This window comes from Eleginops maclovinus, chromosome 1 (assembly GCF_036324505.1).
Source record: "Eleginops maclovinus isolate JMC-PN-2008 ecotype Puerto Natales chromosome 1, JC_Emac_rtc_rv5, whole genome shotgun sequence".
Classification (NCBI taxonomy): domain Eukaryota; kingdom Metazoa; phylum Chordata; class Actinopteri; order Perciformes; family Eleginopidae; genus Eleginops; species Eleginops maclovinus.
Genome location: NC_086349.1, coordinates 2,580,854 through 2,652,942, shown reverse-complemented (window position 1 = coordinate 2,652,942; position 72,089 = coordinate 2,580,854). Strand labels below are relative to the sequence as shown.

General features: G+C 41.2%; 2 protein-coding genes across 2 annotated transcripts in view; one reads left to right on the top strand and one right to left on the bottom strand.

The window, feature by feature from the left end:
* Nucleotides 1-1,915, top strand: part of crebzf (CREB/ATF bZIP transcription factor) — a 2,944-nt gene extending 1,029 nt beyond the window's left edge. The window contains exons 2-3 of the mRNA XM_063877780.1: nt 104-1,202; nt 1,537-1,915. Coding sequence (XP_063733850.1) covers nt 160-945 — 786 coding nt within the window. The 5' untranslated portion in view covers nt 104-159 and the 3' untranslated portion in view covers nt 946-1,202; nt 1,537-1,915. The remainder of the gene's footprint in view (nt 1-103; nt 1,203-1,536) is intronic.
* A 10,496-nt stretch (nt 1,916-12,411) lies between these two features.
* On the bottom strand, nt 12,412-61,736 carry atp2b3b (ATPase plasma membrane Ca2+ transporting 3b). Its single transcript, XM_063891978.1, is given in 27 exon segments — nt 12,412-12,623; nt 19,721-19,880; nt 22,797-22,886; nt 22,888-22,980; nt 23,654-23,761; nt 26,669-26,880; nt 27,599-27,812; nt 29,333-29,524; nt 30,392-30,498; nt 30,590-30,677; nt 31,823-32,002; nt 32,151-32,309; nt 33,629-33,704; nt 33,877-33,983; nt 35,705-35,839; nt 36,027-36,136; nt 38,649-38,781; nt 40,343-40,485; nt 40,593-40,664; nt 41,445-41,609; nt 41,718-41,759; nt 44,443-44,568; nt 46,858-46,983; nt 48,306-48,563; nt 50,310-50,507; nt 56,509-57,335; nt 61,522-61,736. Coding segments are annotated over 26 exon segments (3,567 nt in total). The 5' UTR covers nt 56,756-57,335; nt 61,522-61,736; the 3' UTR covers nt 12,412-12,597.
* Between the last annotated feature and the right edge of the window lie 10,353 nt (nt 61,737-72,089).

Below are 72,089 nucleotides of genomic sequence, written 5' to 3'. Positions count from 1 at the left end.
AGTTAATACATTGATATCAACATGATACATTGCCTTGATAAACTAATAGTTTAATTGCTGAAAGATTACACACTAACAGCACATTTAATTTATCCCCCCCCAGGTGAGGAACCGCTAGACCTCTTGACGGCTTCCTTGCTGTCTCACTGACAAGCTACAATGATCACCAGAAGAAGAGGACGCACCATGAACAGCAAGGAGGGCCAGCCTCTGAAGGTCCAAGTGGGAGATGTGATGGAAACTGTCAAGGATCTCCCAATTCCATCTGAAGGGTTCCCAGCTGAAGATATAGATGCCACAGGAATAGAGCTTGACGACCTATTTGGAATTGGAGACTTAAAATGGACACTTGAAAGAGACCACGTCTCCTCTCTCTTTGATATTGAGTTGGCAGATCTTGATATGTGCAGTGCCAAAGACCAGGATTCTGAAGTTGAAGTCTCAACGTCTTCGTCTCCAGAGAGATCTTCATCTGACTTGAAGACTAAGAACAGGCAAAACCAGTCGAGTCGCATGATCAACAAAAACGCCATCGCTGCCAGATTGAATCGTCTCAGGAAGAAAGAGTATGTCAACAGCCTGGAGAAGAAAGTTGGCGTCCTGTCAACGGAAAACAACGTACTCAAACAGGAGAATTCTCAGCTGACCAAGCGGGTGGAAGAGTTGGAAGACGAGACCAGGTACCTAAGAGCTGTGCTGGCCAATGAGAGCATGTTAGCCCAGCTCTTGTCCAGACTGAGCGGTGTGAATGGGATGAAATTATCTTCCTCGCTTTTCCAGGGGCCTGATTCGAACGACCACGACTACGCTTTACCGAGGAAGCGCGTGAAAGTGGAGGAGAAAGAGACATCTGGTGGCGTGTGTCTGCACGTGGACAAGAACCACGTCTCTGTGGAGTTCTGCACCAAGTGTGCCGAGAGTGCAAGCACAACACTCAAAATGTAGGGTCAAGTACTTACCTCTGTTTTCAGATTTTGAGACTGAACTTGATATGGCTCTGTACTGAACCCCTTGAGGGTGGAGGAACACTGTTGAATAATTTAAGATTACCTAAGAACTGCTGAATGTGCATGTGTTGTTGTGTAATGATGGATTGAAACCACGTTACTGCTAAACCTTGTTGACAGTTTCTTCTAGGTATTGGTTGATCCTCCATGCGGGATGAGTGGCTTTCTGAACACCTTTACCTGCTTGGCTCCATGGTAAGGATCAGACAAGAAACGTTTTTTCACAGGCTCGAGGCAGCGACCTCACTACTTCTGTTTGTACTTCTTGTTCCTAGTTAGCAGATTTGGAGTACTTTTTAAACTCTTTGTTATAGTTTGATATTGAAAATGATTTCAGTTCATATTTAATTAAGAGTTGAATTAAAGAATCCTGTAAATGTTAAGATAAAGGTGAAGCTCCACAAAGAGTGATCATGCTGAAACAGATAAGACTTATCCTTGTTGATAAGAATTGATCTCTTTGTGAACCAGCACCATTGTTCAAAAGAATGCTTTCATTTAGCGCCACCTATTTTTCTTTATGCTAAAGTGGATTCTGCTGGTGGAAGGTGACGAGACTGGAAACGCTGCTGCCAACGTGGCCTGGTATTTTTTTTTTTAAGGTAGTATCGGTAACAAATGGTATACGTGATCAATCCTTCACATCTGTTGCTCATGCAGCATTTTTGTGTATTGTTCTACAACTGCTTCATTACTTAGAGTTGCTAGTAGGGGCTTAATAGTCTCATCACCATGTCCTGTTTTATTGACTTACTGGAATGTATTGTTTAAATACTTCCTAAGTTATCTGATTTAAGTGGTGAAATCGCAGTTTTTGTGTAACAAATGTAAATGTGTATATAACTTTGAAGACTTTTTGTTTGAGGCAAATGGCCTTTATGTTGGACAAATAAATCATATTTTCATTATGTTTATGAGTTACAAATATTTACTGTGTCTTGTTCTGAACTGTTGATATTAATGCATCTCTTTTTCTCTTTCTGAACAGCAAGCTCTCTCCTGATAATGGTCTAACTTTTCCTGAACATTTGGGTCAAGTCTGGTAAAGGTTGTCAAAACAAATGACAGGCATCATTTGCTGGAAATGCAAAGCCTGCACTATGGGGGGGGGTTAAATCATTCTGACATGTTAAAGACCACATAACACAACCGGTCATAAAAAGAAAAATCCCAGTTATTCTTTTAAAACAGACATTTCTACATGTCATAGTTGGAAAAGCATATGGATAGTGCTGTTCCCCGAATGAGGATATATATTTTTTCAATTTGATTTAGCATTTGAATACAAAGATCATATTTTCCTTTAATATCTGGCCATCAGAAAAACCATTGGCCTGAGTCACAGTGAAGATTCTGACTCATTTACATAGTCGCAGTTTCATAAGTAACCACTCAGCTTTAAAAGGGTTGAAGGAGGGCCGTGATGTGAGCTGAACAGCAGCCCTCTCTGCTTAACAGGGGCCGATGATCTAGTGCTCCCCGGGCCCTTTCTGCCTGCCCAGGCCACAAGGCATCCTACACAACTGTCAGCTGGGGGAATACTTGGTGCCTCAGGGCTCTGCTGCCCACTCATCCTGAAACACATCCTGTCCTATCAAACGTGGAAAACACTGTTCACATGGTTTATTTTAGGCAAGCCCTCACGCTGCTAATATATAAAATGTAATGTTGCCTAATGCCCATTCTCCAACATTGATATGCCAACTGAGGGGTAACAGCATAAACTTGATTCTAACAGACAGCCTTAGGAATTGTTAACATTAATGATCACATGGCTAAGCTGCAGTGAACCAGCATAGAGCTTCTCTTGGTGGAGTGCAACCATTGACATTGAATGCACCTTTTGCTTTTCCTACTATGACAAATCCAAATTGTGCTGTGGAGAAGATCTGTTGCAATGAAAGAGTTTTTTTCATGGTTAGTCTGCTTAGACTTTACCAACACAGCTTCGACACGAAAGCCTGGTAAACATTGACTGTTCACTGAGAAATATTGAACTTCCTTAGTGCATATTGTTGTCTTTTTAGAGTGGGTCTATGGTTCTTAGGTCATAGTTGAGAGGACGTACTGTGCTGAAGCCTTCCAAAATGGTTCCTTCCAGAAGTTATGTAAGGTCAGGATTAAAGGAAAGGAGATGTTCTGCATTTTAGAAATAAAGTTTTTCGCTTTATTTATTTATTTACTAATTAGCTGAGTAAAGCTACAGCCGGTCAGCTGACTGAAGCTACAGCCGGTCAGCTGACTGAAGCTACAGCCGGACAGCTGGGTTAGCATTAAAACTAAATGAAATTGACCAACCATTGCCCTGTGTAAGGCTCACTAACACACTTTTCTTGTTTGCTAAATCTATACAGACTGAGGTGTAAAACCAACAATGTAGGGGGTGCAGAGACATACTGGGGCATGTCACCACGATATTGTTAAGGAGAGAGACAGAATTAACTTCCACACACAACCCTTCATAACATGACACTTCTGTACGGATTAAAAGAATAAACATGTTAATTGCGAAAAGCCAGTTGGTGATTTGTGATGCTAATTGGCAGATTGTTAGTTAAGCACTACAGGCCGGGCTAGCTGTTCCATATTTAATTATAAACTTAAGGCAGCTGCATATTTAATAAAGACAGAAAAGTAATGTTCATAAGAAAGAACAACGCTAAACAGTAATCTTAAATTGGCTCTTGTGTCCAATGGAAATGATCATTCGAATGGCGTGTTGGTGTTGTAGAATTCAAGAGTTAGCATGTTTTGGAAAGGATTTGTGTGAGGCATTTATTTAAGGTCAGTGTATACTGAGAGAAGATGGTCCGCACACCCCCACTCTGTAGAAGCAGACAGGAGTAGCAGCAGGAAGCAATGTACTGCTGTGGATGGGGGCAGAAGTTCAATCTGTTGTCATCCTAAAAAAATCTACATCAGTCTCAGTTATATTTATACATTTTTACTCCACTTGAATTTGCTGTCAGACAGTTCTTATGAACAGACACTAACCTTTTATCTATGCTCTTTTCAAAGCCCTCAAACCTTTTTGTTAATAAAATACCTTGCAGAACACAGGAGGTCTCTTACTGCCTCAATCATTACGGTTGTGTCTTTGCAAGTTCCGTTAAAGGTAAGACACATTTTAACAACGGAGTTCAGTAACTTTGAAGAGAGCTTAAATTACTTAAGGACCAGCTGACGAAGGTTACGCTGTAAAATATTATATTTAGAAAAACAATTTCAGTTCATGAGTAGGCACTTTGCTAAGTATATATAAACTTTCAATTTAGTTTTCTTATAGGTGTCTAAAATCTGCCTCCCCTGTCCACAGCAGAACATAGTTTAGCTTCCTGTCTAAACTGAGAGTGCTGACTGTGTTATGACTAAATACAGAACAACCTCACAAAACATAACTATCACTTTAAGATCTAAGTGTAACGAAAGAGGGATAGAGGGGTAAACAGTTGTAGCTTTAGGTAAATGATTGAGTTTTACAGTGATTTTATTTTTAAAACAGACTTAAATTCACAAAGAACATGTTGCTAGGCAAAATATTAAAACTGCTTAATTTCCCAATCATGACAAGATATTGGACTTGAAGTAGCAACATGGGCTTAAAACCTGCTGAAAAAGAGTGATCTGTAAAAGAAGAGTTTCAGAAGTCATGTTTTTCCATTGTTTCACACCACCTGAGAACTGTAAACATGATAGGGAAAGTGTATCACTATTCTCAGTGACAAGATATTTTGACAGCAGCAGACAGAAACCGTCTCAGACTGGTTTCACAATCACAGGTGGATCTAATACTGTGGTGGAACAGGTAAGACCATGGTGGTTTCTGCCTAAGTGAAAGTAAAGTATTATTCACAAATCAAACTTAAAGTTGCTCTGCGCTAGCCCGGCAAACCAGACTAGGTCTGGGCACACACAATTGGCAGGGCTCAATCCGAGGGGCGGGATAACGGTTGACTATCTGATAGACTCATAGACTGTATACAGTGGTATGCAAAAGTTTGGGCACCCCTTAGGAAAACCACTGCATCAGTTTGTCACTTGCTGAGCTTTTGAAGCAGCAACTTCATTTTAACATATGTTATACCTTATGGTAACAGAAACATCTCAGTAGTGAAATAACTTTTATTGGTCAAACAGAAACATGTTTATGTGCATTCAAACAAAAATAGGCATGTGCATAAATTTGGGCACCCCTAAGAAATAATTCCATTAATATTTAGTATTGCCTCCTTTTGCTGCAATAACGGCCTGTAGACGCCTCCTGTAGCCACAGACAAGTCCCTTAAGCCTGGCAGGTGGTATTTTGGCCCATTCTTCCACACAAAACGTCTCCAGTTCAGTCAGGTTTCTTGGCCTCCGTGCATGGACAGCCTTCTTCAAATAAATCCATACATTTTCAATGATGTTAAGGTCTGGGGACTGGGATGGCCATTCCAGAACATTGTACCTGTGCTTCTGCATGAATTCCTTGGTGGATTTTGATCGGTGCTTAGGATCATTGTCCTGCTGAAAAATCCAACCCCGGCGTAGCTTCAACTTTGTGACTGACTCTAGAACATTCTTGTCAAGAATCTCCTGGTACTGTAAGGAATTCATGTGGCCCTCAACTTTAACAAGTTTTCCAGTACCTGTGCTAGCCACACAGCCCCATAACATGATAGATCCTCCACCAAATTTTACAGTGGGCAACAAGTTCTTTTCATTGAATGCAGTGTGTTTTTTTCGCCATGCATACCTGTTCATGTTATGACCAAATAACTCAATCTTGGTCTCATCTGACCACAGTATTTTGTTCCAAAATGCTTCTGGCTTGTCCAGATGTGCTTTTGCATACCTCATGCGACTCTTCTTGTGATTAACACTCAGGAAAGGCTTTTTGCACATCACCCTTCCAATGAGCTCTTCCTGGTGCAAAGTACGCTGGATTGTGGAAAGGTGAACAACTACACCATCAGCAGCCAGATGTTGTTGTAGTTCTCTGGAGGTGGTCTGTGGCTTCTCTGTGACCATTTTCACCATCCTTCGCCTGTGCCTTTCCCCTATTTTTGTCGGCCTACCACATCTTTCCTTCACACGGACTGTTCCTGTGGCCTTCCATTTCACAACTACGTTTCTGACTGTGGAGACAGACAGTTTAAACCTGTCAGATAATTTTTTGTACCCTTCTCCTAATTTATAATGTTGGATTATCTTAGCTTTCAGGTCAGTGGAGAGTTGTTTTGAGGTCCCCATCTTGCCACTCCCTAAGAAAGAACCTAGGCCAGGCACAGCCAGCTATTACCTATGTTAAATAGCCTTTTTCATGATTGGTTCCACCTGTCTTTGTAATTGAAGGTCTAATGAGCTAATCAAAGCAATTTTGTGCAGCAACCTGTCAGCTATAAATCCGTACAGGTGTTGAAATGAATGCTATTTATAAGGGTGCCCAAACTTTTGCACATCCCATTTTTTGCATTTTATTTTATTATAATAAAACTATGTAATGCTACCCTAAGAATTTTGGTCTGGAAAACACTAAAACGTCTACATCTTTGTAGGAAAACAAATGTTGTTGCTGTGATCTTCTATTATGAAGGAAAAGCAAATTGTCATGAAATCTCAGAGGGGTGCCCAAACTTTTGCATACCACTGTATATGATAGACTCTATCAGATTCCCTCTGCACGCAATAGGATAGCGCGGTGAGCCTAACTTTCTAGGCTAACACTGTGTAGGATTTGGCGCCATCTAATGCTCAGCCCTGCCTTCTGCAAGACAAGATGTGGACTCTTTCAGAAGCCAGCCTCACTATAAAGCTACTTTAGAAGGGATTTCAGAATAATATAAATTGTAATATTGGATTATTATTGATTGAATTTAATGTTGCAGCTTGTGAGAAGGTATTTACTTCTAGTGAGCTTTTGAATTTTACCATGGGATTCTTTGAATGCACATTAAAGAGTGTAAATGAAAATCAGAGCCATGTGCCAATCTTTGATCAACCCTAAAATGTGTAATTATGATATTTGGGATATTTTGATGATTCCTTTATAGAGGTGGTGGTTCTCTGATTAAACCTCGGATAGCTTCACACATATGGCCCATGGAGTCCTCCTTCTGTTCTTCATAAACCATATTGATGAAGACATGCTTTTGCTGCCTGCAGAGGTGAGGTCTGGAACATCCCTGCAGAGGTTCCGCGGCTCATCTCAGGATTCAGGAAAATCATTTCATCATGTTTATCCAGCTGCAACACTTGTCCATTGAACAAAGTAAATGAATGACAGTACACCTTTCAAACGTGATCTGACCTAAGACGAGTCCATATAAGCTCTAACAGGTAGATATGAGCAGCTTTCCTCAGTATCCCCAGGAGGAGATCTACAGACTCAGCCTGCAGGTCTCAGCTTTTGTTTATATAGGAGGAACTTATAATACTAATGATAGTTAAGGTGTTCAAATAAGAACAATGTCCCACATATAAGTAACAACACTTCTCCATTACTACACTATAAAGAACATATTTACATTGTATCCTGAAAGCTGACTGTAGCTGTAAGACTTGTTGCAAGCAAATGGATAATCTGTTAATGTCACTTCTTATGTACACATAATTACATCCCAATATCTACAGGGAGAAGAAAAGTTGTGGGGACAACTTAAAAAACCCACAAGAAAAAATAACATTAACATCTATTGACAAACTCATGCAGTTAATCCAAGTCTCATCCATCCGGTTATATTCTAACTTCTACAAAAATATGTATTTTCACCAATGATTTAAGCATAAACACCCTCACACTTTACACCATGCAAGTCTGGAGTGTTTTTAAGTAGTGGGATAGTAAATATCTTACCCCTATCTTTACAATTCAGCTAGGAAGATGCACAGCTAAATGGAATGCAGTCTTTGCTAACTCCCCCCGTTTCTTCATGTATGCTTCAAAAAAATATCTAATGGAGAAAGTCCTTACTGGTGTAAATAAGGGACCGTGTTTTTTCACTATAAAATAAATGATCAAACTCCCGTTTTCTGTGATATTCAAAAAGACTTTAAGTCTCTTTTATATTTCAGTAACCTGTGAGAATAAGCGCTGCATCTCTTCCGAAACAAAAGGCCCCATTTCACTGTTCCAGAGGTGGGGAATGGAAGTAGGGGTTTGCATCATTGTGAACAAACAACACAGGACCACACAGACTTTGTCAAAGTTATTATTGTAGAATACTTTGATGTATTTTTTCTTTCATACAGACAAAAGGTGTTGGACTTAATTCCCATTAAATTCTCTTAGATTTCCATACAGATTTAGTCTACAGTATACAGGTGTGTTCTTTCTCATATATAGATATTTATTCGCTTAAATAACAGGCAGGTAACTCTTTAATATATTCAATAGTCTTTATGGTTGTTTTACTTTTTTTGGTCTTTTTTCGTTTCAGCACATGTAAGGCTGCATTTTCTGTCTGTAGAACAGCACTGCGTTGTGCAAGAAGGGGGACCATTCCACACACAATATTTACAACAGTATGTATAATGAATAATGTAAAACGTTAAGTTCTTCCCATCTTAACATGGCAGTAAATACTTGTCACAGATCTAAGAGAGCAGCCTAAACAACGCACTGGCGCATTGCACTCCTGCAGTCTCTAGCTCTGCATCGCCCTCCAGTTCTCCATCCTCCCTGGGTCTCCACTTTGTTCAGTCGTTTAGATCAGAATGAATACATCTGTATCTCCGGTTCTCTATTTACAGAATGGTGTCTCTGGTCTTAAGAGACTAGAAGCTTCTCCACACCTCTGCACACTTCAGGGGCTGTTCAGTGGACAGAAAACACAGCCCTCAGAATATGCTCAGGAGAATGTGCAACCGTCTTTTTCCATCAGTGGGAGCACCGATGGAGAAAATCTAAAATAATAATAATAACAATAATAATAATAACAATAATAATAATATACAAGCACTTTCATTGTGTTGTTCCTCTCTTTACAGAAAGCAATAGGTTTAAAGGAAAAAAAAAACAAAACAAAAAAAAAGTGTAACAGGAACATAGTACCTGTAAATCAAAGATGCACATGTGCACATTTGGGCGATCTGTACAGTAGTGGTGCAGTTGTACAATTTATAATTTCGATAAATATAATATATTCTTTTTCACATCGTGTTTTGCCTCCTGTGACACTGTCTCACAACATCATGATGTAACGTGGCTGGACGGATGGACAGAGATGGCTGGGACTGGACAGTCAAATTTACACCAGTGTGGATTATCCGCCTGTTGTTCGCTTGTGTGTGTGTGTGTGTTTGTGTGTGTGTACCGCAGAAATGCATTGACAGAGCTGTACTAAGAGGTGCTGGAATAGAATAGGTTGGACATGAACAGGATGTGTGTGTGTGTGTGTGTGTGTGTGTGTGTGTGTGTGTGTGTGTGTGTGTGTGTGTGTGTGTGTGTGTGTGTGACAGAGAGAGACAGAAAGAGAGCAGTTGTGGAGAGATCATAGCACACAGTAGTGACAGTAGCCTAAATGATTTACCAACACATAAAGAGTGACATTAATGATACCAAATGCATGCTTCAAAACAGACAGACCAATACAATGTCACCCACCCGGCCCCTCCGTCAGGTCAGGGTGGTGGCGATGATGATGAGCATTCAAGAAGACAAGGTTCTGTACAGGTAAGGGTCTTCCCACAGAGCCTCCTCACACAGAACGAGCAGGACACACGTGTTCTCTGTGTGCATGTATGACGCTGTGTTTCTGATCCCACAGCTGGGCATGAGGGTCCATACGGCCGGGCTGTTGCATAATGTCTGCCAGCGCCTTTCTGGGGGGGGGGGGTTGAGAACTCAGGGGAGTCAACAGTGGGAGGAAGGGTCCAGATCTGCGGTCCCGCTCCGAGGCAACATGGAGTCAGCGGTTCACCCACACCTAGTGCAACATGGGAAACAGGAGGGCGCTCTCACCCACGCTGGAATGTGATGTTTGGAATGTATGCTCCATGGAATGTCGGCGAGGTGACGGTGGAGTGGGATGTCACAAGCGCCATGCTCGCTGTCACTAGGGCGAGCTGTCCAAATGTTTTCTGGGATTTCATTTTTTTTGGGGTGTGCTCATGCAGCATGGTTTGCTGTTTTACATCTCAAAGCTTTAGCATAATAACTTTTAGGATTCATGTCATTGTAACGGCAGAGAAAGGCTCAAATAACAAATGGGAATTTCATCCGATATGACAGGCTAATCTGTTTCATAAAGAAATACATGGCATGTTTGTTTTGTCCTTTCGCCAGTACATGGGTGTTTTTCATGATAACAGATCAATACTTTTATTTAACGGTTACTTTCTGCAGTAAGGGGGATTTTTCTGTGTATTTATTAGTTTTAGCATATTGGGATGAACACAATCTTGAACCCTAGGCTTAAAGCAATACTCCAACATTTTGTGGAAATGTATCCCAATCAACCAATTGAATATCATGATTAAGCGGAAAGCACATTATTTGACACATGGACAAGACACATGAGCACTCATTGGTCACACCTGATTGATTGGGCTTTAGGCCTACAGCTAAAACTGACATAAGACATGGGTTCCTATTCAACGTCAAACAGTGATTATTTTCCTTCTTGGTAAAAATGACGGATCACAACATCCAACTGATCAAATGAAACAATCTCCTTGTCCTCCAGACTCATGGACACACGATGGAGACGACCCGATGGCACGTGAGCAGCTTTGAAGTGAGTGCATGTTAGTCTTAAAGGGCCATCGCCTGTGCATTGTGTTTGATGGCATTTAAAGGGTTAATGCTTCCAAAAAAAAACGAAAAACTGACACACAAACCCACCAACGAAGGACCAGAAGATTGGATGGAAAGGAGCGAAGGAAACTACATAATGGCTTGAGGAACAGCATGATGGGACAGAAATGAAGAGGAAGAGGACCTCATCAATATCACTCATCAGTTCACAACATGGCAGGAGACTGTAAATGAAGTTAGTGTGTCCATGACTACACTGAGATCCTACACGCTGTATCCTCTCAAGGCAGTGGACAGTGACAGAGAACAGATCATGTGGCCGCATGGAAGGCCTCCAAAGAACGGGAGGGTGTGAACATGACGAGATCTGTGCTGTCGCTTCCCACACATTCAAATGATTACACATATACTGTATATATGAGTACCCCCCCGCTTCTTAAGTTGTTTTCTGCAGCCATACTATTTACTATTAGGTTTAAATGAAAAGCATCTTTGTTTGCAATTCCTATTTTTGTTGTGGTTTTTTGGGGTTTTTTTTCAGAAGAGACAAGACAATACACATACACACACTGAGAGAGAGAAAGATGAAAGAAAGAAAATACTTGGACTGAAGAACACTCAAAAACTGAACCGTTGACTTTAATGAAATGTATTAAGTCAATAGATTTCACATAGGTGTATTAGGTTAGTTGAAAGCAGTAGTATTAAGTTGCACCTAATATTGTTTTTGTATTTGAACTTAATATTATTGCTTCCAACTCACCTAATACACCTATGTGAAATCTATTGACTCAATACATATCATTAAAGTCAACGGTTCAGTTTTCTCTGTGTGTGTCTGTAGCCAGAGAAATGACAGGGGTGGGGGGGACTTTGGTGCCATGGCAGGCAGGTAGGTGGGTAGAGATAAACACTAAGAAACAGAGTGGGTCAGCCTCTGGCCCTGACATGGCCCCCGTTCTGCTGAAGCCTTGTAAAATGTGTGGGGTTTATTTTTTGTGGGAGGGTTTCTGTCCCCCTCCCTCCCCGGACCCACCGTCACTCAGGACTCTGTGTCTGAAGTTAGGCAGGATGGGGCAGTTTCTTCAGAGAGGGGGACAGATAGGCCGGTGGGTTGGAGGGTGGAGGGGGTGGTGTTGTAGGCCAGTCAGACTGAGAAGGCTGGAGCGAGGGCAAAGAGAGGGAAAGTCGCAATGTTCTCGGGGAGCTGTGAGAAGTCTCCAACCATTGTCCACTCCCTCCCTCCGGTCCTCCCTCGTCCTACTTCCTGTGAGGGAGATTGGATGAAAATGTCATGTGTGAGTCCTCACCCATCTCTTCCTCCTCCCAAAAACTCCCTTCCCTCTCTCTCCTCCCCCGACCCACGCTCAGCTCAGTTATAAGGAGGTCTCCACACAGTAGAGATGGGCCAGGTGAGGGGCAGAGGGTTTCCCCGGCCTGTCCCTACCATGATGGATATGGTGGTGTTGGTGGTGATGATGGGGGTTCCGGTTGCCAGGGGTAGCTGCAGTGGGGCTTTTTTGGTTGCTGTAGGTGACTGTTGAACTGCTGCTGCTGCTGCTGCTGCTGCTGTTGTTGTTGTTGTTTCTGTTGCACGGAGTCACTGGGAGGCTGTACTGGCGGTAGGGTCGGGTGGGGTGGACGCGGGCAGGGGGCTGGGCAGGAGGGGGCGGTGGCTTGCGGAGGGCCGGGTGCAGGTGCTGGTATCTGCTGAGCTCTGATTCGTCGTCCACGTCGGTGTCGTCGATCAGTGGGATGTTGTGGATGAGGTCGTTGATGAGGAACTCTGGGTGGGCCATGAAGTTGTGGATGGAGTTGCGGGATTCCGGTTTTTCCCGGCCCTCGTACAGCGAACTACGGAATGCTTTCACCACTCGCATCTGCCCAGAGAAAGTGAGAAGAGGGGGAGACAACAAAAAAGAAAGAAGTAAAAGTCAGATATCAAAAAGAAAGAAAGAGACAAGGGAAACCCAGACAGAGACAGAACAGTGTCCTCCAGCACACAGTGACAGACTGTCAGTCATTCAGACAGACAGACAGACAGACAGACAGACAGACAGACAGACAGACAGACAGACAGACAGACAGACAGACAGACAGACAGACAGACAGACAGACAGACAGACAGACAGACAGACAGACAGACAGACAGACAGACAGACAGACAGACAGACAGACAGACAGACAGACAGACAGACAGACAGACAGACAGACAGACAGACAGACAGACAGACAGACAGACAGACAGACAGACAGACAGACAGACAGACAGACAGACAGACAGACAGACCCAGGTGGCAACATAATTGTTTTGGCTTGACCGAACCAAAGGAGTTCATCTTTTACAGACTATTGTGATATTTTAGAAAGAGTTAGATTAAAATATTGTTACCACTCTTAATATGAAACTACCACCGTTAGCCAGTTGGTTTAGCTTATCATAAAGTTTGGAAAACAAGTGAAATAGCTTGGCTGTGTAGAACAATATGCACACGTCAAAAGCAAACTAATAAACCAGTCACATCTACTAGCTGCACCTTTACCAGCTCTGAGAACACTTTAATGATCAATCATTATAAAACATATCAGAGATATTATTCTGAAATGGACCAATCAAACAATGACTACTTTTACTGTCGCTACTTTAAGTACATTTAGATGAGAGTACTTTCTACTTTCACTGGAGGAACATTTAGAATACTTTCACTGTGACAGAGTATTCCTACACTCTGGTACTTCTACTTTACTCAAGTACAAGATCTGAGTACTTCTACTTTTACTCAAGTCTGATTCGTCGTCCACGTCGTGTCGTCGATCATGGATGTTGTGGATGAGTCGTTGATGAGAACTCGGTGGCAGAAGTCTGGATGGACGTTGCGGGATCCTTTTTCCGTCCTCGTACAGCGAATACGGAATGCTTTCACACTGCATCTGCCAGAAAGTGAAAGATGGGAGACTACTTAAAAGGTAAAGTCTAGTACTCAAAGAAAGAAAGACAAGTTGAACTCAGACAGAGACGATATTTCTCCACATCAAGTGACAGACTGAGTCAGACGCCAGCCTCGACAGACAACAGACCTAGACAGAAGACAGACAGTTGCTTTCAGATGAAGAAGACAGACTGACAGACAGACGCATGACAGACAGACAGTACTGCAGACAGACAGATCAGACAGACCCAGTGCAACATATTGTTTTCGGTCTTACCGATACCAAAGGATGTTTATACCTTTTACAGACTATGTGAATGTTAGATAAGGTAGATGTTAAAAATGTTACCATTTAGTATAAGATCTGAGTACTTCTACTTTTACTCAAGTACAAAATCTGAGTATTTCTACTTTACTCAAGTACAAGATCTGAGTACTTCTACTTTTTCCTACTTCTACTATCCCTAAATGTAAAGACAATTGTACACGCAGCCTCACGAACCACTGGACTATTCGACATTTAATAACTATTCAACAAGATGCTTGTCTCTTCTTTAGTCATGTCTCCTACTTGTTGTTCTTTACGAAGGATATTGTGTTAGTGCATGACAATGGAGGATATCACGGTCAATTCTTAATTTTTGTAACTCTATAACTGTAATTTTGGGAACTCAAATACCTTGACTAACTGAGATTTTCCACCTGATCCTGTCTGTCTCTAACAGACAAAAAAATCAAAATGAGTTGGCTAATGAAGTATTTTGTCAGTTCTCACACACACACAGTCAAACTTCACAAGACTATAACATTCAGGAGCCACCATCACAGAGACCAAGAAGCTTACATCATACACACATGGTGTGTGTGTGTGTGTGTGTGTGTGTGTGTGTGTGTGTGTGTGTGTGTGTGTGTGTGTGTGTGTGTGTGTGTGTGTGTGTGTGTGTGTGTGTGTGTGTGTGTGTGTGTGTGTGATACAGCATATGTGAAGAAAACACTATCTAAGCACACAGGATAACATGCATGTGCACATACAAGGACAGTGTTGCTAGGCACAGATGGAGAAGAAGCGACACTGGTGAGTGTGTTAGTTAATGTAAAATAAAATAAAAATGTCAAGAAACTGGAGCAGTGGCACACACACACACACACACACACACACACACACACACACACACACACACACACACACACACACACACACACACACACACACACACACACACACACACACACACACACACACACACAAATGTGCATGCAGCTGTGCAAGTTATGTCATGCAGCTTGGAGGTTGACGTCTGCATGCATCAAACAGTTGTCAATCATGGGTGCTGAAGAGAGCTGGCAGATGCACACATATACACACACACACATACACCCCCCCACCCCCTCCCCCCCACACACACACATGGAAACTCTATTGAAGGCATGCAGCAGTGTTGGACAGAGGACAGCAGAGTGATTGAAATGATGCTGATGCTGATGATGGAGTCGCTGCAGGATATAGGAAAAAAGTGTTGCAAAACAGAAAAGTGACATCAGAGAATCAGCAGCTGAGAACAGTGTGTGATTGGTTAGATTGGAAGGGGGAAATGATTTGTTCAAAGGCCAGTGCGAAACTAGGGTGTCAGCTCTGTCGCAAACACAGGCGCAGCCGGGTCATGCTGAATCAGACCTTTGTCACTTATGGTCACTTTCTGTCTCTTACACACACACACACACACACACACACACACACACACACACACACACACACACACACACACACACACACACACACACACACACACACACACACACACACACACACACACACACACACACACACACACACACACACACACACACACACACACAGAAGACTGAGGCCTGTGAGTATACTTGAACGGCATTATGTATGCGTGCATAAAGACATTCCTTTGCCATGGCAGTTGGTCCATGCACCCTTGCAACAAGCCCAAACAGAGGAAAAGAAGCAGCATGAGCTCTAAACAAACCGAGACAGTTTAATGCAAATACAGTGACAGGCCCAGGCAGGCAGAGCCATACATAGAGACAGTTTGGCCAACAGAGAAGAAGCTTTATGTCGACTGGAGTCCAAACCGTGATGAAAGGTGGATGGGGATCAGAGCTGCAGTTGGTTGAACTATGAGGAGTCTCTATATATGACTCTGCCATATATGACAGACAGACAGACAGACAGACAGACAGACAGACAGACAGACAGACAGACAGACAGACAGACAGACAGACAGACAGACAGACAGACGGTCAAGCAGTTGGTTCAGTGCTTATCTGTTTTTCCAAAGAGCCTGTCAGACAGTAGAAAAACACCTCATGCAGCCTGAGAAGGTTTCCGAATGTTACTTTCTCACTTCGTCAGCGCTTGGTTTGTTTTCATTTTGTCTCCGTGGACAGAGTAAACTTTCGAGTATATAACGTCTCCAGTGTGGCTGGGAGGTCAGGGCACTGCTTTTTTTTTTACTAATGTCTCTTTCTCTCTCCCTCTCTCCCATTTGGCTCTTTCAGCAGTGCTTGATGGAAAAACAATGATGGTTATAGAAGGGAATGGCGATAGAGAGGCTGCTGTGTGCGGAACAACTGCTGATGAGAGGAAACTGCAACATATACACAGGGAGAAGCTGTGAGGTAGATGGCTGGTTAATGGCTCCCATTTCCCACCCGATTCTGATCAGCACTCACCCTTTGATATGTGATGACTGAGCTTAAATCCAAAGCAAAACCTTCCAGAATTCAATGCATGTTCTGAGCCAAAACTGAGGGCGAAAGCTGATTTTCTTTTTGAATATTGAAGAACCTAAGCAAAAAATTGAGGAGCTGAGGATGGATTTTGCCTACACATTAATTTCCTCTTTTCCTCACGAAAGCAAACCTTGATATTTACCTATTTTCTCAACCTCAGGCCGGTGAAACTAGGCCAGTGTGAAATGAAAACAAACTGGATCCAAAGATCTCTTCTAAAGCTGCAGATGGATCACTAAGGTCCGGCACAGCTCAGATGGATGGCAGCATGACACAGATCTCCCTGTGAGGATCGGTTTAGCTGTAATAGTCAGGATAGGTGATGGTGTCGACTTCAGTCCTTACGCACATCATACTGCAGCGAGGCACATTGCCAAGTCTGAGGACTTGCTCTGCTTTGCAAAGAACTCTGGGTAATAATGACCCTGAAGCTTGGGGAGAGGTCATGATGACACACAGTCAGTCATTTAGAGTGTGTGTGTTTGTTGATCCCATTTTATCAGACTTCAGGCAATCATAAAATACTTAGATAATAAAGCTGATGATCTGATGGTCTGGTTTTGGGATATTGTAACCAAATAAAAAAAAAACTGTTCAGCCTGTTGCCCCAAGCCCATTTGTTCTTATGAAGATGGAAATCTTCAAATTGGGAGATAACTCAGCGGGGCAATGTAATCTTTAGCAATCATAAAAATGTGCATTCAGGCACTGATTTTGTGCGATAGCAAATATATTATTTTCTTATAAGGAAAGTGTATGTGGGATTATGTCAACATAACTTATATTGTGTTTGCTCGTTGCAGTGTTTTTAGCTAGGGTAGCTCCCTGGCTCAATGGATGTCACTCCACCCAGCTATAATCATTTTCAGGGACTTGTTATTTTGGTTTCTACTATAAACATGATCACATGCTTTAATGATAAAAACATAATTTTTCTTGTACTATCAGTCTGAGTATACCTTGTTACATGTGTCTGAAAGCCCAGTCTGCTCTGTTTGGCTTGAGATAAAACGTATGGTGCACCTTTGCAAAGGTTGTCTGAAGCTTCGGGTGGAGATACTCAGATGCATGTGTCACAGAAAGGAAAGCCCCTCTGAATGTGTTCTTATTTTTGGACCCAAATGTACAGTATAAGCACAAGCGCTGAAAATGTTTTATTCATAATATGCCCCCTTCATTATTTTTAACTTGCAATGACATCCCCATCAGCCTCAGCTGTACTGTGTGCTTAGTGCTTATTACCTAACGCTAGCATGTTTCTTAAAGCACTGCTCTGAGTACAGCTCAACAGCTTTAGACTCTTGGTCTAGTTACTTGTTTGTAGGGTCAATAATGTTTTCCCCTGCAGCTTAAATTGTATTTGACATCATCTGTGTTTAGCTTTTTGACAGTTGATGCTGCCCCTTTCACTTTCCCTCCTTGACAATCCATTTGGTTTCAGGAGCTGAACCACAGGGGGAGGTTTTAAAAATGCAGCCATGTATCATACTACTGCTGGGTAACAGATTTGGGGATTTAACAAGCTCTACAAATAAAGAAAAATAACCAATCTTGGTGGGACCTGAACCCTATCATATTGCAGCAATGCCCAGATCTGAGAACGACATAATGCATTTTAAATCATAATATAATAAAGATGTGTTCAAATAAAACCCAGGAAACTGCTAGTGTGTGTGTGTTTGATAATCAACATCTGGTGTCAGAAGCGCCTCACTGTATCTACACCTACAGGGGATGGAGGGGGGGCAGCGTGGAATGGAAGTAGGGACGAGAAGGAGCAAGGAAGGTAAGGAGAAGCAACTGAGAAGACTGATGGAGACAATCAAATGAAGAGACAGCACAACCACACATGCACACACACACACACACACACACACACACACACACACACACACACACACACACACACACACACACACACACACACACACACACACACACACACACACACACACACACAAACACACACACACACACACACACACACACACACACACACACTAAGGCTCTCAGATATGTCAGCAAGTGCCAACACATAAACATACTTGCAAACAGACACGTGCGGAACTGACATACAAAGAAACCAAGAGAAAACATGAGGGGTGAACGCTACTGTAGTAAGGAGATGGGAGGACGACACAAAGGGATGAGGTACAGGACAAAGTAAGATGTATAAATAAAATAAAAATGAATAGAAACCTACTAAAGGAACCTTATCAGTATGCTACACAAGAGCCCGTATTTAGATCTGGTAAAATCTAAATACTTCTACAAAAGAACAACTATACTTATGAAGAGCAATAAGAATACATTTCACAGAATATTTCTGCAAACACCTGTAATATCTTATAAATACAAGAGAAAAAGGAGAGAACTGTGATCAAGAAAGAGGAAAAAAACAGACTGCAAGAGAGAAAAATCAGGACTTTTTGGAGACATCTGTAGCCAAACGTGGCGAGCTGGAAATACTGTTACAGAAACAACCAGTTGACAACAATCGGACATAAGTGAGAGGAGCAAAAGAAGGAGAAAGAAAGCAATAGTAATAGAGGAAGAGGGAACCTTTTTTTGAACGGCAGCCTTGGAAATAGCAGTGTGTGATGGGGCTTTTATACTCGAAGGTTTACAGTTTAGAGAATTCAGAAGCCATGTGAAAGCCATTTGGTAATGAGTTGAATTCTATGGCAGTGGAATCTCATCATAGCATTTCTACGAATAATTAGGAGTCACAGAATTGCCAGAACTCCTTTAGATTAGTGATGTTTCGACCACAGTAACCACGCTTGACCTCATTCACAGACAGGAAATAACATGCGGAGCAGGAGGAGCCGTTTGCTCTCTGAACTTTAGGCCTTTTCAGTTTATTCATACACTTGTTTTGGTTCTTATAAACATGAGTGTATTTCCTTTAGACACCTTTCCTCAGCCAGAGAACAGTAGGCTGCCTCCTGCACCGAGCAACACTCAACAACAAAACGAACTCTGGGCTGGGACCAGGAATGGATTTTGGACCAGACCAGATCAGACCAGAAGCCGCTCAGAACTGGGTGCTGTTTGAAAGGGAGAATAAGAGAAAGGAAAGAGGAGACATTGCACACACACGAGCAGCGAGCGAGCCGAGGGGAACACAACCATAGAGTCAAAAATACTGCAGTCCACGTGCCGTGCAGCAGTGTGTGTGTTTGTGTCTGCGAACTGAGTGTGAGTGAGAGAGACTGCAGGTATGAGTGCGGGTAAAGATGTGTGGGTGTGTGTGTGTGTGTACATGCGTTCGGCGGACTCACTCCCGGGGGCTGGGCTGGTATTGGCTGTTGCGGTGGAGAGAGCTACGTGAGAGGGGGTAGAGATAGTGTTTACGTCGTGGAGCTGACTGAGCACGGAGGAGCGCCGTCTCACCGCTCCCTGAAACGAACCGCTTCGCTTGAACGTGCTCACTACCTCCATCTGCAGGACAGAGACAAAACAGCAGCACTCAGTGAGGGCCAGTCTGAGTGTGTGTGTGTGTGTGTGTGTGTGTGTGTGTGTGTGTGTGTGTGTGTGTGCGCGTGTGCGTGTGCGTGTGCGTGTGCGTGTGTGTGTGTGTGTGTGTGTGTGGTGTATGTCTTTGTGCGTGTGTCCCGTCTCAAAAGTCCTGAACACGTTTTATGACTGAAAGTTACTAATTCATGCTTAGCATGAAAGGTTTTGCTTGAAATGTAAGCCCTTCTGATTCCCTGGTCTCAATATCCACGTTTTTGGTTAGACGTCTGAAATAATATCTGTTAACACGACAGAAAATATGTCAAAGAACCCCTGATTGTCTGAAGCGTCTTTGAGTCATAAAAACGTTGGTTGTTAAGAAGTGACTAAATAAACTACTAAACGTCACCAGGCCTAACATCAGCCGCCTTTAGCTTAGCGGTGGTGATGCTCAGCCCTGTTAGCATTTGAGCTTTTTACTACTTGCAATTGCATTCACACTTCAAAAATCATGAATGTTGTGTATATATGTGGAGATTATCCTGCAGAACAAAATGTGTAAGTATCATCAACATGAGTGTGCCACAGATCTTAAATCCCAAAATCCAATGAAAACATCCCATGCTTTTGGTCATGGGAGCCCTTGTGACACTAACTTCTGTGTTGGCCAACACAAATACATCATTACTGCACCACAGTATAATGTTTGACGTTTGATATTGCAGACACATTTGACCAATTAAAGCAATAGTTACAAGCTAGGATGCCGCTTTTGAGAAAGTAGGCCTATTAGCATTCTTAGCTGAATAGCATTTCACACAGGCACTTGGTGTGACAGACTGTTCCTAAAAGGACACTCCTAGTTTAGAGAATGGAGCAGTGTTTTAAACTATGTTGAGGAAAGGAAAATAAACAGTTTTAAACTTTGTAAAACACTGTATGATCAATCCTATTGTTGTTGCAAATGATTTATTTGGAATAAGATGATTCATCTCGAGCTCTTCAATTGTCCATTGACCCTATACTATGACATCATTTTTTACTTCCTGTTCAAAATCAATGCTTAATTATAAAAATGTAAACATTCCTGCCAACAGCAATACAACTTTACCACAAACTCACATCTGGCTGGCCAAGAACTCACTGCTCCATAGTTTCTCTTTTGTTAACCGGACTTATAACTTCTCACTGTACATTTTACATCTATATTTAATTTAATATGTCATTGTAAATACAAAATGTTAATAATATCCCACTTTTATAGTTAGCTGTAATTTAGCCCGACAATAGTGTTTTAATTGTGAGATAGTTTACATATTTTTTCTCACGGTAAACTTTTATATTTTCACTCTTAGTTCTGTTTTATTTTCTATTTTGTTATTTTTTTATATTGTATAATTGTTTGCTTTCTACTCTTTTTTAATTCTAGATATGTCCAATACTTGTTTTACATGCTGCTGTTCCAAATGTGGGATCAAGTATATCTTATATTATCTTATCTTATTTTATCTTACTTATTGGGACCTACTAACTGCTATTAGCTCTGGGATATTAAAAATGTATACTAAAATGCTCTGGTCTCATGTTTAAACCTTAGCTTAATGAAATCACTTTGCATTCGTGAAGAATATTCAAGATGATTTCGATCTGCAATAAAATCCTTATATCCCCTTATTCCTAATACATGCAAACAAGAATTATAGAGGATGACTGTATGAGTCTTGTATACAGTATATCATATTCCATTTACGTGTATATAGACTTCTGCTTGCACTATTTCTATTTGATTTTTTATCTTGTTTTATTTTTGAATTTATTGTTTTATGTCTTATATAACTATGATGCATTGTTGGAGGAGACAGGACTTGTTGTGTATATGACATTAAAACCTTTGAATCTTGAATTGAATGAGGTTGAGTGTGTGTGTGAGTGTGTGTGTGTGTGTGTGTGTGTGTGTGTGTGTGTGTGTGTGTGTGTGTGTGTGTGTGTGTGTGTGTGTGTGTGTGTTGTGTGTGTGTGTGTGTGTGTGTGTGTGTGTGTGTGTGTGTGTGTGTGTGTGTGTGTGTGTGTGTGTGTGTGTGTGTGTGTGTGTGTGTGTGTGTGTGTGTGTGTGTGTGTTGTCTGCACACTCAGACTAAACCCTCCAAATGATAAACTGACCACTAAGGCACTTAAGCAGAGACTCTTGACGGGAACTCTAACAGTGCTCAGTGAGCAGAGCCCTCATGTTGATGCTGCATTGCTGTCTTAATGTACATTCTTACAAATCACAGTGCAAGAATCAATCAATTAAAGCAATCCAGCAAGTCAACAGCTTGTCTACTTAGCCTGTATACGAAGTGTAAACACTTACACTCCAGGTGCAACGCAGGTGGCGACACACAAACAAATGATTGATTTATCCTCTCTCATGAGTCTTAAATACCACTTCCAACTTAGATTAAGCCATTTCACCAGGTTTAAGCAGAACAGAAAAGTTAGCTGTGTGGGAGAGAAAAGACTGGAATCATTATGTTTGGCACAAGTCAGAAGAACAAAACAGACAGGCTGAGAGAAAGATTGCCTTTAAGAACATTCAGATACAGTGTTTAAACTCAACTTAAAGTGTATATCTGCCACAGTGAATAAAGCATCTCTGAAAGTCTCTAAAGTTAGCGTGTAAAGACCATGATACTGGCAGTTTTAGGAAAAAATAATAATTTAAATAATTGGCATTGCATCATGAAGCACTCAGCGATTCCTTCATACATTTGGCTGATTCCCCCAGGTATCTAATTCACCTTATGAAAACTGCTTGTGTGTCAGGACCAAGAAAAGCTGCCGTTGGAGCTTTGTTTGGATATCTTTGAGTCTATCCCTGTGCAGGACGTTTGGTTTAGGATTGTTTTCATGGAACAGTACCTGGGTCTGGATACGGTTAAGGCCTCTGAACCAGAGGATCTGTCCGCGGCGCAGCTCCCTCTCAGCACAGTCGATCTCCTCCTCATCCTCAGGCCATCTCCTCCCCTTCCTCCTCCCCGGGCTCCAGGCCCATCCCCGCCTCCTTCAGGCATGGCAGCCGCTCCGTTGGCACTGTGGCAATCACCTGGAAGCAACGTTTGTTCAATTCTCATAAGACCAGAAGACTGTTGTTTTACTGAGCAGTAGTGCTTACACAGATGATTGAACAGATCATACAAGATGGATTCAACACAACCAAGCACCGAATTTTGAGTTTAGTGGTGTAATCCAAGCCATTTTCTTTTACACCAAAGTATAGTAAAACAGTATATTCAGATTTCTTTCTATGTCACATTCAACGTCACAAACACACCTCAAAAACAGGCTTATTAAACAGTGAAAATGTTTAATAAGCCTGTTTTTAGTTCTGATTCCCTTTTTTTCTTAAGTTTGTATTTGTCACTTGTTCAAGATTCTTTCAAAATCTGTGCAAAGTTGTAGCCAAGCTTGGACAGAGACACAGTATTTGTGGGCATAGCATTGCACCAGAAAAGTGGAATAAAACAGGGTGCCAAGTTTTATCCTCTGTTGATAGGATAAAAAGTGATCCTGTAAGTCATTTGTCCCAGAAATGAATCCTGTAACCTTTCCCAATCAAGACAAATGCCAGATATATGTACGGTTTTATCCTGTACAAAAGGGGCATGGGTGTGAGAATGTTCCCTTAGCCTCACCTCAGAGGAAACTCCAGGTAAAGCAGGCCTGTCAGACTACACTAGGTCAGTACGCTTTGACTCAGCAGGCAAGGAGCTGCTTACCTGCCCCCACAGGAGCTCCCCGACCCCCACGAATAGACACCAGAGCCACTGCTCCACGTTGAGAGGAGCACAGCTGAAGGGCTTTCCTCCCCACTGCACAATCACGATCTGCAGAAACACAGGAAGGGACATACACGATCACATATACAGTACACACACACACACACACACACACACACACACACACACACACACACTGTGGAGGAGGAAACAGAACTTTGAAAAAACAAAACCAGGTTGTATCAACACCTCTATATTTCTCATCTGTCACGACTCAAGTATCAAGTATGTAATCCCTGCTGCAGATCAAACCAACATGTGTAATGATACATCAGAAATGTTGTGATTGAGTAATGTATTTAGTGATTCATGAAGTATGGCTCATCCTGAATGGCTATTTCCATCATAAACCGCCTTCTCACGATTAGACTAGGCTTACATCAGGTCATAGTGTGTGAGTGTGCTTATTGTGTTTATACTAAGAACATATGAGGAGAGCATTATGTTCTCAAGGCCAGTATGTATAAAGCTTTTCAGATCACAATTTTTGTCGTAAATGGGTCATAATTCTAAAAGTATTTGGTTTTATTCTGAGAATGTATAGCCAATAAGTGTTAAGTGTCATTTAAAGCAATATATCACCATTTGTGTAAATATGCTTATTTCATTACTGAGAGTTGGATGAGTCTAGCTGTTACATTTAAAGCAATAGCCAGAGGCTGTTAGCTTATTTTGCATAAAGACTGGAAACAGCTAGCCAGGCTCTGTCGCAAGCCTACCTACAATTCTAAAGCTGACTTACTAACACATTTCTTTAATTTGTACCAAACTGAAGTATAAAGTAGAATTTTTGTGGTTTTACAGGGCCGAACATGCTATTTTGACTTGCTTAAGTGTGTTCATATCTTGCTAGCTCACATGCAACATCATAGTTTACACAAATAAGAGAAGTTACAATAATAGCATGTAGCTATTGCTATGTAAGCTAACATTAGGCACTAAAACTAGTCATACCATAAACATTGCCTTGCTTGTTAAGATCAGTGTCTTCATATGACGGGATACTCCATGGAACCGTGGCAACCGTTAAGTGCAAAATAATTAGCTAGAAATTATGAATTTGTGCTGTGAATGTCCGCTTGGACTTGAGGTATAATACCTATGCTAGTTTCCTTCTAAAGATATATTCTGATAGCTTAAAAAGTAGAAATCCTTTGATGTCTAATAACAATTTGAATCAAATTATCCTCTTTCTAAAGTATCTAAGTGGTATTTACATGATTACAACTGAAATGTGTCACAGTTCTGAATTATTATTAACCTTAAAATGTTTTAGAATACAAAAAAAGCTCCAATGACATCGAAGAGATGTCATTATACAGTAAGCATGGATTTTGGACAGTCTTAGCAATGTGTGAAATCAAAAAGACATTTCACACTTAGATATAAATCAAAGTTACATTTAGCCTCTTCATATAAAGAGTTCTCAAGACCGTTTATAGTCTAATCTTTTTAGGAGGAAAAACAGCAACACTTGTGTTACACTGTGATGTAAAGCAACACACATCTTCGCAATCCTTCCTGTCCAGCTTGTTTTGACCATAAACTGTATATATATATAAAAAGGTTTTTACCTTGTAAAAAGTTAAACATTAGGTGCATTTATAGAACCAGTGCAGTATGGTTCCAACATGTATGCCTTAAAACTGAGAGCAGGGTAACAGCATGCCTCTGCAGGCCGCTCAGTGGATGAAGTGACAGCCTTTTGAATAGCAACATGATCATTTACAACAAAGGCAAGGCTTATCAGTGACACATCATCTTGACAACAAACTACGCAGTCATAAATCTCACTGGGAGTATGATACAGTATATCACGTAACGTAATATCTTCGGGGAAGGGAGGAGGGATCCATCTTCCTTACTTATCTCCCTTGTTCACCTCTCAAGCTGCCACCCACCCTCTCATCTCGAAATTTCCAAATCCCTCACAACTGTCTCTTTGTTGCTCTTTCACTCCAAATCACTGCTGTCCCCTCCAGCTCTCTCTTCTTTTCTTTCTCCCCAGTGTACCACCGAGCACTGAGCTTTAGAAAATGCCCCTTTTTCTCTCCATCACTCACTCAGATACGCTTGCTTGACTGTGTTTTTGTGTACGCAAAATTCCCAGCTTAATGCATTTTTCTGTATTCTCTGTGAGTCAATTCAGCAAACAAGTCGCCTTTTGTTGCTAATGTTGGACTCTTAAAGCTGGAAATATGAAACCGCTTACATTGTGAGAGCAATGTCAGGCCTAAACATAATCAAATTCATTTTCCTTCCTTGTAGAAATATATTAAATATATATATATATTTATAAATATAGAACCGTCACCATAAAGTAGTGTTATAAAAGCTGAAATTTAAGCAATTTTGTCGTTGACATTTTCAACCCTCTTTCAGAAACAAAGCCATGTTAGGAAATTAACTTGCGGCAGGGCTTTCCCTTTGGAACGAAAAACAGAGAGTATTGAGTTGGGTATAACATTGTGATGCAGTAACAAAACTTTAAACAAGGAAATGGAAAGCAGATCAGAAAAAAGGCATTTGTCTAGTATAAGTCTGCCTTGAAAAAGGACATCAAGAATTAGCTCAATAATATATTTTCTTACAGTGCTAAATAAAACATTTCTATAAAGTTGAAGAACTAAGCAGAAGCTGTTGTTTATGCAGTAGAATAACATTTACCATACTGGAGATAAGTAATATTGCTGTTTCAACATGAATGTACTCTGACAGATGGTAGGGCAAGTGTCTTTACATTCTTTGTTTTTCATTGCTGTGCACTCCAAACAAAATATCACACCTTTGTTTACCAGAAAGTGCTAGAGATTCTCAGTCAGGTTGAGTTTGGTTCCTTACAACAACATATCACAACCCACATCCTCATACAGTACACATAAATCCTTTAAAAAAAAACCTCTTCAAATACTCTCCAGAAACAGTAGAGGAAACGGTTAGGGTGTTAACCCTTACCTGCACGGCGAAGGTTCCCACAACGATGGTGCAGAAGATGGGGTTGGCAAATATGCCGTCAAAGACGTTTCTCTCTCCGTGGATCTTGCGAGCGTTGATCTCGTTGAAGAGCTGCATGAGGACGAAGGTGTTGAAGATGATGGTGTAGTGCTCAGAGGGCGGGGAGTGGAGCGGAGCGTTGCGGCCGCTGTCGATGTTAAAGATGTGCTCGCCTGGTGGAGGAAGCAGGAAGGAAGAAAAAGGGACAATTAGCTGTGCTGTACTCTTGGAAGTGTGTTTGATCGGCTGGTAGAAAAATAACCCATTACCGCTGTAACATGGCCATGTCTCCAAGAAAGCTTTGTTTTTCATGTCCTGGATTCTTGGTTATTTGCATCGCTATTACAAATCTGATCATTGCAAATCCATAACAAAACTTTTATTCTATTAATTCAATATTAATACAGACCATTAAAGAAATAAAATAAAATTAGTAGAAGTGGCAGGGCAGAAAGCATCGCTTATAAAGAAAATAGTCCTCCCGTTAGTCATCCAGTTTCAGCGTTGTTGGTCAGGTACCCAAATATAACCGCATTTTAACTTCAAACCTAAAATAACAGACAAAAACTAAATTCTATAAATACATGCACATATACACACATAAACGTTTAAAAACCGTTTAAAATTTCCAGAATACAGGTACAGATTACATACAGTTACACATGTCATACTATTATTAAATCAATATTAATTATATGTATTTATTTTTATATAATCTAATAATAAACCAAAGCTGGTTATTCCTGGCTGTTTTAATAGTAGATGAAATTGCATTCCTGCCCTGAGTGTGTGTGTGTGTGTGTGTGTGTGTGTGTGTGTGTGTGTGTGTGTGTGTGTGTGTGTGTGTGTGTGTGTGTGTGTGTGTGTATGTCTGTGTGTGTGTGTGTGTACCTATGAACAGTAGGGTGAAAATGATGACCAGCTGGTACACTCCATGGCCCAGGATGTTCTTCATCATGGTCAGTGAGATGAGCGGGTTGTTCCGACCGTAGGGTTTCCGCAACAACAGGTCCTCAGTGGGGGGCTCAGTAGCCAGAGCCAGAGAAGCAAACGTGTCCATGATGAGATTCACCCACAGCATCTGCACCGCCTTCAGAGGAGAGTCCTGCAGAGAGAAGTGTAACAAAACATCTGTGTCACCAAGTAACCCCACACACACACACACACACACACACACACACACACACACACACACACACACACACACACACACACACACACACACACACACACACACACACACAAACACTGGGGTTTGTGGAAAGTCGGTTTCCTGTTTTTTGGTAAGACCCTGATTCCTTAGGAACAGTTTACAGCTCATAGAAATCTAAAGTGTGACAAAGGGAACATTTTTTTGTGAGAGGTCACAAGGCAACAGGTTGCGAACCATTGCTAAATCATTGCTCTGTATTTTAGTAAATTGTCGTTATGATTTTGATATAAAATCTTAACCCAAAAAGGAACCAGTATGTGTGTTACTGATGCAACAACCAGTGGTACATTTACTCAAGTACTGTACTTAAGTAAACATTTCAGGTACTTTACTTGAATATTTTCACAATATGCTTCTCTTTACTCTTACTCCACTACATTTATTCATTAACGTATTATTTATTAAGATTAAGTGACTTTTCGGATTAGGTTGTTGCATTAATAAACATGTGATAAACGTAAACACTTAAACCAGTATAAATATATGTGTATACAAAAACTCTTTGTCTGTTACAGTAAAATGCTGCTTGATGCAACAATATTAAAAATAATGTCATATATGTAATAATAGTAAATAACATATGGGGGATATATTCTGCAGAATCAGTACTTTTACATGTTATACTTTAAGTACATTTCCTCTTGATAATACTTCTGTACCTTTACTTAAGAATGTTGGACCTTTACTTGTAATGGAGTATTTATACATTCATGTATTGCTACTTTTACTTGTGTAAAGGATTTTAATACTTCTTCATAATACAGTAATTAAATATATATGATTCTGAAATGAGAGTACTTTTACTTCTAGTACTTTAAGTATAATTTGATGCTGACACTTGTGTACTTTTACTTAAGTATGATTTTGATATGATAAGTTTTACAATTTAGTATTGATACTTTTAAGTAAGAAAGTACAAGAGTACTTCTTCCACCACTGGCATCAAACCTACTGTCATGTTTTATAGACAGTGAGATTGTAATGTCATTTAATAAGAAGTCATTAAAGGGGCTTCACTATCAGACCTTTGTTCTTGATTTCACGTGTGTCATTTTCAGTGGGCAGCTATTAGACAGCACCCGGGGAGCAGTGGGGGGGGGGGGGGGGGTTTATTTTTTTTAAGGGCACTAGGCATCTCCCAGGAAACAAACTAGCACCTCTCCACTCTCCATACTTGTTCCATTCTGGGACTGGAACCAGTGACGATCTGGTTTCCATGCCAAGTCCCTACAGACAAAGCTTCTGCAGCCCTAAACATGCTTATATAAGCTTAGTGTGAAAATGCATAAACAGCATTGTAGCATTTTGCTTTGTATCAGATAGAGGGTGAGTGATGTTAACAGAAGTGACACCCGTGGGTCTGAGTAGGAATGCACGTGTCAGCATGTATGTTTATTAATAAATCTGTCCACCTGAGTGATGCAGGCCCCGGTGAAGGCCACGATGACAGCCACTACGTTGACTGTGAGCTGGAACTGCAGGAACTTGGAGATGCTATCGTAGACATTTCGGCCCCACATCACCGCCTTAACAATGCTGCTGAAGTTGTCATCAGTCAGGATGATGTCAGACGCTTCTTTAGCCACATCCGTCCCCGCAATACCCTGACACATAATGAGACAGTGAGGAGGAGACGGACACTCTTCACATGATTCATACAAACAATCAAAGGAGGTTGGAGTGCTACTGTGTGAATATCTTGTTGCCCCGACTCCAAGTGCAAGTGAGAAAGGTCTGTGACCAAACCACGATGAAACCACACTATTAAAACATGTTTTATTCCAAATAAAATACAATAAATATTAGGTGTGCATTTAATATGTATGTATCTATAGGGTGCAGGATACAGATCTTATCATATATACTTGAATATGTTAGTTGCCTTAAGTTATTACAAGCATAGTTAGGTTGATTTAAAGTGTTTAAGTATTAATCCCCCATCTGTTGTATAAACTACAACAGATGGGGGTCAACACACCCCCGTTTGGAGACACAGACAGGAGTACCAGTAGAAGGGTAAGTAATGTACTGCTGTGGAGGAGGCAGCTGCAAAACAGATTTTAGACCCCAATAAAAATCAGTTTGGCTTGGCTGTTTCATTTATTTCTTCTGTTTGCCGGAACAAGCTGTCTGACAGCAAGGTACATCGATGAAAATGAAGTAAACCTTAACTGAAGCCATTTATTAAGGTGGCTAAAATATATTTTGCTGAGTACCCTAACCACAGCAGTAAATAACTTAGCAGTTTCACCAAAATGGTGGTGTAAACCATTGTCTATTGTAGTAACACACCAACTATGGAGAATAAAGTAAAACAACCTTGCTTCATAAGTCAAATGTGTGATAAGTGTTTTAGGTTAGCAGAGTTTGTTCTCCAAAATGCATTATTATAATTGTGTGATTGCTTTATTGTAGATACAGAATGTTTGAACACTAAATAAACATTATTGGTGAATAATCTTTCAGGTTACCATGGCAAAGCCAACATCAGCCTTCTTCAGAGCTGGTCCGTCATTGGTTCCATCTCCTGTTACTGCGACGACCTGCCTCTGCTCTAACACCGTGCTGTCGATGATTCCTGGACACAAAAAAGGGGGTAAGATGGGCTACAAATGTGAGTGAATGAATGTGGGCGTGCATCTGTTGAGGTTTATAAACCTGACACTCACCTTTGACCAGTGTGTGTTTGTCTGTTGGGGAGGATCGAGCCAACACACGGAGTTTGGGCCAGATTTTGTCAATGCGTTCCTGTTCGATCTGTCAAATGGAGAGAAAGATTGTGTGATAATTAATGACATCATAAAGAACCTATTAGCTGTTCTCTTCTTCCAATAGATGTCACTATTGGATCTTGGATGGAGAATAAAGCAGCAGGTATTGGTTCTAACTGGTGCACTGCCGGTAGGGAATGTGCTGCTGCTTTTTAGGTATCACATGAGTGCATCTACACATTTCCAATAGCAATTGAACATAGGCTTCATGAGTGTTGAAGTTGCCCTCAAAATGTTATGGTCAAAAGTCAAACTCCATTAAATGAGTATCCCTTTAAAACAAAGTCAAAGTCCAGAATGAATGAGGATTTTAGACAGTTGGAAAGATTTGGTGCATTACCGCTGGACAACCAACTGGACTGGAGTGTTGAGGAGCAGATTGGCAGAAAAGATAAGAAGAAGAAGAGGAAATGATTCTAGCAGAGTGATATTTAAGCCAAAGTCTCATTGTTTTCCACCACTACATAAGCAGGAAACCAAGGGAAGGAGATTTCAAATCACCTACATGTTCTCTGGGTAGAAAATCCTTAAAGTGGCAGCGCTGATTTCATAGTGTGCCTAAAGCCAATAAAATGTATGTTTTAAATATGAAAGATATGTACACTTGTTGTTTTTACAGGAATATGCAATTTGTTGACATGTGTGACAGATCCTGCATGTTCTGTGAATATGTGTATTTCACAGAGGAGAGAGTCCAACAGATGTGTGTTATTGTAGCACAGACTTTGTGTTCATTTAATGTGTAGCCACTGATAGAGTCAGTGTCGCGGGCATTGTTGATGAGGCCGACTGCAGCCGGGAAGAACAGCATACAAATCAATTAAAGATAAAAATAATAAGCAGATTAATCAACAATGATAAAAAGGAGAGTTGCAGCAATAACAATTCATCTCATAAACTAAAGCATAATGTGAAGAAAACAAGAAAATAAGAAAAGGTAGTTGGTTTAGTTTCAAAAAAGTTAAATAAATCAGCATTCCCAGTATGCACAAAATGACTCTGACTGAGACTAAAGGCTAGTTATGTCAGAGGGGTGAACTGTGCTCCTCCCACCACAGAGAACAGAGACAGCATACTGCATGTGAACACCAAAAGAACCATTGTATGTACGTTTACTCAACAACAGCTCACCTCTCCTTTCTCGTTCCTGATTCGTCGGTTGAAGTCTTTGCCCTCTATACAGATGAAGTCGTCCCCGGGGTGGATGATGCCACATTTAGCAGCAATGGCCCTCGCTGTGTTAATGTTATCTCCAGTCACCATCCGCACAGTGATGCCTGCGCGCTGACACTTACGAATGGCATCGGGTACCTGAGAGGCATATTTTGTTTGCACGAAAACACAGTGTAAAAAATAGTTACAATTAAAACTGAAATAAAATAGATCCAGGCTTATTAATATTCACACAGTATGGATTGCTCAAAGACACAGTTCTAGTCACAGACTGCACAGTTCCTACCTCAGGCCGCACAGGGTCCTCTATCCCCACCACAGAGATGCAGGTCAACTCCGTCACTATTTCAGCTTCGTTTTCCCAGTCTGGCTCCGGATTACCCGGCAGGTCACGGTATGCTATGCAGATGGTTCTCAACCCCTCACAGGCCATAGGCTCGATCACCTGTTATTCAGCCAGGGAGGAGGTCATCAAAATTTCATTCCACATCAAACCACAGACTGCCTAACTTACATTCCCATAATCTGATGCATAAAAACGGGATTGAACACAGGGGGAAGTTTGTGTCAGATGACCTTTTGTGTTATTCTGTGAGAATGTTCTGTGACAGGGCTGTGGGGAAAAGCCCCTGGCCGGCTGCAGCCAGCAGAGGGAAGCATGATGTAGAGAGGAGGTGACACAAAGCTGCTACAGTGCAAACTGAACCACTGAGCTGGAATAAAGTTGTACAAAACTGTTAATCCTGAACCATTTATGTCAGTCAGCCTGTCAGTCAGTGTAACCTTCCATCCTTGTGCAGCCTGCATAGGCTAATCTGCTATATGAAGAATGAAAAAATGTCTTTTGGTGCTAAATATTTTACTTACATGCAATTAGACTGATCTAGCTAAGTAGTGTGTGTTTATCAGTCATTTGATCTCTTTCTGTGCATTTAAAAGGGAATGTTACGGTTAATAAATATCTGGTTAATTATTCTTATTCATGTCAAAAATGTGACTCTCAGATATGTATGCTAAATATGAAACTCTTAGCTTAGTTTAGGAAACAGCTGGCCTGGATCTGTTAAAGTTCAAAAATACAAAGGCTAACTCATTTAAACTGGCAATAACAGGGCTTTTAAATAAAATGTAAAAGGGTCGGTTATAGTGATGAGTTTTGGTTAGTTCTCACCACACTCAGGGTCTGTTTTCTGACACAGTGGACAGGTGTTTACAGAAAGAAGCTTTACGCTCAGTAGCAAACAGACTTATTGGAATGTAGTGAACATCACAGAGTATTAAGAAGCTAAAGAGGCAGATATTTCCTTAAGGAGTTGGTGGAGACCAAAAGCAGAGCTAAAAGAGATCAAATATTGAACTTAAATTCATCAGGATACAAACCCCAAGACTCCTAATGAATGACCATGCTGCTCTGTTCCTGCTGGATCTTCAATCAGCAGCTGAAACATTAGCCTCAAAAGGTCATTGACCAAAACACTTTGTTTTTACATTCCTGTTTTTTGCACAGATAAAACCAGCTTTTAGTTTAAACTTAACATTGTCTGGCTTTTTCATATTTAGTGCTTTTGAGGAATCTTTGCCTGCATTAGACAGTGAGAGTTGACAGGGGGAGAGAGAGTGGTGGATGACATGTAACAAAGGGGCCTGACTGGGGACACTGTAATGACACCATCAGCATCTTAAGCCCTATTTCACCAGGTTGAAATTAAAGATATTTCTAAGATACTATTAAGCACATTGGAGTGTTAATTCATCAAGTCTCACCTGTTTCACCATCTCATCTCTGTCACGTGGGCGGAAAGTGCGTGCTTCTCCAGCGGCGTCCAGGATGTAGGAACATCTAGAGGACAGAGCGACTCATGAGCAAAGCATCTTTGCTGCTTACTTTCAAACCTTTTAACCCTGTCCCTATAAACAATTCTCCCTCTATTTCATTACGCAATCTACAAATCAGTGTTCAACAATCACATTTTCACTCCACACCTCCTCCCCCATTCTCCTCCCACACTCACTTCTTCAGCATGATCTCAGACGCTCCTTTGCTATAGAGGCGGAAGGATCCGTCAGGCAGCTTGATCACTGTACACATGGATTTACGGACTGAGTTGAATGTGTACACCTGAGAGGGAGACAGAGGGACAGGTAAGATCCAGATTAGTCAGAGTAGAGACGGACAAAACATGTATTATGTGTGTACTGTGATCTGCAAGCACAGGTAGCACACACATGTTTGTCGCTGCATTGGTTAGATCCAATGTAAGTTTAGCAAAGACTTTTTTGGTACCAATGATCATTATTTTCTCCTCCAAGTCAGTCATGTTTCAGCTCATTTTGTCCGTCAGCAGGTTTGCGGAAGAATTACTGACCTGAAAACTTGGCGTAAGGGTGAAGCAAGGGCCAAGAAAGTACCCAAAACCTTTTGTATACAAGCGGATTCCCAAATTATGTTTTAGTTCTATTGAAACACAATCTGGCATTTGTGCTGCATTCATATCAAAAGTTTGTTCCCCACCAGAGAAAACCACATGAAGAATCCCTCATGTGAGAACAGAAACAGATATCAAGCTGCTGTTAAAATGCTCCGAGTAATACATTACAACACATCTCCTCTGTAGTGACCCTGTGTTTGCACGTCCTAAAGAACGACCATGAGGACTATCCAAGTCCCTGAGAAAGCACCATAGTCCTTGATGGAGATGTGTGATGTCACTGTGCTACTGTTTGGTATTGTATTGGTTATGGAGCATGCACACTGGGGACAGTCAAGATGTTTTTTCTCTACAATCGTAGTTTTATACATGGCTGTTTTTTCTGAAAGAATGCATTTTAGCCACGCTCGCAGGCAGGGTCAGTGGTTCCACCAGCACTTGTCCAGTGAAATATTTCAACTTGTCAAAAAAGGGATTGCTCTCTGCACTCAGCACAGAGGCTCTGGCATGGCTGTAGAGAAGTTCTGTTGTAATGTTAGGGCATGTTACGCTCTATTCCCTTTTCTTTTCACTCTGGATGTTTCTTTGGGAGGGTACATAGAGCATTTGAGAGCAGGATACCAGTGCAATGCTAAGCTGCTACCCTCTGTATTCTTTTGCTGAAAGGTTCCCTGCATGGGTGGTACCAGAGCATCATAACAATTACGCAGAGTGAGACGCACTTCATAATCAAAAGTGAATCAAACTGAAAAGAGCCAAACAATGTTTAGTCATTCAAACCACGGTATCCTCAGAGGGAAGTATTCAGATCCTTTACTTAGGTAAAAGTACTAATACCTTCCCAACATAGTCCATTAAAGTAAAAATAACTAGATAGAGTGTGGTTCTTAACAAACAGTATTTAAGTATGATCAGGAAAATTAAGTTAAAGTATTAGAAGTAACAGTACTCATTGTAGTAAAAAATCTAAAATATTTTCAAGTCAAAGCAGCACATTTTCATATTTGAGAAATTGGAGCTGTGAAATTAAATGTACAAACAATTTGCTCAATGAATTTTCTGTAAACTATCTGTGGACTTGAATATATTGTTGGATTACTTTAACCGACATATATTATTTTTTATTTGTCTGTGTGTGTAAAGATCTGAATCTATGCACTGAAGCTGTAAAATAAATGCAGAGAAATAAAAGTACAATATTTCCCTTTAAATGGTAGTGGAGTAGAAAGGAAATACCAAGCACTTCAAATTTGAATGTACTTTCCACCACTGGGTCTCCATTGCCTTTAGTTTATTTAATCAGCAACTTTTGGACATATGCGGATGTATGGATTACAGGATGTAAATCAAATATCAGTTTATAACACCTTCACCAAAGCTACTGGATGTGGATGTGTTTGTGGTTGCCCACCTTGTACAGCCTCTCCTCAGGGATCTGCTCTCTGACAGGGGCGTAGTCCTGCTGTAGGTCCAGAACAAATCCCAGCAGGCCACACTCTGTCTTGTTGCCCACTTGCTTAGCCAGACCCCCCTCCACATCAGGCGGCTGATCCAGGGTAAGATTGAAGCGAGTTGAGGTGGTAGTTAGGGCGGAGAGAAGGTCAGGAAAGGAGATGTAGGAGGCAAGAGGAAGCAGAAAAGGATGACATTAAAATAAAGCAAGGAACCGGAGCAAGGTCTCCTGAGGAGAAGAACAAAGCCAGATCGTGTGTGTCTGTGTGTGCATGACTCACTAGGATCTTGGAGGTGTAGGCGCTGTTGATAGCGATAGCATTGACTAACAGATCCAGTGTCCGGGGGCTGATCTGTCCAGGGTCCGGGACTTGGCGGTGGTGCACATCACCTGGGCAACAACAATCTTGCTTTAATACACATCGAGTTTAATCTGCACAGTCAGCCTACAGGAATCCCCTCCGCTGCCTGCTCCTCCATCATAAATCAGATCATCTGAAGAGCCGGTGATATTGATGAGATTAGTATACATCCCATCTGTGACATGAAAATGGAAATAGCTAGCTCTTCTACTAAATTCACCGCTTTTCTACTATTGGAAATAAGTTTAGATCTATGCTTTCAGTGTTGGGTTCTCGGGACACAGGGTGCTATGTAAAGTATTTTACTGACAGAAATGTAAACAAGTATTTTACCTATTTTGAGTCTAATTTCATTTATCACATTAAATTCAGTTTAACCGTCATGGGGGTAGTACTGAGACGGTGAAAACAGTTGCAAAAGATCTTCGATAACTCTGTGTACGGGTGGTGGTGGCAAAGTCCATAGGGATATGGCCCGGGAACTGGAAGGTCACCAGTTCAAGTCCCCGAAAGACCAAGTGCTACCGTGGTGCCCCTGAGCAAGGCACCGTTCCCCAAACTGCTCCCCGGGCGCCGTACATGTGGCAACCCACTAACACTAGGATAGGTCAAATGCAGAATGTAAAATTTCCCCTCTGTGGGACGATTAAGGGGCTCCTTCTTCTGAATAATCCTGGTGATGTCATAGAGGCCGTCTCAGTTTATATAGGGTGACTCCAGATTAATATCTGATATACCAAGAAATTTGCATTTGAAACTAGGGCATTGTGTTTGAAAGGGAAGAGAAGAAGAAGAAGAAGAAGAAGAAGAAGGCATACTTTTATTAATCCCTTACAGGGAAATTGCTTGTGTGTGTTTTTACTGACGACAAAAAGGTACTTAAAGTTTGGATATACCTTTATATTCTTTATTGATTTTGATCATAAAGTAAGACTTCACCCTCATTGATAAATTATCTAATAAAAGCTAAATTAAACACAATAGTAATTTATTAACGATATCAATGCTAATTTAGAATAACGTATGATCATTGCTTTGTGTAATATGATACAATTTATAAAAAGTTAACAAAGTTTTACGCATATATATTTTATCTATCTATGATTTTTTTTGTGGATGATTCACAAATAGTTGGTAATCATTAACCAAAACGTTATATAGTATATAAAGTGCTAGAATGTAAATACAAGCATTTTTAATAATTATTCAAAAGAAGTAACTATCAATACATTGATTTATAACAGGAGAATAATCATCAACAATTATGTATCAGTTTACCATGTAATATTGATGGTGTTACCAACCATTCTTTTAAAAATATGTTTCATATAATATGTCTCCAAATGTTGGTAACGTGAATGCTAAATATTTGGAACCCCCTTTAATTTATCAAGAAATGGAAGATAAATTGAGAGGAAGAACTCAGCAGATTACTGCGGGATGGAGAGGGGTAGTTGAGCAAGGACTGCACTAACTCAGAATAGCATCCTCAACCATTTCCAATGATAAAAAAAGAGGTATTATTACATCTGCTTAACTATATTCATTTATATTGTAATATTACTGAGTGTTCTGGCACAGGCTTAAGTAAGTATTTAAATACATGAAGTCATTTCCCCTGTACGAACAAAAGACATCACAAGAAAGAGACTCGCCCACTGCTGCAGTCTGTCAGTTATATACCAGAAAGGATGTGTCAGACGCTGGATTCAAACCGAAGCAGGGGTTTCCAGTTTATTCAGAGCAAGGCACCCATTAGAACCCATTTTGTTTTTTAATCACACTTTAATAAAATGTATCATGTCAACAGATTACACAGAAATGTATTAGGTTATGTATTAGGTTAGTTGAAGTTAAGTTAGTTAGTTAGTTTTTATACATAATATTACTTTCAATTAACCTAATACAATTATGTCCAATCTGTTGACACGATACATTTAATTAAAGTCAACGTTTGAATTTAATTTCAATCAATCAATCAATCAATTTTATTAAAAATGTATAAAAGATTTTAAAAAATAAGCCAAAAGCATGTTATGTTAGCATAACATGTGAAAACCTATTTATTTAGAGGACAAAAACAAGACTGTATTTTGTAAAATTAAAGCCATATCTCAAAGCACCCCTTCCCATTCTTAGAACAAATAAGGGTGCAGCGATGCGTTAGGAAGCAGTGACTCATCAGCAGTGTTGGGTGTAACGTGTTACAAGAGTACAGTAATTACAGTTAGAGTAACGCATTACAGTTCAGAGACAGTAATAATGTAATGTAACTTATTACTTTAAAAAGACAGTAATAAGTAATATGTACTGTATTACATTTTGGAAGTAACTTACCCAACACTGCTAATCAGAGTTGGGCAAGTTACTTCTAAATCAACTAGGCAAGTTATTTTTTATAACAAATAAATCTAAGCTTCATATCTTCATTTCATTTATCGTGACAGGCGGCACAGATTATCAACCAAAAAATGTTGGTGAAATATAGTACTAATTATATTATTTAGAGGATATCCTTCTGAATTGTTGCGTGCCACTCACCTATGTGGGTCTGCACCACCGTCATGCGGTTGGTGGTGAGGGTGCCCGTCTTGTCAGAGCAGATGGCTGTGGCGTTACCCATGGTCTCACATGCATCCAAGTGACGCACAAGGTTGTTGTCCTTCATCATTTTCTACACATGAGGGGGGGGGATACAGAGCCGGGGGAGGGGGAGATGATGGATAGAGGCAGAAAGGGCAGGGTAAATTAACTGTGAAAAATTCAAGGGCAGATACCATACTTTTTATTTCAAGATATCTTTATGTTTTCTATAGTCTGTGCAAAGACTGATATTGACCAGCTGTGTGTAAAACATACTTTTGGATTACTGCTTCCACTTTGCCGCAGAACAATTAAATATATAAGGTACTGAGGCATGGACTCTAACACTAACTCACAGTATTTAAATGACATTAGTTGTAAATTCTGACAGAGGATCTGAATAGAATTTGCTTAGAAATTCATTCAGTAAATAGTTCACTTCTAATAGTATGACATTGACGTGCTGAATGTACACTAAAATAAATGCTACTGAACAGACGAAAACCTAAGTAGAGTTTACGGTTCTTAAAGTGGCAATAGATTTTTCTTATCAAGTAAATGTTGATGGCACAATGTGATGGCTGTAGGATAATGACGCTATTGGCACCACGTTGGTTTCCTGTAAGCCTTGCTTTATTTGCAATTCTGTCTGCCACCGGGTCGTGTTGTCCCTTTCAAATTAAAGCCCTAGACGTAAACACTGCATCACTTCAGACTATGGTTTCAAAACACTGTACTATATAGAAGTACAGAAGTATTATCAGCAAGTGTTCTTTAAGTATCAAAAGTGAAAGTATTCAGTATGCAGAATGGCCCTTTTCACAGTATTATAGTGTTATGATGTTATTATTACGTTTCTATCATCAACAAATATGTCCTAACATTTTAATGTGTGTCAAAGATGAGCAAATTAAAGTTACTTTTTTAAATACTCTGTAGATTAGAAGAACAGTACTGCATTATATCGTATAAGCATGTCATATGTTTTTATACGTACAAGAGCAGCAAGTAACCATGGGTGTTACGTTAATGTAAAGAAAAAGAGCAATATATCTCCCTCTGAAATGTAGTGGTAGGACCATATGCAGCATAAATGAAAATACTCATGGAAAGCACAAGTTTGACCAAAGAGCACGTAAATACTTGTCATTCTAGTGTGTTATATCCACCACTGCATAAATGAGATCTTGATGAGCAGTTCTGCAGCTGTGTGGCCGCCATCAGTCATTTAATATCTACCAAGCAAAGAGCCCCTTTTGACATTAAAGGCAAGAAGCCAAACAGGTGGAGTGAAGTAAATCAGTTGGGGTTCTTTTGCTTTTTTAAGCAGGTATTCTAGATTTGGACAGTGCAGATAACAAAGCATATGCCGCCACACATCACTACTCGACAGGCTTTCGAAATCAGAATTGGCATATTGAAACATCTTGGGTCGGATAAACAGCCTCCTCATTTTGTTTGAAATATAACTCCAGCTCCTTCTCTGTTGGAAAATCCTTTGTGTATGAGAAAGATCAGCTTAAAGTCTGTTGTTATCATTATTTAAGTAAAATATAAACTCTGTCAATAGAGTGCATGTGCAATGGTTCATTTAATGAATCTGAAGATAACACGCACATTTTATTTTCCCCATGAACCAGTTGTGTGTGTACCTTGACAGAGTAAGCCAGAGAGATGGTCACAGCCAGAGGTAAGCCTTCTGGAACAGCCACCACCAGCACAGTGACACCGATGATGAAGAACTTGACGAAGTACTGGACGTACAGCGGAGTACACTCTGCCAACCATGATTGACCTGCAACACACACCATAAATAAATATTGTGGCAAAACAACAACTTAAATCATACTCAGCACAGTGGAAGACATTCTGAGGTTTTGTGGGAAGTTGTTACACACAGACCTTCAACAACAAATGTGTTGATGACGAAGTACAGCACCAGGATGATGACAGTAATGGCCGACATCACCAAACCTGTGGGGAGATTCAAAGCCGTGTTTAACAAAGATCACATTCCATCACAGCACTTGAGAATATCATCTTTTACACACCTTTTATAAAATATCATTCTAAGCATGAATCTGAACAGCTGCCACAACAAAGGGAGACACATTTCAGAGTAATATAAAGATGTAACTAATAAATATTATCATGAAACTTCTCCAGCTGACAGCTCACATTAAGACATTTAGTTCTGCATTAAAATGTTTTTGTTGTTTGTATGTTTAAATATGTGATTGAAGTATTTTCTCATTAAATATGTGCATATATACATGTTCAGAACAGAAACTGTACATTGGACAAAGCTAGGTTTCAAATTTGTGGACATATTAGAGTCAAATAATATGAATGATTCTGTGTTTTATCTATATCAGTTTAAGTCCAAAAAATACTGTGAACTGCTAAATATCTTTTAGGTAATTAAGGATTTTCCATGGTTTTTAGAATAAACTGTGATCTAAATCAGGCTAGACCTTCAGAATATAATGTGGATAGGAATGAATCATGGAAATTTGGTGTACATAGAAGTTAAGGTTTAGAGAGGAAAACCGGAGTGTGAAAACCCCCCAAATCATGATAGGGCCTCTTTAAGTAATTAACCAGTTCAAGAAATACAACGTTTTTTTTGCCCCGTCATTGCACCAGGAGCTCTGCGGGACAGACAGCCACAGAATGGACTCTGTGTGTTCACAGAGTAGACAGCTCCCTGACGCCGGCTGAAGACTGATGAGTTCAGGTGTGACGGGTCTTTACCTGCTTTGCCAATTTGAACAGCGAGTTTGGTGAGCTTGCCCTGCAACACACTCTTCTCCTTCTTTGGAACGCTGGTCTTCTTCTTCTCTCTCTCCTCCACCTCCCCTCCCTCTGCACTTTTCAGGGGTTGCATCTCCATGGCAACACCCCCATCCTGCTTCTTGGCTGAAACACACAGGAAAATACATTTACACACTCTTTTCATCTGTTCCTGCAGAGGAAATTAGGTCATCCCACATTTAAATTCAGCTTTACCCGAGCCTACACTTTTACCTTTGTTCTGATTGTTCTCCACAGCTCCATCGGGTTGTTTTCCTGGGAGAAAGGGAGGTTGATTTAGAGAAAGGTACATATAAAGGGAATGGAAAGACAAACGCATGAAAGAGAAGTGTTCACATGTAAGAAGTCACCAACAGTTCATATTTCTGACAGACGCACTTTTGGAAAACCACAAAGAAACAATACTAAAGGGAAGAGCAATAAAGGCACGCACATCTTCATACACTGGGTCAAGAGACTGAGAGACATGATCATATGTATAAGTACATCATAGGTCACTCTCACTGCACTGTGTGCTGGGGTCCATTCATTGGCTGGGGGAGGAGTGGGGCAGGCAGACAACTTTATGCTCACATACCATTGGTGACTGTGCTGATAGAGGCATCTGTGGAGATGAGCAACTGAGTACTGTCCTCTGTTAGGGGAGTGTGTGAGGAAGGAAGGTTTTGAGAGGATTTGGCAAAAAAGGGAGAACAAAAGAGAAGCAAAGAGGGAAGAATAAAATACTCCAGCAGTGGTTGTGTTTGCATAGTAGAATGTTTGACTAAATAGCATGGAAAAGTGATTTGAATATAACCTCAATTACAAATGCAAGACAATTGAAAAAGAACGGTGTGTATCCCCATAGCAAAGCCACATTGCATGAGGAATAACAAACAAGTTATGGCATTGGTGGAAGTCGTATGAATAATGTATTTTCTCCAGTAAATGACTGTCTGAATGATCCTGCCCACAGAGGCTGCAGCACTGAGTGCAATGCCACTCACACTGTGATAAAACAAGAGTATTCTTCTCATAAAATAAGCATCATCAGCTGATTTGTTGATGGTCATATTTACATTATAGCAGAGGTGGAATAAGTACTCAGATCTAATATATAAGACAAACTAGAAATACTACAGTGTAGGAATAGAAGTTAAAGTCCAGCAATCAGAAAGTACTCTCATCTAAATGTACTTAAAGTAGCGACAGTAAAAGTAGTCATTGTTTGATTGGTCCATTTCAGAATAATATCTCTGATATGTTTTATAATTATTGATCATTAAAGTGTTCTCAGAGCTGGTAAAGGTGCAGCTAGTTTGAATGGCTTTGTATACTGCAGGGTAGCTGCTGAGTTTACTGCAGGTGAACTAAAGTCTGATTTAAGGGCTGATTATATTTACCATCATTAATCCAAATCGGATTATGTCGGATTATAATCCAAAGTTACTAAAGGGATTAAATACATGTGGAGTAAAAGTACACCATTAACCTCTGAACTGTAGTGGAGTAGAAGTACAAAGTAGCATAAACTGGAAATACTCACATAAAGTACAAGTATCTAAAAATTGTACTTAACTACAGTACTTAAGTAAATGTACTTAGTTACTTTATACCTCTGCTAACATACCTATCATTTCACTGTTTCTGCTACCATAAAGTAAAGGTGTAGCCTGCCAAATAACACACAACTTGAATGTTATTTGTTTGGCTAAGTGAGAGAGTTAGTGTTATTAATGGTCAAAGAAAATAAAACAATGTTCAAGACAGTACTGGAGTAAATATACCTAGTTACTTTACATCAGTGCATTCCAGGATGCTCATGTGTTTTGTTCTTTTCAAACAAACGACACACATGCCCATGCATGGGTGAGAGCTGCAGTGGGGGAGGCATGGAGGAGTGCCTGGGTAATGATATTAACCTTAAGTGCTTCTGAAAGTATGCTTAGCGTCTGTTGTTGTCTGCAGCTCGCCTCTGACTGCACGGCTCCTCCAAAACAAATCCGAGCAGAGACTAATGCTCCGAGCACTGACCAACCAACACTCTCCCCTGAATCTCACCGGCTCCCCCACTCTCCCCCGCTCTCTCAATAATTGATTCAATCTGCAGCCTCTCTCTCTCAGATTAAGGGAGGGAAGGGGAAAACAGGGGAGAGCAAAGGGAAATATAGGAGAGTGAAAGAGGGCACAGCAGTGGGGTAAACAAGAGAGTGAGTGAGAGGCATAGATAGGCAGAGAGAGGGAGCATGGGGGGTGAAGAGGATGTGGTCTAAATTATCTATGAGGTTAAACTGCTGTTTTTGCTGTTGGAGCTCTTATCTGAAATCAGTTAGGCAGCCAACTCACTGTGTGCACACACACACACACACACACACACACACACACACACACACACACACACACACACACACACACACACACACACACACACACACACACACACACACACACACACACACACAGTCAGATAATGAGATAGAGGGCCCTTAGGCACAGACATGCGAAAGTTGTTTTGTTTCTCTCTTTTTTGTGATTTTAGGGTTAGTTGCTTTGCATTTATTTTAGTTCAGCCTTTGAGGTAGTTCTGTGTGATTTTGTGGTTGTTCTGTGTGTCTTACCAGGCACATGGGCCTGTGCCTGGTCATTCAGGAATCCATCTATGTGTGTGTGACGACATAACTCGAGAGAAGTTTGAGGTATTGGTCCATGGAGATGGTAGAAATTTTGGAGAGACGCCTTGACGTCTGCATTGAATATTTCTAAAACCAAATCATCAGTTGTTTTCTAATATTTCATTTGATATTTAGTCTGTTCATCTCCCTATATGAGTAAATAAACATTTTAAAGAGTGCACTGAATTCTTCAACAAAAACTTTTCTATTTCTAACCTCTTTTAAATACAGTCCGGAAAATGTTTTGTATTGATTTTGTGTCTCTCTGGTTCCTCTCCTTCACTTACCTTTCTTATCCTTCCCTTCCTCCTCCAGCTCTCCAGCCCCCAGCAGGGTGAAGATGATGCCTGTCTGCGAGTTGACTCCCACAGCTGTCACCAGCATCCTGCCTGAGCCCTCCATCACATGGGTACCTTAACGACCAAAAACAATGATGTTCATTGAGTAATGGTGCACCCCCCAGTGGTCACAGATACAGATTGCTGCCAGGCAGGTTTACCAGATATTTTTCACTGAAAACAGCTGGTTGCAGTAGCTTTAGGGCTGATAAGAGGAATGACAGAAAATCAAAACCAACACAGGAACCATTTTGCTCTGGTCGCTGAGCTGGTTGATAATTATCTGTTGTCTTTATCCCTTTCCACAAAAACATCTTCCCAAGTCGTTTTCAAACCAGATAAAGTACATAATCTCTCAAGAGTGTTCTAGGTATACCCCAGGACATCCTCCCAGATCTGCCCGGAAACATTTCCGAGAAAGGTTCCCAGGAGGCATCGTGATCACATGGCCCAATCACTGAAACTGATTATTTTCGATATAAAGAAGTAGCGGCTGTACTCAGAGCTCCCTCCTGATGCCTGAGTTCCTCACCCTATATCTTTCTACATTAATTGTCACATCTTACCAACTGGTCATTATTTATGTTCATGTAATAAAACTCACAGATTTTTCCCATCGTTCATCAATAATACAAACTTGGTTTTTGATTGTAATGGATATTTTTTCCATTTCATTTACAAGATCCTTCCATTGTGACTTAATTAAGTTATTACCTTTGAAACAATTCATTGTTATCTGTTTGATAATTGGTATTCTTATTACGAGAAATAAGTAGGAATCTTAAGTTTAATTCCCTTTGGTGTTTTCCCAGTAATAAGGTAATTGGGTTCTTGTTTATAAAAATTACACAAATGATATCCTCAATCTCATCCTAAACTCCACCCAAAGCTCATGACCATAGGTGAGGGTTGAAAGTTAGAGCAAATGGTTGATTAGAAAGTTTTGCCTTGTGGCTCAGCTTCCACTTCCTCACGACAGTCTGATGCAGCCCCCACATTACTGCTGACCAACGCCCCTGTCCATCACGCTCCATTGCACCCATATTCTTTTACAACATCCCGATACACTTGAGGACTCTCACATTGGACAGCAACTCAATGCAACCCACAAAATCCACTAAAGGTCACGGGTGTATGAAGCCAACAGAACCACATAATCTGCAATGTGAGGAGAAGCCGTTCTGAGATCTCCAAAGTGTGGTACTTTTGTGCCGACCATACAGAAGCCCTATCTAAGTCACTTTCCAGGGTAAGCTGAGCACTGTGAGAATCAGAGCACATCCTTCACTCACCCTTTTTGGTCTCAATGCCTTTATACACATTAATATGAACTCTTATGGAAATAAGATCTCTGTGTTGTTCTCTTCATCCTGTGATTACAGGAGTGTGTTTGTATCTGATTTCCCAGAGATCCTCAAAGTGTCGCCACAGAACCCCAGCTCATTAGACTGTAAATGGAAAGGCTTTCATCAGTGTGCCAAAGGCTTGATCACCGTTGACTCACCTCATTTAGTGATACATAGTGACATTCTCTCTGACTAACAGATTACAGATATGACAGATAATACATGGAGGTGTTAAAACTGTTGATGAATCCATTCCATGTACACAGACATTGGGCAAAATGTAACATAATAAGTTGAACCATTGTGACACAGCCCCAATAACAATTATACATTTAGTAGTTTTTATTTACCTGCTATTGTATTTGATGTAATTGCATTGCCAGGTGTTTATTTCATTCACCCCAAAAAAAGGATTAATTTTGGTCCACATGATGTTTAAAAGGCCATTATTATGCAAAATTCACTTTTTCATGTCTTTTTATATTTGTCCCCTCGTATTAAGAGATTCAGAAGGTATCAGGAAAAAAGAGGCATTCTCCCTCTGTCCTGATCCACCTATTTAAACAGTTTTCTTAAAGTTAGCCACTCAGATTTGGCCACTCTCTGATGTCACAATGTTTCTTTAGGTTGGGCAACCATTAGCCACTACCCAACCAAGGACCCACCCACCTTATCACCTGAATTTCCTCCTAGATCACTATTGTGTTTTTTTAAACCAATCATCTTTAAGATGGGTGTGGCCAGAAGTAGCTCAGACACAGAATCAGTACTTTGAGACAGGGCTGAAACAGAGGGGTTTATGGCATGCCACAATGATCTGTTTGGTGTTTCAGCCAATCACTTCAGAGATATGTTTTAGATATATCGGACCTTAAAGAATAATAAGTCTAGAGTTTTAGTGTCCACAAAAATGTGTCTTATAGACACATTTGTGTACATACATAAAAGAATGGATACCATTTGATTTCCTCCAAGTAGTCGGCCCACCAGATTGGAGTGCAAACATAAAAACACAAACCTGAGAGCAGCATGGGGTCCTTGTCCACTGACTTGCTTACGTGGTCAGACTCTCCTGTCAGAGAGCTCTCATCTATCTTCAGATCGTTGGCCTGGACCAACACACCATCAGCTGGCAGCAGGTCCCCTGAACACACACATGCACACATCAGAGTTGATTCAGCTTCCACTTTATTAACTTTATGGTTAGGGACATTTCATTAGAGATATTCATGTGCCAATATCGTGTGTGGACACTATACATACCACTACATGATACAGAGTTAAGCACTGAAGGCAGTGGTGGTTTCAGAAGCTTTGCTTGAGTAAAAGTACCAATACATTACTGTCAAAATACTTCATTACAAGTTAAAGCTGAAGTTAATCAGTCAACCAGTTATCAGCATAATGTACTTAAATTATAAAAAGTACAAGTAATCATTGTGCAGAAAAATGGCATCCATGTGTGAGCATAATTATATTTACTTATACGAAGTTTCTAGATAACATTGTTGGATGAAGTAGCATTTTACTGTCAACAAAGTTCTGATTGACTCAAATATTTAAATCATTTGTCTATGGTGTGACTCTAAAATTGAGTTCACTAGCTTAATTTTGCATTTTTTTTTAAATAGCTAAAGCTGTTAAATAAATGTAGTGGAGTAGAAGTATAAAGTAATATGAAAGGGAAATACCCAAGTAAACTACACATACCTCATAATTGTAATTAAGTACAGTACTTGAGTAGATGTACTTAGTTAATTCCCACCTCTGAGTACAGGTGTAGCAGAAGTAGTTCCTACATTGTAGTAAATAGGCTTTTCTGCAAAGTGAGATGAGAAGTTGATAACACTGTGATGTCATGAGTTATAGCTACGATTGGCCAGAAGGGGACTATGGGAAATGTTAATGTTTGGAACGAGTCTGCCTAGCTGCTAGCTTAGATGTTTCCATTCTTTAGGCTAAGCTAATGGCCTGCTGGCTATATCAACAGGTATGTATATTCTCACCACACTCCCAGCAGGAAAAGTGCATTTTAATAAGATGATACAGTAAAGATGCAACTTTGGTACATTCTGATATTGTTATATTTATTTTCAACTTTCTGAGCCAGATAAGACCAGACAGAAGCATTATGACTTCCTGTTTGAAAAACAAATGTCATTTATTTCGTACACATGCAGGGTAAAATGAGGAGGGGTTTAAAAAAAAACCTCATGTTTCATTTTTATCATTATTAGCAATGTGAATTTAATCATTTAACTCAAAGACATACCTATAAATAACAAAACCACAGAAACTGATAATGCTGTGGCGGTCTCTTAATTGTTTCTGCTGCTGTATATAATGAAAGGTGTACAATTGATCATTTATCATCATAAGTATAAAAGGTATCACTTAATTAATATTAAAACTATTTATATGATGCTGCTACCCTTTTGCAATAAGCGTTCTTGATGGTGTCCTTACCGTATTTGACTTGGGCCATGTCCCCCACCACCATGTCAGCCACCGGGATCTGTATGACATTTCCTTTACGCACAACGGCGAACCTCTGTTCTTGTTCGATCCGACTCTGTAGACCCCGGAACTGCTTCTCTTTGGACCAGTCATTAAACGCCGTCACAAGGACAACACACACGACAGACAGTAGGATGGCTGCGCCCTCGATCCAGCCGGTGTCCCCTTCACCTTCATCCTCTGAAGACCCCTGCACTACACCGCATGCTGGGGAGAGGGCGGCAGAGGAACCACGGTCAGATATTTTGTGAAATATACAGCCGTGATATATTTGTATTTCACCTGCTCAAAGTACCAGGTGGTTGGGATACACACTCTATATTTCACATCATTTGTATTCATCTCTGCCTCTTACTACAGCTTTTTTTAATATAATATAATTTACTTTAATTCAAAAGATTAATGAATACCTAGTTTATTGCTACATAACAGAATAAATGTGTTTGTGTGTGCTGCTGTTTTCTACGGTAATGTTAGGTTTCAGACAGAGCCACAGTATCCTGCTCACTGAGCCCACTCCCCCTCTATGAAGACCTCTCACTGTGGTAAACACCATGAGAGCTATTTGCCATCATTAAGCTTTTTGTTTCTTCAGCCTATGTCTATTGTAGAGGTTCCCAAACTTTCAAACCACTAACCAAAATGTTCCCAACCAAATTTCCCAAGTATCATTACCGACTGCAAGACACCAGTAATGTACTGTCCCTTTGCAAGAATAAAAGAGCGGCCCAGCTTTAACCAGGCTTGTTGTTCCTCTGTGACAGTAAATCCCAGGGTGATGTAGATAGCCTGCTAACATATTTTCATCTGCCAACTCCGCTTCAGCATTAAAAGCTTACATTGTGGCAGTGCAGCTACTTACCTCTCGTTTTGCTTTAATCAATAACTGAGGAATCAGAACCTGATCGTGTTTAGCTAATGCTGATGTTACCTGTTCATGTTATGTCAGTTGTCACAACACATCCATCAAAATTTCATTTCTATACTATTTCAGTAATTACCAAATAGTTTTTAATGTGACATCTATAATAAATAACTGATACCTCTATTAAAACTTAAGGAAAGGTGTTATGTGTCACTGGTCTTTTGTTTTTTAGTGTGTTTTGGTTTTTTTTTGCACTTAAAGGGGTCAAGAATTATGTGTAAAACATAAAAGAAAATGCACCTACATTATCAACAGAAAAAGAGGTTGCAGTGATCTCAATGAATATTGTGCTGCTGCAGTGTTACTTGGTCTGTATGACTCCTAGTTTATGGTGGCTAATATTATGTAGCAAAGTTTGATATGCAATGTTGTACAACTGATATGACATTCATTGTGCTGACTTTACTGTTCTTGTTTTACTGTTTAACTAGGTAGACAGTACATAATTTCTTCATATCCATCTTTTCAATTAACCAATTATTGATTTTGCTGCTACAGCCTAACTCAGACTGTATGATCACTTACGGGGAACTTACATATTGATGTCTGAGTGGGATTACTGAGTACATTTGCTGATTTTATCCCTCTGTAATGTCAAAGATTATTCTTGGAGATTAACCACATTATATTAACTCGAGGTTTACTCACTAGCTATCGTTTAGAGCATTTTATGGTCTTCATTGGCAGCTTGAATTGGGATGGACTTGTCAATTCATGTCTTTGTTATTTACTGAAAAATGACATTTACACTTTTTTGTGGCCAGAGTGTTTAGCAAAGTTAGTATATGCTTGTTTTAAAACCCTTTACTTTAGTGCTTGCCTTGTTCTATGAAGAACCAAAACTCCTTCAACCTCTACCCTCATGTCTCAGTCCCGCTCTCCTTTTTAACCAGGATAGTAGCGTAGGCCAATGAAAATTCATACTCTTCACCACCTATCTATGTTTCTCCCCTGCTATACTTACTGCATATCTTCCTCTGATACCCTCCCACACCCTGCTGCCCAGCCCCTTTTGGCCCTGCCCTTACCTTCGGTATCACCTCCTGGAGGCTGATAGAAAGAGAGTCCGAGGGAGATGATGGCAGCAGCCTCCAAGATAATGAGTGTGACATCCTGTAAGGCCTCCCACACCAGCTCCAGGAATGTCTTGGGCTTCTTCGGGGGGATGAAGTTTGGGCCGAAAACTTGGCACCGACGCTCAATGTCTGCCGGGTCGCCACTGAGACCTGAGAGACAGAGACGCAGGAAGGGACAGACAACTGTTGAGTGACACATTTCTTCCTGTAAATAAAGTAAGAAAATCATATCGTAATAAACTACACAAGTCTGCACATACAATTGGAAATACACCACAAACACAATTAGAGTGAGATTTATTCTATTTTAACACAAGACACTAAAGGCAAAATGTGCAATCCTTAATCAGTTCAGATTTTTATCCTATTCACCTGTAGTATCCCCCCCATAAATGAAAGGTTTAAAGGTTAGATAAAGGTAAATTATTTCAGTATTTCAGTAAGTGAATCCATAACCAATGAAATACTTCTGGGTACACTGTCGTCTATAACAGTGTAGATAAAAAGTGTTGAGCAGGTAAGAGTTTAATATAAGGACACACACACAGAAGTCACTCACACAACATGTAAGAATCACCCCAAAAAAGGCCAGAACCTACAACAACAAAAAATTTCTATCCTCTAGATTCAAACACATTAATGTACGACTTTAGGCTGCTAACTCTAACTTTACCTCCCCTTTCAAAACTCTGTCTCTTCACATCTCCATCCACACCATCCTCTCCCCCTTCAACTTCCTTTCTAAGTAATTCAGTTTCCATGGTGACCATGATATCAGGTCCAGGGCTTCCTGTCGCTAACAGGTTTCTCCCCAGCAACAGGTGATGTCATTCCTTCAGTGTGCTTGCTTTACAGCAGAGCTTACTTTTTTTGATTGGCTGTGAGGGAGGGGGGACGGCAATTTGTATGCTGTGGTTGGCCGAGATCTGTGACTATCTGTGTGTCCATACGCCTGCGTGTGCGCAGAAATCCTGCTCCAACGTGCTGCAGGGACTCATGCAGCTCCGCAACGCTTTGCCCAACAGTTGTGTGGCAGTACGATGCTCAACAGGGTTCAGAGACAGGGAGAAAACAGGTGACCTTATGCTGAGTAATCGTAGCGAGCTGTATCCTGCTTCCATTAGTCCATCCCTCCCTCCCTCCCTGTCTCACCCATCCCGTTGTTCCTCCTTTCCTCCTCATCCTCACTCGTTGGCTCTCCTCCTCTCTTTTTCTCCCCCTCTCAATCTCTCCTTGATGTGTCCTTGACAATGCGGCAAGCTATTCTAGCTTTCACTGCTCACAACCCCCCCCCCCCACCACCCCCCCCACACACACACACACACACGCTTATACAAACACACTTTCTTTCTCTCATTCCCTCTTTTGCCTTAACATTGTTTCTCTGCCTCTTCTTTTCTGTGTCTTCTATCTGGATATAACTCTCATATTGTCTCATATTCCAGCGCTGGGGTATCCATATCTCGGTGTGTGTGTGTGTGTGTGTGTGTGTGTGTGTGTGTGTGTGTGTGTGTGTGTGTGTGTGTGTGTGTGTGTGTGTGTGTGTGTGTGTGTGTGTGTGTGTGTGTGTGTGTGTGTGTGAGAGAGAGAGACATAAAGAGAAATATCCCATTCTGTATTGGTTTAACCCCTACTCTGTGTATTGTATTACAAATGATGCTCAGTATCAATTGCATCATAGTGATTGTATGTGGTGCGTTTACTCCAGTGTGTGTGTGTGTGTGTGTGTCTGTGTGTGCCTGTGTGTGTGTGTGTGTGTGTGTATGTGTCATACAGTACGCTATCTATTTTGGTAGCACTGATGTTAAATATGCATTTCTGTTAGTATGAGTAAAGTTACGCTGTATATACCCATCTGTCTTTGTGATCTGCCAATTCATGTTCCTTCTTTGTGATCAGTGTTATTGTAAACATACTATGAAGAGGCAGCAGCCCTTGCCTAAGATCCGATGGGGGTACAACAAAAAACGTTGGACAGAGGCTGCATTATCTGGAGTTATTATTAACTATCTTCCTCAGGCTCGGTGCACGTTGGCATAAAAAGGGGAAATTGTTTCGCCATTTGACTCTTCGACCGCAAATCCGAGTGCCAGCCCCTACATTCACCTCTGTAGATACGTGTACCTGCACATTTCACAGCTCTTAAACATGAAACCCCATGCAGCAAATGTAAACTTTGTATTCAAGAACCACCAGATCTGACACTGTGCTGCTATGAATGACTCATTCCAAGATTTTATTGAATACACAAACTGAAAGCATGGCAGTACCTGTTGTAGTTGCACGGCTTGATTCAGTGACAACACTTATGTCAGAGTTACATAAGTACTTGTACAAAATGTAGTTATTACATGAAAATGTTAAAGTGCCTGAATATGTAAATTCAAAAAAGCATTTAACCTCACAGAAAATGTACCAAGAGCCAATAGTGTAATACCCTTGTCCAATAACATAATAATTACAATAAAATGTGTGTAAAAGTGTTTTTGCCAAAATTCAAAGTTAAAAAAAAGGCATAATACTGTTAGCTAAATATCAGCCTACTAAAAACACTAACACTCGATCTTGAAATGTAAACAGAAAGTAAAATAGGCTTTATTTAGGATTTGAAATTGACCCTACATGGCAAGCACACAGGAAAAGATGCATTCAACTTAAGTGATATGTTATTAGATATGAGTCAGGAAATTGTATGACATTATTGATCAGGTTGTTACATTATTGTTTTTTGTACCATTTTTGATCTGGTTATTGCACATTTGATTACATTTTCAGGAAATAATCAAATGTTTGATCGCCACACAGCTCAACAGGTTTGCATCGGGTTTTCCCTGAGCTGAGAATGTGTAACGCTCACAGAGAATACCTTCAGGAAAGGAAGGAACAGATCCATCTCTTCACCGAGGACATGGTAATAAGTCAATAGACATGACCTTTATTATTTTTACATTACTTATGTACAATATATGGACAAGACTTCCATAACTTTGATGTTTTTGACTTATTGTACAATATTTAAATGGCTGTGAAATCTGCAATGTTCACATTATTGACTTATTGTAACCCTAACCCTACAAAACATATGGAAAGGAAATGAATGGTTTTTAGTTTATATACTTATCAGACGATATTCAAGTATGGGCATGACCTTATAATTTTAGACCTTCATGTTGCCAGTTTTGTTTAGCCAACAAGCTGGAGAATACACTTTTCCCTAAAGGATGACATATCTGTTTGCAGAGACGGAGAGTCCGTCTCAGTTGTTAATTATCTGTTTTTAACTTTTAAATTCAAATGTCTAAGTGTTCGTAAGAATTACAAGTTCATTCCGACTGTGGCTGCGAAGATGTGTGGTCGTCTCTCAATCAGAAGGTTGTGGGTTTGATGTATTATCCCTGTATTACCCCCGTCTGTGGGCACGATGTATTACCCAGCAGTCGACATGTCGATGTATCCTTGGGCAAGATACCTAAACCCGAGTTGCCTCCGATGGCCAACGGTGTGTGAGTGTGTGTGAATGTTAGCTTCCTTGAGCAAAATTGCACATTGCTCTGTGTGAATGGGTGAAGGATGACCTGTATACGTACAGACTGGGTAAAGCGCTATAAAAATACAGTGCATTTACAACTGATCTTTAAAAGTACGTACCTTCATTATTATGTTATACTATCATCATTAAATTAGTGCTATAAAACTGTCTTAACATAACTATAATGTTGTATCTCTATTATTTATGGCAGAATATATTTCCCAACACAATTATGTGACAGGCCCAGGTAGGAACATGGCTTTTCATGCCAAATGACACCAATATGTAATTAGAGAAAGCCAGCACATTGCCGAAGAAGCCAATCCAAGTGTAGAGAGCAGCGTTAGTGTGTGTTTGCCAACTGTGCTTTGTAGGGACAACTGCAGAAACATGCATCTGTGTGTGTGTGTGTGTGTGTGTGTGTGTGTGTGTGTGTGTGTGTGTGTGTGTGTGTGTGTGTGTGTGTGTGTGTGTGTGTGTGTGTGTGTGTGTGTGTGTGTGTGTGGAAGTAAGTGTGCGCTGGGTTTGTTGGGACCTGCTGCACTGATTCCTGACCAGCTCACAGTATCGAATTAGCAACACTCAACACAGACTTACTGTAACTTAACACCCACCAACTCTCTCACTTCTTCTCCATCCATCTCTCTCTCTCTCACACACACACAAATCCATTCGCCCCGCTCTGTTCCTCACCCTCTCACAGTTCTCAGTCATCTTCTCTCACTTGCTGACTTTCCCAGCCAACTTCTCTCTGCTGTTGTGTTGCTAGGTTACAAACTAGTTAAAGGAGTGGGCGTAGTGTGGTACCACACCCCTGTTAGAACAAAGTGGTGCATGCACACACACACACACACACACACACACACACACACACACACACACACACACACACACACACACACACACACACACACACACACACACACACACACACACACACACACACACACACACACACAAACACACACGAACACAAACACACGAGACAGAAATCCAAATTCTACCCACAGTAGGCCTTGACGATCTTTGACCTGCATAATGATATCAAAGTGTTCTTGTCCATTTGTGTGTGTGTGTGTGTGTATGTGTGTGTGTGTGTGTTTGTCAATAAAACTTACAGTTGACATATTTATTGAGTAACTATACCAAACGTTCAATAAGCAATCTCAAAATAAACTGGTATATATGGGCTCCAACTATAATTTCATTATAGATTAATTATTCATTATTATTTACAATGAATGGTTTTGCAGAAATTAAAACCCCAAAAATGTAGAATAAAAAAAATCGAAGAAAAGGACCAAACTAAACTATCAAAATGGAAGGTTTTTTTCAGGCCATTAGTCATAAATGGATTAGTTGAACATCCAACCATTTTTGATATATCCTTAATCCTTTTTAAGGCACAACGGTGCTGGTTCCTTGTTCTCACAGGGAGGATGCACAGCTTTATATGTGTGTACATAATAATAGGCAGAAAAATCATCAATGGCAATAATCCTTAATTGGCCTAACATCATTATTGTATTCGTTGAAGGAATAATGAAACTAGTTGCACTGCTACATCGACCATCACTTGTTCTGCCATTATTGCAGGTGTGCTTTTGGAGATTCAGTCACTCCTTGCACACTTTTACTCTGCTCATCCATTTATGGATTTACTTTCCATCCATTCATCCATTATAATCCCATCACCCATTCACCAATCAATCCATCCAGGAGTTCATCCCAGCCAGGATTAGACTCCCTGAATAAAAGGTGTTTTTACTGCTGGATGGAAGTGCTTCTTTCATTTAATTCTGAAAGGACTGCGGTAAAATTGTTTTGAAGTCAGTGTGTTTGTGTAGGAATAATGCATGAGTAAAACAAAATGAATGCTGTCATGTTCTATTTGGGAGATCAAAACATTGTGTCATTGTGTTAAGTGTTGCATAAAAAATATCTTAAACAAATGGACTCATGCAGTGCTGATGGGTGACTTCACCCAAGAGTCATCAATCCACTCATCTCAGTGTGCCCAATCATGTCACTGTTAACCCATCTCCATGTATCCACTCTGCTAATCCATCCATCCAGCAAGCCAGCAATCTATTCACCCATTCATGTATCTCATCCACCCAACCATCCCTTCCATCAGTCCTTTCAAACATGTGTTCTCATGGGCGTTGTTGTTGTGGTGGGGACATTTTTTTCAGATAAAAAAAAACACTACTGCATTCAGCACCCCCCGCAAACAACACTTACATATATACTGTATAACTATATGCAATTGTTGCTCTTTGCTTTGCTTTACTATTCTCTATTCCGTGATTCGTAATATTCATCGGTCGCAGGTCCAAACTGCATCGCTTTGGTTACCAGAAATACACCCAGTAAGTGTGAACAGTCCTCCAGACTGTACATGATCTCTTGTGCATATGAACCAATACATTTTCAAACTGTACAATTCTTTGTGCACGCTATTTCCACAACATTTGTAACAAATTATCCTAATGCAAAGTGATGGGGACAAAATTGGCCATTTCCAAAAATGGTGTCCCCAGCGTGCCTAGTATAAATGACGCCTGTGGCTCACATCCTTTCATCCATCTACTCCCCATTCAACCATTCATGTCTGCTCACCCTCCGTGGTGTTGGACTGTAGTCTCTGGCAGAGCCCTTCTGTGTCTCCAAAGCTTTCCTGGATCTTCTGCAGGGCATCGGACCCTCGGAGCTCCATCAGCTCCGCTAGTTCTGTCACCGTGACCCCAAACTCTCCCCCTGCTTGGCTGCCTTCTGCCCGTCCAACTGAGCCAGTGCCTCGCGCCCCTTTGGGGTAAAACTCCACCGCGCTGTTTGCCATTTCACCCATAGTGGCAGTTGTTGACATGTCAGTACGGTTCTTCTCTGTTTTGGTCCTCCCTTCTCTCCTAGTCCGTCCTCAACTCAGTTCCTCTTTTGTTTGGTTGGTGGAGGGTTGTTCATGTGCAATCAGAATCTTGGTTTGCTTGATTTTGTACTTAAAATGTGAGATTATAACGGTACAGCTAAACCCTTTTTTATTTCATTTGAGGGCAATGAGGGGTCGCTGGTGGTTTATGTTTTTTCTCCTCACTATTGGCCTAGCCTCCCGCTGCTCCTTTAATTCTCCATAACAGGAGGAGGAGGGGGATGAGGGGGATCAAGGATAGCAAGCAGGGGCACTTCAGAAGCGTGATGTCTGAATGAATCCAGCTTTTTTCTTTCCCTCGTCTCCTCTGCGACTCCGCTCTTTCCTCTTTTCTGTCCCCCTCCCTCCAGGGTCACGGCCAGTCCATGGACAGACGAGCGGACAGGCTGACAGACTCACAGACGGCGATGGAGAGACGATGGACGGATGGAGAGAGGGGTGAGCAAGGCAAAGGCAGCTGATAAATTGGAGACAGGAAGTGGATCCAGTTCAGAGGTAGCTACTTCTGCACCACCAGGACCTGAGAGGGAAAGAGATAAAAACAAAAGATAAAACATCAGCACTCAGCTCTATTGATCTCTCACTATACTCAGACTGGATTCACGTATACGTTTTATGCAGTTGCAACCGTCAATAAATCAGCCATCATCATCACAGCCCTGTAATACACCTGAACCTGCACTCAGTTGTCCCACACATTGAGCGACGTCAACACATATGTCACCACCCATGCAATGTTTAACCGCTTTCCTTTTTTTATCCACTTGGAGGCAGCACAACAAACTGTAAACATAGCCCTGACACATTTTGAACTGAGTGTTTAGCCACCTGATATATGTAAGTGCAATACTCATTCAACAACCCCTGAGTTAAATATCTCATCTCGTCAGCTGCTTAATGCTCCGCTTTACAGATAAAAGCCATGGGACTCAACTTAAACAGTGACGTTGCACGCCATGAAACAAGAACAATGAAATACAAGATGGCAAAGTGCGTCGTCTTTGAACCAGAAGGTATCCTTGGGCAAGATACTGAACCCTAAATTGCTCCTGATTGCCAACGGGCTGTGAATGTTAGTTTCCATGAGCAAATGGCACTGCTCTGTATGAATGAGATCTGGAAGGGTGAATGACATGAAGCGTGTAAAAGTGCTTTGAGGGGTTGAGGAGATCTGATAAAGTGTTATATAAGTACAGTCCATTTAGCATTTTAAGAGATGAATACATTCCTTCACTGTAAGGGAGCTGGGATGAACAATTGAGAGAACTCTTTATTTAGGAGGGGGGAGATAGAAACCCCTGGCTGACTTATGCTCTGACTCTTTATTAGTATATACATTTTAATAAAAAAATTGTGAAAAACCCCAAACCCACAACAAGGCACTACACGTATGAGCCCATTGGTTCCTACGCAAGATACAAATCTTTACAAATTCATTAATATATGGTTAAATTTCTGGAAAAATTATAAGTAATTCTGGACACTGTATTTTTATAGTTTCTCAAACAGTAACATTTGGTTCTCTGTTGAATTTCCAACCATGTCTTTAATCCTTTATGAACATCGAAGCTCTGTAGCACAACTCATTCTTGGGTTAGGATTTGTTGGGAATACTCAAAGAAAAGAGTATTACCATGTTGATCCTTAATGTGAACCCATGTAATTTTCCTTAAAAGCAGACCTGACAGTGTGTTGTTCAGTGCGGCCGAGTAGAACAGCAGCTTTAGCCACACTGAATGAGACCAAGCTTCATCTCACATGAGCAATCAGCGCTGCCTGTAACTAAATATTCTCACACATGACACAACATATTCTGCCATATCGGGGTGTTTTATATAAGGATCTCGTCATTAATTCCTCTTCTCCTCTCTCTTCTGTACTCCTCACTCTCCCTCTGCTCCTTGCATGTTCTCCCTCCTTTCCCCCTCTCATGCCTCTATCCTGACTGAGAGTGTAAGTTTATGACTGAGTCACCCTGCTCTGCCTTTGAAGCTTCCTCCCGCTCCATCTTTTCTTACTCGCCTTGCTCTCCCATATATCTATCAGTATTTCTCTGCATGGATTTAGCATTTTTCATGCCTTGGTTTGTGGTGTCCCTTTGCTTGTTATTATTTCACCATCCTCTTCCATCTTTCTCCTGACCCCATCATTTTGTTGCCATCCCTCTCTATGTGCCTTCTGCTACTGCAATCATTTATTTACTCAGCCATTCGACAGTTTTTTCTTCCCAGCCTGGTGTCTTACTCACTGATTCTGTCTGATTTTATAACGCTCACGCAAGAAAAAAATCTCTTCTGTTCAGCCTCCTAACTATCGCAACTAACTCTGACCGCATCTCTCTGTTTGTCTTTGATGTGTCGAGCATGTGTGTGTTTGTGAACATGTGAGCCTGCATTACATAAATTGAAAAAGAAAAGTTTTGTTCCTCAATTTGTTATGCTTTCCTAACTCTTAAACACAAACACACACACACACACACACACACACACACACACACACACACACACACACACACACACACACACACACACACACACACACACACACACACACACACACACACACACACACACACACACACACACACACACACACACACACACACACACACATCCACACTAATAACCTCCATTTTTGCCCCAGGATGCAACCACCCAAAATATAGTATACAAAAAGACTCATGCCCAGATACATCACTTAGATGATCACTCAAATGACACATACTAAATGTGTCATTCACCACAGTGCTTTTAAATTGAAACTAAGGGAGAGATGGGGGGGGGGGGGGGGGGCTGCACCGGGTGAAAATGTGTTTGAACATGAAACGAGTCACACAAAAGGTGACCAAAATCCTCAGGGTCTGCCATATTATCCTGAATGCAACTCTGCTTCTCCGCAAACCATCCCTGGGGGGGTGAGAGCCTTTTTTATTTGTTTTGTTGCTTTACAGAAAGTAGCCACCATATTAGTTTTAGTTCCTTTTACCGCAGGAGCAAGAAAGTTGAGGAGGAACAAGGGAGGGAAGGTCCTCGTGGAATTTGATTCTAGGCCAGCAGCCGGGCCTCGTATGTTTTGTTGATGAGTGTGTGTGTGTGTGTGTGTGTGAGTGTGTGTGTGTGAGTGAGTTTGTGTGTGTGAGTGGCATGCACACACACACACACACACACACACACACACACACACACACACACACACACACACACACACACACACACACACACACGCACACACACACACACACACACACACACACACACACACACACACACACACACACACACACACACACACACACATACACGCCTGGCTAGGTAGAACAAACAGACTTGAGCACATCTGATTTAACCAATATGTGCACTTATGTTTTCCTGCCTGTACCTTCTGTGCTCACAACTTTGTTGAAACATGCTCTGTGTGTGGGGGTGTGTGTGTGAACAGTATTTTGGCCACCTGTGCACACGCAGTCCTACTTTTCGACAGGCATCTGAGGGGTCACCTCTGGCAGGCCCTTGTATCTGTAACAGCACTGCCATCGCTGGCTCGGCTCCACTCACACATTTCTGTAATGTCCTGGGATTAACACGGTGAGAAATGTGGAGCAAACAGGAGACAGATATCTGCACCACAGCTCCGTACAGCGAGGCACCTAGAGGATGCTCACAGTGGTGATGAGGAGGAGGATGGTGACTGTTTGGGATTGGACTTTGAAAGAATGAAAAAAGGTCCCAGTAGTGACTCCTTGATGTGTATCCATTTCACACACATGCACAGACACACACCCACTCAGAGTCTGTTCCACCTGAGCCACTATGAAAACACGCACATGCACGCACAAACACACACACACACACACACACACACACACACACACACACACACACACACACACACACACACACACACACACATTTTTAGTATGTACAGTTGCACTACTGAGCAGGAATGGCTCTGTTTAACAGCGTGCTTCACACACAGAACGACCTTTCCTGGTCACCTTCAGACGTGCCTGAGCTTCTTAGCTCTTCTCCACTCACACATATGGCAACAAGATCCTGATTCAAGCCGAGAAGCCACACTTTAGGCCTGCTCAGAGCGCCAGCAGAGAGAGAGTATCCTATGGTGCGCCACATGCTCACCCTGTGTCCCTCCGCAAGGTTACCGGCCCGGCCACCGCCGACCGGCTCAGCCAGAACTCATATCGAGCCTGAACAGACAGACTCGGGAAGGTCCCTCCGGCCACATATCATTACCAGACCAAATGTACACCCCCGCAGCTCAGCGCTGCAGGTGCGACGCGCCGTATCCGAGACGGACAACGCCACTGATCCCCAGCATGTATACAGCCGGGAGAACTGGGAGGCAGCCCGACACCACAGACCTGACATGATGGAGGGATGGATGGATATGTATCATGAGATCTACACAAGCACACCGTCGCGCTCACCCTCGCACTCACATGTTGCCTTCTAATGTGAAAGCGCTGTTTGCCAGAGCATTATGGTATGTCCTACTGTATGGCTGTTATCATAGCTGAAGGCCTGTGCAGTGAGCTCCAAATCAGGCCTGCTTAACAGTCTAAGTCCGGTAAAAAAAAACATCAGCTGCCCTGATGAACCTCACAGCATCTTCCCTTATTAAAACGGTGCTCGGGCGCCCGGGGTAAATAACAGTCGCGCACGCGGGCACGCACGGACTCACCGACTCACCGTGCAGGCCGAGCTCAAGGACATCAGCATCAGCGCGCGAGCGGGGAGGCAGAATCCCCGTTAATCTGCGTGTGCGTGGAGCGGAGAATGTCCCGGACCGGATGAGAGGACACAGGGGGGACCGGGCTGCTGGAGTCCACGAGCGGAGGGATGAAAGACGACGACGGTGCTGATGAATATTCCGCTCCGCGCGCTCACCTGACGGATGGTCGCCGGAGTTCTGCAGCGAGGAGGAGAGAGAGAGAGAGATGGAGAGAGAGTGTGTGTGTGAGAGAGAGAGAGAGAGAGAGAGAGAGAGAGAGAGAGAGAGAGAAGAGAGAGAGAGAGAGAGAGAGAGAGAGAGAGAGAGCGAGATGATGCACCGGGTTGAGGGTTTAAACACCTCCGTTGATAGGAGGGGGGAGGCAGTCCGTACCCCGAGACAGGGGCACTGCAACTGGCTGTAAACGCTGCTAATTTGACAGAATTAGGTTAAGTGTTAAGGGCACTGCGAGAAAAAGATAATAAAAAAAGAAAACAGACGCCGCGATGAGAGGATCAGCTCATGCGACATCTTTGGAGGAGGAGGAGGAGGAGGAGGAGGAGGAGGAGGGGTTGAGCCACAGCGAGAGCCCGTGTGCACAGGAGCTCGGTCGCAGCATCCGAGGAAGAACCGATTGAGGGAAGGGAGGGGTGTGTGTGTATACGTCACCCCACCTACTCGGTTGCGTGATGACGACACCAGACACACCGCAGTGTATGCTCTGCTCTGGGTATTATCATGATGTAAAATACTCACACAGTCATGCAGATGATCTTAAACAAGCCCGCTGTTTGTATCCAACTTGTTGACGTAACATATAGCCTATGTAAGATACAGAATGAAAGAAAAAATCTATTGTAGGAGTATTTTAGCATTGTGAAGCATCAAACTGAAATGTAGTGAATGCAACTCATCATTGTGGATAAATTAGTTCTCCTGACTTAAAATGACAAGTCGAGTGAATGTACGACATTAAATTCAATCCATTAATTCTATTGAAATTCTACAAATGTGTAGAAGCCTCCCCAGCATGCACCTTTTGAGGGTTAAAACTCCTCTTTTTGGAAGTTTAAAGAAAACATGATATACATGTGCTGTTTTTAATGCATGATATAATAGTTCATAGTTATTTCTTTTCATGAAAAATGCAAATTAAGATATTTAACTTATTCCCTCCCACTCAAACTTTAACAAACCTCGACCACTGCGGGTAGATCCTCTGAGAATATCAGTCTATAGACTAGTCGCTCAGTTTGACTGAACCGATTTGTCAAAACAATTTATCAAGTTCAGTTCATTTAGCATTGTAGTGTTCACATTGACATGTACGGTACATTTGCAATATATCGGAAAGATTTATGTGATCACATTGTTAACATAGGCCAATAAAACTTACATTTGAGGTACGTTCCCGGTTAGTCACAGTTGGCAAACTTTATATCCCCAAATGCAGTGGTGGGCCTTCAGGGCCAGCAAGGCCTTCTCTGCTGGCCTAAACATCATCAGAATATAAATTTAATTTTGATATATTTTTTCCACAAATACGTATTAAATTATTCCCCATAGTCTATTCTCTTAATTTCACAGCTTTCCTCTTGGTTGCGCTGCTTCCAGCCTCAGAACAAGATTTGGAGGGCTGGCCTTTATGTTAGAGCTTTTATCCAATCATATTTCAGCCATAATGTGTTGCTAGGGTCAAAGAAATCTGCCCTTAGGCCTTCAGAATCAACGCCTGTAGCTTAAAGTGAACGCAAACAAAACTGTGGCGCTAACCAATCAGATTTTGAGTTGGCGACAACGGGCCAGCTAGCAGGCGTACACTAACGTTAGCACGTGCACATCTTCTGATTGGATACGCACTATTGAGAGGCAGCGCTAGACAGTAGGCAGAGCCGTACAGTCTATGAGCAGAGCTAGCAAACTGAACTAGAACTTGAGCGAGCTAATTTGTGTAGATTTCTACAAGCTATTTTTTTTCAACCCACAATGGCTGCATTATTAAGTTCAGCTGACGCGCATAGCAGTGCACGTAGTGTGCATTCCCGTACACATCCATTACCTTACGCTGCACTCCGCCAGTGGCTCCCCTCATAACAGAAGCCCCGTCGTAAGCTTGGGCGATAAATTTGACCTTTTGTCCATTTGGGAGTATGGTGCTTAGCCTCTCCAGAAGCGCTGTAGCGAATGTGTCAGCAGTCGAGTTCTGGATAGTAATGAACTTGAAAAACCGCTCGTGTTTCTCTTTTAGCGTCGATGTAGCGTAGCACAAGCACCAGCTGGCAGTAGGTGGATACATCCGTCGTCACGTCGGCTTGAATGGTGATAAAATCAGCGCTGTTTACCTCCTGCAGAATATAATCCCTCAACACCGACAACATGCTGTCCAACAGCTCATTTTGTACCATCTCTGACGTGCCTTTAAACACGGTGGCGGTCTTCAAGTGCTCCTCCAGCACAGTGTCCAGGGAGGAAACTAAATCCACCAATCCCCTGAAAATACCAGGGTTGACTGAAGATTCTTTCTCATCATGCCCACGCAAAGCCAACTCAAAAGCACCACAACACTTGACACAATCGATTATTTTGCCTAAAATATGCCGGTTTTTATCCACCTCCTCATTGTGTTTCCTCACAGCAATCCTGCGGCCGTCGTCCGGCTGTGTGTGTGCAGTACATTAAGTTAAGCATAGGTGTGCAAAATAAACACTATCACAAAGTAATTTTGAAAAATGAATGACAAGGTTTATTGTGCTGCACATTTATGTTCATAAAATTACTGAACATCAATCTAGCTTCTTTAAATTAGAAACATAATTGAAGCACTATGAAATATTTGAAGACAGACATGGAACATTACTAGGCCTTGGGCCTACACATTCTGCCTGAAGTAGGCCTATCAGTGGGAGACATGAAGCCTGTTCTTGGTTTTTAAAAGTCTCTCAATATCAGGCTCAAGCTGACTAACTGACAAAGTGAGAATGTCATGTAGGTGAGAGTCAGATAAAGCATTCCGCAGTTTTGACTTATTAAGATTCATCAGGCTGAAAGCCTGCTCACAGACATAGGTACTTCCAAAGAGGGATAACATAACCTGGGCATGTTTGCGGATCTTGCCATATCTGTGTGCGGGAACACATCTGTATAAGTCTTGTAAGGAAAGCTCTCTGAACCTGCTATGGAGGTCTGAATCAGACTGAAGTTCCAAAAGTTCCATTTGAAGCTCCTCACTGACTGCATCCACATTCACAGAAAAAGGTTGCAAACAGCTCAAATGCTGTTGTATTTCCACAAAAATCTTCAAAGCGATGGTCGAACTCCACCTCAAGATTGCTGAGAATGTCGAGGTATTTTGGTGTGTCTTCCTCCATCAACCCAACTTCTCTGAGGCTGGGGAAATGTGCCAAATTTCCTGAATGTACAGACACAAAGACAAAAGTAGCAATGTAAGATGCAAGGTTGTTCATGAAATGAAATGAAATGAAATACCAAACATCAATCAAATGAGAAAAAACTACTTCTTTTGTTTTGTATGGCTGCAGTAGGCTATGAAAAACAAATACTGCTACTGTTAGTAGATTTAATGCGTATATTTAAAAACATCTATTTTCCACCAACACAAAGTATGCATGCATCACACAAATATAATAACATGGTTGTGATAACAAGCCTAATACATCATTGTATGTTCAATAAAATATTAAAGTTAGATCTCACCTTTTGAGAGATGTCTGCTAAGCAACTGGAGCTTTTGCTTGAAGCCTCTGACATGGTCATACATCTGAGTGATTATCTGGTCTCTCCCTTGAAGCTGAAGATTGAGGATATTCAGCAGCTCTGTGATGTCCACAAGAAAAGCCAGGTCTGCAAGCCAGTGACTGTCCGAGGGCACTTGGATGCTGTTCGTCTTCGTGGCTTGAAACACCCTGATTTCCTCACGCAGTTCAAAGAAACGTCGTAAAACTTTCCCACGGCTCAGCCACCACACCTCCGGGTGGTACAATACATCACCATACTGAGCATCCATCTCATCGAGAAGAGCTTTGAACTGAGGGTGTGAGAGGGCCTTTGAGCGAATATTATTGTTAATGGCGACGATATCCTGCATCACGTTCTTCAAGCCGATGTGTTTAGCGCACAGTTTGTCCTGATGCAAAATACAATGGTATTTAAAAATCGAGCTACCAAACTCACAGACTTTGTCCGACATAAGTGCAGTTAGGCCTGCTCTCTTACCGACCATGGCCGGGGCTCCATCAGTCGTGATGCCAGATTGTGGTTTTCCCACTTCAAACCATTCTTGTCAGTACCGGTTCACCCAATACGCACACTACGCACGTTGCGTAGGGCCCCGCAAACTCATAGAGGCCAGTCAATTTGATGGAGCTGAATTAATGGTAGCCTGGTCTTTATTTTACAGATGCTATGCTTAAGTTCTTAACAAGCAGCACAGAGTCCAGTCAGTCAGCCAGTGGAGGGACAGACCCAGATAAGACAGGCACAGATGAGCCACCTTCTACCAGCAGCAGCACAGGTCCAGTACAGCCACCGTTAAGTATGTGTGTACAGCAAGCATCAGAAGCTAGCTCAGACCCTAAAGCAACAGTTTCTGCTCCACCAAATGATCCAGCAGACTGGCCCCCAGTCTTAACGCACTGTATGCGGACTGAGTTAGTGCGCAGAGGTCCATTCAAGCCAGAAGTGGATTTTTCTTACCCCAAAGACAAGTCCAGAAGAAGGTTCCATCCAGGATTATTACAGAGACGGCTGTCAAATGGTGAAAAGATTACCAGGAGCTGGCTTTCATACTCGGTGAAAAACAACGCTGTGTATTGTTTTTGCTGTAAACTCTTTTCTACAAAAAAACACAAAATAATAGGAGAAGGTGTTAATGACTGGTCAAATATCAACGCCATTCTGAAGCAGCATGAGGGTAGTCCTGAACACACAAGCAATATGATTAAGTGGAGAGAAGTTGATCTGCGCTTAAGTCGTGGAAAAACACTTGACCACATAGACATGACAGCTTTGGAGGCTGAAAGAAAGATGGCAAGATGTCCTTACATGCCTCATAAGTATCACACAGTCTCTAGCTGAAAGAAACCTAGCATTCAGAGGTTCATCAGATAAGCTCTTCCAACCAGATAATGGAAACTTTCTAGAAGCGGTTGAATAATTAGCTAAATTTGACCCTGTTTTGGAAAATCATGTCAGCAGAATTAAAGACGGAGAGACACATGCTCATGACCTTAGTAAGGACATACAGTATGAGCTGATACATCTTGTGAGTGACAGGATTCTCACAACTATTGTGACTCAAGTGAGAGACTCAAAATACTTCTCCATTATCTTAGACTGTACACCTGACATTAGTCACCAGGAGCAGATGTCCATTATCCTCAGAAGTGTGGCTTTAAAGGGACAGCCAGAGATAAAGGAGCACTTTCTCCGCTTTGTGAATGTTGAGGCTACAACTGGCTTAAGTCTGTCTACAGTCATCTTGGACAAGCTGACTGATCTGAAAATTCCATTTGACAATGCAGAGGGCAAGCCTATGACAGTGGGTCCAATATGAAAGGTAAACACCAAGGAGTACAAGCCAGACTGTTGAGAATGAATCCCAGAGCTGTGTTTGTTCCATGTGGTGCACACACATTAAACCTCGTCATTGCAGATGCTGCCAAATCCTCCAAAGATGCTGTTGTTTTTTTTGGCTATGTACAAAAGCTGTTCACCTTTTTTTCTGCTGGCACATAAAGGTGGAATATCTTGAAACAACATGTGAACATAACAGTGAAGTCATGGACTGACACAAGATGGGAGAGCAGGCTTCAAAGTGTCCATGCAGTCAGGTATCAGGCCTCTGAGATTCGAGAAACCTTGCTGGAAGCCAGACAGAAGATTAATGATCCTGTGGCGAAAGTGGAGGCACAGTCACTTGCAGAGGAAGAAGTTGGTTCTTATCGCTTCTTGATTTGCTGTGTAGTGTGGTGTGAGATACTGTCAAGAACAAATACAGTGAACAAGCTCCTCCAATCTGCTTCAATGCAGACAAAATCACCCGCTGCAAAAGCTCGTCCACTTCTAACAATGACATTGCTAATGAGATAACTAGCCCGAGTGGCATTTTCTTGTGCAGTAGACGGCTGAAGTAAAGTTCGCTGCTGGGTGGTTAGCTTCGTTAGCAAGTCTGCTACCTTCACCTTGCGATGCTTTCCTTTGTATTTTGCGAACTCAGAATGCTTAGTTTCATAGTGACGACGAATGTTGTACTCCTTTGAAACAGCGATCCTTTGCTATACATACCAGACACACTGCGGTGGAATCGACCTCGGTAAAAAGATAATCGTGTTCCCAACTTTTTGAATTTTCGTTTGTCTGTGTGCCACTTCCTAACACGCTCCATCATTGTATCCTCTCACTCACTGGTCTTGGGCGTCATCGGATTGGAGCTGGCAGGAGCTCAACAGCGCCACCCTACCATCAATGTATCTCAGAATGGTATTATTTGGAAGTGCACCAATAAATAATATTCAACGAGAGATTCCGAGCACTGACGGCGGGAAAAATAGGACAGCGGGCCCCAAATTGGGCAGCCATGGTGTAGAACAGGGGTGCCCAGCCAGTTGGTCACGGTCTACCAGTCGGTCGCGGTCTACCAGTCGATCGCGGGCTGAGTTCCAGTCGATCGCAAGAAAATGTTGTGTGTAGGCTATCCTCCTACTGTTGTGTAAAATAGGCTTACATTAAAACTTCCAACTTAAAACATCTTAAATAGGCACAATGAACTGCTGATCGCGTGAAGCAGTGTGTAGATTTGTACAGCTGTAGTAAGGTAGATCAGGCATAATCAAAGAAAAAATCTCACGCGCTTCTTTCTATCTGTGCGCGCATGGTATGGTTACTAAGTTCTAACTAAGGACTCGGAAGGGCGCGAGAAGCTTGACTAGAGCGTGTGGATACTACCATGGTGGCAGAAGCTAAAACATCTCAAACTTATAATTTTCATTCAGAGTGGGAGGAGGATTATCTTTTCGTGTATTCGAATGCCAAGTCCATCTGTCTTATCTGCAATGCAAACGTGGCTTTACCAAAGAAAGGGAATTTGGAGCCGCATTTGAAGATGGTCCACAAGAGCTACGATACAAACTCCCCAACTAAATCACCACTGCGCGCCCGAAAAGTCGAGGAATTGAAAAGTCAGCAAGCAACACCACAGTCCATTTTTACCAGGCCCAATACCACGAGTAAGGCTGCAACCATAGCTTCTTATGGTGTCTGTCGTGTTCTTGCAAAAGGAAAGAAATCTTTCAAGGAGGGTGAGATTGTGAAAGAAGCGTTCATGGAAGCCGCAGATGCGCTTTTTGCCGATTTTAAAAATGGAAAGGAGATTGTGTCTGCTATTCAGGATGTGCAGCTATCAGGAGATTCTGTTACACGGCGATGCGAGGGAATGGCGGAGGATGTTGAACAGCAATTGAGGAATGATGTTGACTCATGTGAGTGTTTTTCTCTGCAATTCGATGAATCCACTGATGCTGTGGATGTGGCTCAGCTATGTGTGTGCATTAGAATGGTTTTCTACAATATGAGTGTAAAAGAAGAGCTGCTGACCATTTTGCCTTTGAAAGGGCAAACAAGAGGCACAGATATTTTTCAGGTTTTTATGGAATTCGTTAGTAAGAGCAAGTTGCCCCTCTTCAATTAAAGACTTTCTGAAATGTTCAAACCATGCTGAGTATGCACAGCTAGAAGACAGTCAGTGGCTCTTGGATTTAGCCTTTCTTACTGATCTGACTGACAAGCTCAATAACTTGAATCTAGAGCTGCAGGGTAAGAACAAACACATCATCAACATGATCAGCTCCGTGAACACCTTTAAAAGCAAGTTACAGCTGCTATCAAGCAGGTTGCAACAGTGTGATCTGCGGAACTTTCCAAACATGGACACAGAACTTAAGCGTCAGGGTAAAGGCTGTGCGGAGCTTGAGAGTGCACGTTATGATGATCAAGTGCAAAACATCTTGTCAGAATTTGACAGGCGCTTTACTGACTTTGCATCCATTGAGCCTGTTGTCAGTTTTCCATTTGGGGAGAATATAGTGGCATCAATCTTCAACCTGGATAGCGGTGCTATTGAGAATGAGATCCTCACACTAAATAATGACATTGAGCTCAAATCAAGAGACCTGACACAAATGTCCAATTCTGGAATCTAATGCAGAAAGAGAAGTACCCCAACCTCAGACAAACTGCAAAGAATTTGACTGCACTTTTTGGATCAACATATTTGTGTGAGTCTGCCTTTTCACATATGAAAATCATTAAGTCAAAATACAGATCCACCATGACTGATGACCACCTTGCGGCCTGCTTACGGCTGGCACTCAGCTCCTACTGTCCGGACTATGAGAGACTAGCTTCCTCCTCTCAGTGCCAGAAGTCCCACTAAGGTAGAGAACCACTTTTCCAACCTGAACTAGGCATTGTATTAATTGGGTTGTATGTTGTTGTGTTGTTACGGGCCAGTCCTAGGCCTACTTGTGCTTATTCTTTGCCCGACGTACATTTACTTCAATAAATGTATTATTATTGTTTAAGCTTGATATTTGTGTCAGAACATTGTGTTATTATATAGGTGCACAATTAATTGTGGCTACGCTATGGCTTTTGATATGGCTTGGTAGATCTCGACACCCTATCAACTTTAAAAGTAGATCTTGGTTCAAAAAAGGTTGGGCACCCCTGGTCTAGAACTTACTCAAGGGGAAGAAACTGATTTGTGTTTCTTTTGAACTTTTCTCAACTTTATATGGACCTTGACCAGAAATTGAAATAAAATCATCTGGAACTATATAGTGCTTGGATGTAATGTTTGGCATAGCATATCATAGGTTTTTTATCGAAAATGTTTAGAAATAACTTAAAGAAATGAATAAATTGAAAAGTAAACTGTTTCCCGCTCAAATGTAGTGTATGTAATGTGATGCACTTTTTTCCTTCATTTATTATAGTTTTGCTGTTTATTGACGATGCTCCTTATAAACTGTGATAATGAAAATACAAACCTGCAACATTTTATTAAAGCTTATTAAATCATTGCTCGATGAAAACATGCATGAATTGAATGAAAGCTTCTCCCTTTGCTGTTGTTAAAAATCTGAGTGTGGTTCTGGGAGAAGACGAGATGAGCTTTACATGGTTGGAAGCAGAAAGTTATTTTTAGGAATGTTTGGTTTGCACATCAGTAAGTAGAAAAAACTACAACCTACGTTTGCTCATACGACTGATTACGTCAAACAGATTACTGTCCATAGGAAAATACAGTAAAATCACATTTCATATTGTTATTTTTCTTTCTATGCTTTAATAAATAAATAAACCGTTTTTTAACATTTCTGTATCAAATACAATTGCATTTTTAATGTGCCATCACAGAACAAATATGACTTAGTTATGGTTTGAGTTTTAGTTGACTACATTTTATGTAATTATGTAATTTCTTACATTTCATGCAAAACAGTTAAAGGAAACTAACGCCATCAATGGATTAGTAACAAATGGTCAAGCAAATGCATAATTCAACTAACTCAAACTGTTGTAAAGAATACATTCTAATATGGTATTTTAAGGCAGTAATTCAAAGTCCTTACAAAAAAACATTTCAAAATGTTGGAGAGAATGCTGTGAGCAGATGGCAAACCATACTCATGCACTTTGGTCATGTAAAACTTTAAGTGGCTTATGGGAAACACCTATAAAGAAAATGTTTTTCCAGTTTTTCTAAATAAAAACCCTCTTCTTGTTTTTTTTAAATACACAACTATTTGGAAAACACCAAAATAATTGATAAAATAAAGATTCTCATTATCTCTAGAAATAAGAGCAGCAATAATCAAACACATTTACAAGGAATTGTTAAAAAAAATGATAACCTCATCAACCCTGAATGGAAGGATTGTAAATGAAATAATGCAATGGAAAAACATAACCATGAGAATGACTATCAAGTTAGTATCTGTGATGATAGACAGCAAACATGTGTCCATTATCTGTTTGTGGATTTTTACTTCATGTATTTTGATTGAACTATTTCCTTTTCCTTTGAATGCCCTGTGAACATCTTATTGTATCAACAAAAGCATATGAGTGTTGGTGGAAGACTAATAACAGTTTCTTTATGTAAAGACAACCCTCTGTCACACACACACACACACACACACACACACACACACACACACACACACACACACACACACACACACACACACACACACACACACACACACACACACACACACACACACACACACACACACACACACACACACACACACACACACACACACACACACACACACACACACACACACACACACACACACACACTAAAGCAGAGAGCAGCAGTTGTTCACCATAAAGAGAAATGGATGCTTTGCATGTGCCGTGATAGCAACTGAAGAACCACTTTCATACAGTCCTCGTCAAAACACACACACACACACACACACACACACACACACACACACACACACACACACACACACAC